The 72,089-nt window shown below is 39.3% G+C and overlaps 1 protein-coding gene across 2 annotated transcripts; it reads right to left on the reverse strand.

Moving 5' to 3' along the window:
- Positions 1-13,508: 13,508 nt before the first annotated feature.
- Positions 13,509-48,297, reverse strand: SLC25A36 (solute carrier family 25 member 36). 2 transcript variants are annotated; one of them, XR_008201063.1, is made up of 8 exons: positions 48,056-48,297; positions 35,567-35,731; positions 30,728-30,805; positions 28,486-28,586; positions 20,815-20,881; positions 18,369-18,658; positions 16,864-17,364; positions 13,509-15,207 (listed from the first exon to the last, which is right to left on the reverse strand). XR_008201063.1 is itself a non-coding variant. In XM_052658589.1 (7 exons), the coding sequence occupies exons 1-7, from the start codon at positions 48,094-48,096 to the stop codon at positions 17,171-17,173; spliced, it is 936 nt and encodes a 311-aa protein (XP_052514549.1). In that variant the 5' UTR covers positions 48,097-48,297; the 3' UTR covers positions 13,509-17,170. The 2 variants fall into 2 exon arrangements, 1 of the variants encoding a protein (XP_052514549.1); XM_052658589.1 differs by having other exon boundaries at positions 13,509-17,364.
- Positions 48,298-72,089: the final 23,792 nt, after the last annotated feature.

A 72,089-nucleotide genomic window follows, 5' to 3' on the forward strand; every position in this document is an offset into this window, starting at 1 on the left:
GTGAACATTCTTGGGCATGATTCCTGGAACGTACAAGCCAGAGTTTTCCTGATGTATACACCTAGGAGCGGAAGAGCCAGCTTATAGGTATAAGCATCTTCAACTTTATAATATAATGCAAAATTCTTTCCAAAGTGGTGATACCACTCTACACTCCCAACTGGAGCACATAAGAATTCCTTCGTTCTGTATCATTTTTGATGCTTATAAAGTAGCTTCTCATGATTTTAATTTTCAATTTCCTAATTTCTAAGGCGGGCATTTTTTCACATGGTTATTGCATTTCATGTCTTATTCTCCTACGCAGTGTTTATTTATGACCTTTGCCCAGGTTTTTATTGAGTTGTCTTTAACTGAGAGACTCAGTTTTTTATGTACTCTGATACTCTGCCTTGTCAGTTGGGCTTCCCTGGCGGCACTGGTGTAAAGAACCCGCCTGCCAATGCAGGAGGCATAAAAGACGCGGGTTCAATGCCTGGGTCAGGAAGATTCCCTTGGAGGAGGGCATGGCAACCCACTGCAGTATTCTTGCCTGGAGAATCCCCTAGACAGAGGAGCCTGGTGGGATATAGCCCACAGGGTTACAAAGAATTGGACATGACTGAAGTGATTTAGGATGAAAGCACACATTTGTCAGTTACATGTGTTAGACAAATATAATCTAGTTTGGGGATTAATTTCAATATTTTTGAAGTATTTTGAGAAAAAGTAGTTATAAAGTTTAATGTAGTCCAGTTTATCAATCATTTCCTGTGTGATGTGTTGACTAAAAAAGATGCACAGTTTGAGCATTGTGAGTTAAGTTTTATATGGGGCAAAATGAGGGCCATAGCCTGGGACACAGCACCTCAGAGAGCTCTGAGAGACTGCTCCAAAAAGGCTGTCGGGGTAGGTCAATGTATAAGATTTTGGTGAAGGGGGAGTTCAGTGCAATCAAGCACTTGCTTTACAAAAGATTTCTGCTAGTCACGAGGAGCTGATGTTACCATGAAAGGATTTAGTGCTTTTCTAGATATGAAGAGATACAAGGATTGGGGTCATGGAATCAGTTCCTGAAAACATCTAACAATCTAAAGACCCGTTCTGCCAGTGTCTCTGGAACACAGAGTCTGGTATTCCCATCTCTAAGAATTTTCCACAGCTTGTTGTGATTCACATAGTCAAAGGCTTTAGCATAGTCAATGAAGCAAAAGTAGATATTTTTCTGGAATTCTTTTGCTTTTTCTATGATCCAATGGATGTTGGCAATTTGATCTCTGGTTCCTCTGCCTTTTCAAAATCCAGCTTGCACATCTGGAAATTCTCGGTTCATGTACTGTTGAAGCCTAACTTGGAGGATTTTACCTTGCTAGCATGTGAAATGAGTGCAATTTGTGTGGTAGTTTGAACATTCTTTGACATTGCCCTTCTTTGGGATTAGTATGAAAATTGACCTTTTCCAGTTCTGTGGCCACTGCTGAGTTTTCCAAATTTGCTGGCATATTGAGTGCAGCACTTTAACAGCATCATCTTTTAGGATTTGAAATAGCTCAGCTGGAATTCTGTCACCTCTGCTAACTTTGATAGTAGTGATGCCTTCTTAAGGCCCACTTGACTTCGCATTCCAGGATGTCTGACTCTAGGTGAGTGATCACATCATTGCGGTTATCTGGGTCATTAAGATCTTTTTTGTATAGTTCTTCTGTGTATTCTTGCCACCTCTTCTTAATATCTTCTGTTTCTGTTAGGTCCATACAGTTTCTGTCCTTAATTGCGTCTATCTTTCCATGAAATGTTTCTTTGGTATTTCTAATTTTCTTGAAGGGATCTCTAGTCTTTCCCATTCTATTTCTCTCCTCTATTTTTTTGTTTTGTTCACTTAGGAAGGCTTTCTTATCTCTCCTTGCTATTCTTTGGAACTCAGCATTCAAATGGATTTATCTTTCCTTTTCTCCTTTGCCTTTAGCTTCTCTTCTTTTCTCAGATATTTGTAAGGCCTCCTCAGACAACCATTTTGCCTTTTTGCATTTCTTTTTCTTGGGAATGGTTTTGATCACTGCCTCCTGTACAATGTTACGAACCTCTGTCTGTAGTTCTTCAGGCACTCAATCAGATCTAATCCCTTGTATCTATTTGTCACTTCCACTGTGCAATCATAAGGGGTTTGATTTAGGTCATATCTGAATGACCTTTAGTTGTTTTCCCTACTTTCTTTAATATAAGTCTGAATTTTGCAATAAGGAGTTTTCGATCTGAGCTGCAGTCAACTCCTGGTCTTGTTTTTGCTGACTGTATAGAGCTTCTCCATCTTTGGCTGCAAAGAATAAAATCAATCTGATTTCTTTATTGACCATCTGGTGATGTCCATGTGTAGAGTCTTCTCTTGTGTTGTTGGAAGAGGGTGTTTGCTACGATCAGTGTGTTCTCTTGGCAAAATTCTGTTAGCCTTTGCTCTACTTCATTTTGTACTCCAAGGCCAAAGTTGCCTGCTACTCCAGGTATCTCTTGACTTCCTACTTTTGCATTCCAGTCACCTATAATGAAAAGGACATCTTTTTTGGGTATAGTTCTAGAAGGTCTTGTAGGTCTTCACAGAACCGTTCAGCTTCGTCAGCATTACTGGTTGGAGCATAGACTTGGATTACTGTAATATTGAATGGTTTGCCCTGGAAACGAAAAGAGATCATTCTGTTGTTTATGTGATTGCATACAAGTACTACATTTCGGACTCTTCTGTTGACTATGATGGCTACTCCATTTCTTTTAGGGGATTCTTGCCCATGGTAGTAGATATAATGTTTATCTGAGTTAAATTCACCCATTCCAGTCCATTTTAGTTCACTGATTCCTAAAATGTCGATGTTCACTCTTGCCATCTCCTGTTTGACCGCTTCCAATTGACCTTGATTCATGGACCTGACATTCCAGGTTCCTGTGCAATATTATTCTTTACAGCACTGGACTTTACTTTCACCACCAGACACATCCACAGCTGGGCGTTGTTTCTTTTTTGGCTCAGCCTCTTCATTCCTTCTGGAGCTATTTATTTCTCCACTCCTCTTCAGTAGCATATTGGGCACCTATTGACTTGGGGAGTTCATCTTGCAGTCATATCTTCTTGCCTTTTCATACTGTTCACAGGGTTCTCAAGGTAAGAATGCTGAAGTGGGAGATCTTAGCCAAAATGAAACTGTTTCCCTCAGATTAGGACTTGCACTCATGTGTTAGGACTCAAACTTGCCCCAAACCCATGGTCTTCCAACTGAGACCATATATCTGTTTCAGGATCTAATGAAGGTCAAAGTCTTGATGTCTCACTGCAGAAAGAATTCAGTGAGAGACAAAGTGATAGGGAAGAAGTGGATTTATTTAGAGAGAAACACACTCAACAGACAAGAGTGTGGACCATCACACAGGGAAAGTGTGGCCTCAAAATGTGGTGTGGTTAGCTTTTATGGGCTATGTAATTTCATAGGATAATGAGTAGGAAAATTATTCCAAGTATTTAGGGGAAGGGGCGGAAATTTCCAGGAATTGGGCCACTGCCCAGTTTTTGATCTTTGAGGTCGGCCTTGGAACTGTCATGCCGCTCCTGGGTATGTCATTTAGCTTGCTGATGTGTTACGATGAACATATACTGAGGCTCAAGGTCTAGTGGAAGTGACTTGTCTGCCATCTTGGACCTATTTAGTTCTAATCAGTTTATGTCATGTCCTTAGGCTATGTCATTCTTTCAAAGTTTATTCCCTTGCCCCCTTTCCTCCTTTTTCTTTGACAATATTTATAATACTATATTATATACCTGAAAGTTGCTAAGAGATCTGATTTTAAATGTTTTACCACACACACATATAGATGGTAATTATGTGAGGGGACAGAGGTGTTAACTAACTTTATTGTGGTAAACCTTTGGCATACAAAATTGTACTATCAAATCATCATATTTACATCTTAAAGGTATACAAGGTTATACGTCAACTATATCTCAGTAAGACTAGGGGGAAGGAAGATATTCTTGTAATAGTATGGGGAAAATAAAATTTAAAATAAACTCTAAAATTCTATTCTCTGAATTATTTCCCCAAATGGTGGAATTTTGGAATTCCAAATTTGGAACTTCCTATATCCTGTAGTAAGATAGTTAACATTTATTTTTTATTTTAAACAACAGTGACATCAGCAGAAAAACAAAAAACCCTCTGTATGATTTGGATACATGCTGAAGTATAAGATGGGCCTCCCTGATAGCTCAGTGGGTAAAGAATCTGCCTGCAGTGCCAGAGAAACAGGAGACACAGGTTTGATCCCTGCGTCAGGAAGATCCCCTGGAGGAGGAAATGGGAACCCACTCCAGTATTCTCCTGGAAAATTCCATGGACAGAGGAGCCTAGTGGACTATAGTGGATGGGGTTGCAAAGAGCTGGACATGACTGAGTGCATGACACCTGAAGGATGAGAACCACGGCCCCAGTGTGAACTTAGAAGGAGAGTTTTAAGAATCGCAGAGCCTCAGTCTACTGGAGAATTGTTACAGCAAAGCCAATGTGCTCTCAGTCCAAGATACTTAAATACACAAGCAATAATTGCTTATCAGGTTGAGCCATTATGCATTCGAGTCAGTAAACTACAGTGCGCTAGCCAACCCTAACTAATACAAAGGCTTGCCTCATTAATTTTTAGCCTTTTTCCTTTTTCTAATGTATGGACTTAAAATGAAATTTTTTCTTAGGACTGCTTAAAAATTCATCAGTTTTAACATTTAGACTCTTTATTATCATTCAGCTTAAGATATTTTGTCCATTTGATTGAGGAGAATTGTGGGTTCTCTAGAAGCATGTGTCTCAACTTTGATGCTTATGAAGTTCTTCAGTCTTCTTGTTGATTTCCAGTTTGATTGTTTCGTGGTCCGAGAAACTCAAGGAACTCCTCTGTATGACTTCAATATTTTGAAGTTGGATGAAATTGCTTGGGCTCATTTTTGTCAACATTCTGTGTATTCTTGAAAAATCGTGTATATTCTATAGATGTCGAATGCAGAATTCCATGCATTTCTATTGGGTCAGCATTGTTAATTATCTTGTTGAAATCTATGTGCATACTTTTTTAAAAAAAATTTTTATTTATCTTTGGCTGTACTGGCTTTTCATTGCTGTTCGTGGGTGTTCTCTTGTTGTGGCTTGCGTGGGCCACCCTCTAGTTGCAGTGCACAAGCTTCTCATTGCGGTGGCTTTTCTTGTTGTGGTGCTTGGGCTCCGTAGTTGTGGCACACAGGTTTAGTTGCCCCTTGGCATGTGGAATCTTCCTGCACCAGGGATTGAACCCGTTTCTCCTGCTTTGGCAGGTGAATTCTTAACCACTAGACCATCAGGGAAGTCCTATGGTTTCTCTTTTTACTTGCTTGTTCTACCAATCTCTGAGTGAAGTTTGTCAAATACTCTCACTACTGCGATGGGTTTGTCTGTTTCTTCTTGTGGTTCTTTCTGTTTTGTCTCTACACAATGAAGAAATTTAATTAGATGCACGAAAAATTTAAATCATCGTGTCTTTGGTGAAACAAATCTTTTATTATCATGACATGACTAACTTTCTTGAATTCTAGCAACGTTTACTTGCCTGAAAGTGTGTTTTCTCTGGGGCTTCCCTGGTGGCTCAGCAGGCAGGAAACAAGGGTTCAGTCCCTGGGTGGGAATGATCCCCTGGAGAAGGAAATGGCAATCCACTTCAGTATTCTTGTCTGAGAAATCTCATGAATGGAGGAGCCTGGAAAACTACAGTCCATGGGGTCACAGAGAGTTGGACACAGCTTAGCAACTGAAAAACAACGACATAGTTATACTTGTTTTCCTTTGGGTAGCATTTTTACATCTTATTCTTTTTTGTTCTTTTACTTTCAACCTTAACATGTTCTTATGGTTTAGCTATGTCTCTCACAAGGTTGTTGTTATTTTAAAATCCAGCCTGAAAATCTTTGACCTTGAACATTTGATCCTATTCCACTTACTGTAACTACTGATATGTTTGGTCAACCTATATTACTTCCTGCTTTTTGTCTCTCCTTTCTGGCTTTTTAAAAAACCCTGAATTTCAAGTTTTCCCCTTCTACTAGTATGGGGAAGTGGTACTATATCTGTCCCTTCAGTGGTTATCCAACATTTTATAATGTATATTTAAAACTTTAAGTTAAGTTGCTCAGTCGTGTCCAACTCTTTGCGACCCCATGGACTGTAGCCCACCAGGCTTCTCCATCCATGGGATTCTCCAGGCAAGAATACTGGAGTGGGTTGCCATTTCCTTCTCCAGGGGATCTTCCCAACCCAGGGATCGAACCCAGGTCTCCCGTATTAGCGGCAGACACTTTAACCTCTGAGCCACCAGGGAAGCCCAGTTTAAAACTTTAAATGAATCAAAATCTTTGTCTTTCTCTCGGATAATACAAGGTTCACAGAACATTTTAACTCCAGTTACCTCCTTCCTCACTTTCCAAATACTGCAATGCACTATATTTTTCTGTCATTTGAAAAAATGTCACAATTATCTCTTTCATGTAGTTTAAATATATTCTGCATTTGCCTGCCTAACTTACTGCTTTTTGGCTTAGCATTTTTTCTTGTATCTTAGGTCTTCCTAAGATTTGATCTCACATTCTTCTGCCTAAATCTTTTAGGATTTCCTTTGGTGTGCTTCTGCTGAGAGCAAACTCCCAGTTTTAATTTTTCAGGAGTTTCGTTTCACCTTCACTTTGGAGAGATTTTTACTGGGTATAAAATCCTAGTTTGGCAACACCCTGAAAGGAATTGTTCCATTGTTTCTATTATGAACATTGAGTTAGTCAACAGGCTGTCATTGCTTTGAGGAATCTGTCAAAGAAAAAATTCTGCTTTTATCTCAAATTTTTCTCTTGGTCTTTGGTTATCTAATTTCATGACTTTGTGTCTTGATATGGGCTCATTTTTATTTATTCTGTTTGAGATTACCTGGGATTTTGAGTACCTGGGAGTACTGTTCTTCATCGGTTGGAGAAAATTCTCAGCCTTGTAGTTTCAGATGCTATCTATGATCCATTTCCTCTCTGCTTCTCTGGAACACTGATTAAACATCTATTGGACTTGCTTTGTATCGTCCCTGTATCTTACTCTGTATCTTACTCTCTCTTCTGTAATTTGTTCTCCCTCTGCATTTTTTCTGCTCCATCTCCAGTTAAGTAATTCTCTTTCAGCTTTGTCCAACTGCACTTTTAAAATTTTCGTTTCTGGAAGTTATATTTGGTTTTCAAATCTGGTCTACCATTTTTAAGTGGCCCATTCTCCTCTTTTCAAGTATGCCTTGTGTTTTTAAAAATATACTATTTGCATTTTACAATCTGCATTTGATAACTCCAGAATCTGTTTTCTTTTGGGGGGGTGTGGAGAATAGGCTGTTTTTGCTTCTATTTTGAGAGTTGTCCCCAGCAATGTGGTCTCCTTATATGCATATTATTCACTGTGTGCTGCTCATAGTCCTTGAAAAAACGTTTTTTCATGACGTGGTTTTACCATGACCTGGGAGGAGGCATGAGGATTGGTTTTTCCAGAAATGAATGGGATTTGCTTCTATTGTGCACTTGGGATTTGTTTCTGGAAACACTTTAATTCATGACCTGAGAGTTCCTCTCCCAGCCATTCTAGTAATGCAGATTTGGGCTTTAATTCTGCTCAAGTGTCAGTACTTGATCTACAGTCTCAGGAACAGGTTTTTCCTCTCTCATTTTTTCCCCCCTCATTTCTGTTTAGTACCAAGGAAACTTCGTCTGTTCAGTCAGTCAGTTCAGTCGCTCAGTTGTGTCTGACTCTTTGCGACCCCATGAACCGTAGCACGCCAGGTCTCCCTGTCCATCACCAACTCCTGGAGTTTACCCAAACTCATGTCCATTGAGTTGGTGATGCCATCTAACTATCTCATCCTCTGTTGTTCCCTTCACCTTCTGCCTTCAATCTTTCCCACCATCAGGGTCTTTTCAAATGAGTCAGCTCTTCACATCAGGTGGCCAAAATATTGGAGTTTCAGCTTCAATGAAATATTCAGGACTGATTTCCTTTAGGATGGACTGGTTGGATCTCCTTGCAGTCCAAGGGACTCTCAAGAGTCTTCTCCAACACCACACTTCAAAAGCATGAATTCTTCTGCACTCAGCTTTCTTTATAGTCCAACTCTCACATCCATACATGAACACTGAAAAAACCATAGCCTAACTAGATGGACCTTTGTAGACAAAGTAATGTCTCTGCTTTTTAAGATGCTGTCTAGGTTGGTCATAACTTTCCTTCCAATGAGTAAGCGTCTTTTAATTTCATGGCTGCAGTCACCATCTGCAGTGATTTTGGAGCCCCCCAAAATAAAGTCAGCCACTGTTTCCACTGTTCTCCCATCTATTTCCCATGAAGTGATGGGACCAGATGCCATGATCTTCGTTTTCTGAATGTTGAGCTTTAAACCAACTTTTTCACTCTCCTCTTTCACTTTCATCAAGAGGCTCTTTAGTTCTTCACTTTCTGCCAGAAGGGTGGAGTCATCTGCATATCTGAGGTTATTGATATTTCTCCCAGCAATCTTGATTCCAGCTTGTGCTTCATCAAGCCCAGTGTTTCTGATGATGTACTCTGCATGTAAATTAAATAAGCAGGGTGACAATACACTTCGTCTGATCAGCACCAAGGAAACAAGGCAAAAGAAAGAATCTAAATTTACTTCTGGGGTCCCAACTTAATGGGAAGGATCTACAGGCTCCTTGACTTAGGTGAGGCCTACTTGGTCATCCGCTCTGTCCCTTGAGAAGCTATCAAGATTATAGATCAGCAAACATATCTAAGTGGCTGTTAACTTTCTAGGTTCTTGTTGTATCTTAGATTTTGGCCTGCTCATTCCTCCTTATTATATTAACTCTTGTATGTTAAGATTTTTGAAATATTTTATCTAGTATTTTAATTGCACTCATTAGAAACATTGGCCTTAAAACCTAGCCCATCATATAGGTAGCAGAAATCACATCTTCATCTTGCTTTGATGTCCTTTAGTTTCACTAGGTGTATAGGCATAATTTAATCCTACATAGGATGCATTGTGATTTGTGGAGCTATGGATTCATGTTTATCAGCTCTGGGAATTTTACCTTTTAAAATATTGCCTTTTCTCTAGTCTCTTCATTAAATATAACCAAGTATTGCACATTCCCGTTCCATCCTCCATACCTCTTAACTTCTCTTTCATACAGTCCTTTTCTCTCTCTTTGCTGTCTTCTAGGTCAATTGTTTAGACATATCTTTAAGATTGAATCACTTTAGTTATGTCTAGTCCATTTCTGACTTGTTCATTGAGTTGATGTCAGTTCCTATATTTTTCATTTTTACTGTTAACTTTAAGTCTGTTTACTCCTTTAAATTTTTAAATATATATATTTGGCTGTGCTGGGTCTTAGTTGTGGCATGTGGGATTTTTAACTGAGGCATGCAGTCTTAGTTGTAGCACATGGGATCTAGTTCCCTGACCAAGGATCGAATCCAGGCCCCCTGCATTGGTAGCTCAGAGTCTTAGCCACTGAACCACCAGGAAGTCCCTACTCTATTTATTCCTAATGTTTCTTATTGCAAGCTCATGTTAATAATTATAGCTACTCTGTCTTTTCTCTATCACTTGACAATTGGATCTGTGTTCCCATGCTTCTGTAGTGGCTGGTCTTATGTGTTTGGTGACTATTAAAAAATGCTGTGAGAGTTCTGTTGGCCTGACTTGGAAGTTTCCCCTCTAGGGATCTGATTCGGCTTCTACTGGCATCTCCCACCTGGAAATAGTTCAGCCTGTTCTAATTCCCCTATTCTGCAGCAGCAGCTGCTGCTGCTAAGTCACCTTAGTCGTGCCCGATTCTGTGGGACCCCATAGACGGCAGCCCACCAGGCTCCCCTGTCCATGGCTCCAGACCTCAAATATAATTGCTCCCAGTCATCTAAGCTGCAAAACCAGTCCCTACCCTGATTAATCCAGATTTATTCTGCTTTGGGCTTGGGGTGGCAGAGGGGAGGGAGAAATATCCTTAGGGGAACCCTTCAGTTTCTTGCCAGCAACGCCTTAAAAAGCATGTTCTAAGATCAGCTATCATGGAAGAGGTGAGTTGTTCAGGGATCCGGCTTTACTCATGACACAAAAACCAGATGTTCACTTTTAAAACCTTCATCTTATTTCTTGAGACATTAAGCACGACTGTTTATGAACTGTGGGCTTCCCAGGTACCTCAGTGGTAAAGAATCCACCTGCAATGCAGGAGACATGGGTACAATCCCCAGGTTGGGAAGATCCCCTGGGGAAGGAAATGGCAACTCACGCCAGTATTCTTGCCTGGGAAATCCCATGGACAGAGGAGCCTGGCAGGCTACCGTTCATGGAGTGGCAAACAGTCAGACACAACTTAGTGACTTAACAAAAATTCTATTAACTGTACTTTGATATTTCCAGTATCTTGTTTTCCTGGGTTTCATTCTGTAGCTTTCACTAGAAATTTACTTTTTCCTAAGTATTTTTTATTTCACATTTTTAGGTTTAATTAGATGTATTTCTTCAAACAGTAAGCATGACTATGAACTGTGGGCTTCCCTGGTAGCTCAGCTGGTAAGGAATCTGCCTGCAATGTGGGAGACCTGGGTTCGATGCCCGGGTTGGGAAGATCCCCTGGAGAAGGCAACAGCTACCCACTCCAGTATTCTGGCCTCAAGAATTCTAGGGACTGTATAGTCTATGGAGTTGCAAAAAGTTGGACACGACTGAGCAACAGCCACTTTCATTACATTTTAAACACGTTTGAAGTGAGTATTAAATGTATAGCTAATGATTTTCATATTGTGTACACATCTGTTGAACCACTACCCAGATCAGCATGCAAGAGATTTCCATCACTTTAGAGTTCCACTAGGCCCCTTGTTAGTCCAACTTCCCCTCCACACATCCTGGTAAACATTAATTTGGCTTCTATTATGTTAACTAGTTTTGCCTGTTCTTGGCCCTCACATAAATGGAACAGAGCATATACTATTCTGTGCCAGGCTTCTTTCATGTTTTTGATACTCATCTGTGCTATGGCATGTATCAATAATTCCCATCTTGGTGTTTTACTATGCAGTATTCCACTATACAAATTGCCCTTCTCTTGATGATATTTAATAATGAAGCCGCTATGAACATTTGAGGACACATTTTCATTTTTCTTGGGAATCCTTTCCTCATGGTAGTAATTCTGGCTAATGGATAGTTTTGAATTTTCCTAGAAATAGTACTCCAAAGTAGGTGTATCATCTTACACTCTAAACAGCAATGTATGAGTCCGTTATTTGCACGCCCTTGGTATGGCAGCTACTTGTCATCATACTGGGTGTACTGTAGTGTTCCTTCTTGGTTCTATTGAGTTGGCCAAAAAGGAAAAATCCCAATGAACCTTTTGGCCAACCCAGTTATTTGTTAATCAGATTATCTTTTTAAAAAATTAATGTCCTACCAGATAAACTGTGACTTACTTTGTCTGCACCTGCATTTTTAATTGTATTTTTAAAATTCTGTTTAATGGTTAGTACCATTTTTGGTTAAGCTACCTTGTCTACTTCAAGGGTGCAAAGCTATATTCTCTAGGTTTACACTTTTAAAGACCCAAATCCATCTTTTGTGTACAGCTAAGTAATTGTTCATTTTTATTCATATTATTGTCCAGTTGCTCTCGCATACTTATTGGGGGTATGGAAACAAAAACACAGTATCAGTGCATAGTTTAGGAAGATATAGATCAAATAATCTGGGCCACTAAAACATGTAGTTCACATAACTTTGATTCACTTTACCGGTTTAATCTTGAAAGCTGTCAGAAGTAGCAGTTGAAAATAGGCTATTTGTTCTTGATAATAAGACTCAAGGAGGGATTATAACATGCTTTTGAGGGATAAAACAAGGGTCCACAGCACTAATTTCATTGTACTGGATGTGATGAGCCCCTTTGAATTTGACTAGGTTTAGAATCCTGGGTCTACCACTAGTTTCAAAATGCCAGGTCAGTTATAGTCACTTTCGAGTTAATTCCCAGGAAAAGAAAAGGGGCTGTTTCTCCTAATGGGCCGTTAGAACACTTTGATCTTTTCTTCAAGTAACACCCCTCCCTGTATCAGTCTGTCAAGTTTCCATCTTTGTTTCAAAGTCTGGGTAAAATACTTTTTTTTCCAGGTAACATTTCCAGAGTTTTCTAAGAGAACTAACTAATTGCCACACTTCAGAGGATACAGGACACCCCTGAGGTTCACAGGTAGTATAACTGAGGGCAGCCCATCTAAGATAAATTTAACCTCATGTTTAAGTCTTTCTGTCCTTACGTTTTGGCTAGAAAAATATTGTTTCTTCAATAGCCTCAGGATGTAATCCAAGCTTTATATAGATCAGCTTCAGATAGTCTATGTTCTTCCAATTTACAAACAGCTCCATTTCTCATTACTCCCCAGTTTCACTCTAAGCCAATCCCCATCTATCTTTACCGTTTTTTAAAACATCATTTCAGTGTTATCTGACGTGCTGATGAATAACCTAGTGACTAAGGTTCCGAACACTGAAATAAAAAAAGCCCAGCTGTAGCTAACAAACCCTCGAATACCATGTGTCTATTCACCCGATCTATAGGCTGCTGGGAAATTACTATATAAACACAGCAATCGACAAATTTACCGAGTTGACTCCATATACAAAGGCAGTCCTCTGATCTGTGCAATGCAAAAAATTAAGAAAACAAAGGAAACCACTGAACTACACTTTGCTTGCTTGCCTGAGTTTTATCAGCTGTACAGATGTCATACCTTAAGAAATCATAAATTCAGATTCCTTCCTCTATCATAGCTCCTGATAACTGGTAGTGAACACACATCCACATTTAAACTCAAGACATCTGAGCTAAGTCATACCAACTTCAACCATTATTTTGCCAGTATCTTCACTCTATACACTATTTCAGTTTCCAGAAAGAATACTGTAAGGAGGCCAAACAATGCCAGCTTTAGGTAACTTGAGAAAAGGAACATGGCAAATTTTTTCTGGTTTCCTTACCAAAAGAATTTGGTGAAGTTTGATGGTTGCTACAATTTGGGAAAATCTAAAAAAACCAAAAGACAAAACATAAAGTGGACAGGCACTACAAACACTTACGATGTGTCACATGTATTTCAATCTACAGCTATTCTAACCAGTTTCCAGCTCTTTTCCAGTTTAATTTTTAATATTCTTAGGTTTCTCAAAGGATGAAACTAGAAATTTCTTCCTGAACTAAGAGTGGGATCACCTGACCTTTTAATTGGTAGAGACATCTATCACTAAGTCTAGCAGGTAGGATGCTAACACTTGAAAAAAAAAAAAGGCAATGCACTTTTGCTCTACACATCATTGTAAGAAAGTATTATATTCTTACCATACCAGAATATTAGGATACATTATATAAAAACTAAAAAATGAGACATTGGGTTTTCATAAGTATATTTTAATTTTTTGAACTTTAACAACTCAAATAAAATTCAGCTAGTTAACATAAATACAGAGTAAATGCACATAATTTACAGCCACGTAACAGGAATGCAAGAATAGCAAACCTCACATAAATGGTCAAAGAATATCAACTCTTTGAAGTTGATTATTTAACTACAACTGACAGGTCATAATTTAAATGTTCACATATGCAGGGGTACACATTCAAAATGTTTATTAACACAAAAACTGAGTAAAAGAGGAATCTTCAGTTTCTAAAAGGAGTAGCATAAAAAGCAGAGTATAGATTGAGAAATATAAGGGCACAATGGAGAAGAGATCTGTGTAAGCTGAAAGTCTGTACACTGTACTAAGTACTTTTAATTAAAATCCCCTTCCAATTTAAATCATTTAGAAATATCTGTATCCTTAGGAATGTTGAAGTCATGATCAATACTAGAGAAAAAGGCTGTATTACATCCGGCAGCCCCAAAAGGGTCCCGATAGTACTAACAGTCTAGGCAGAAGAGCATGTAAACAACAGAAGACAGCACAGACAATGCCGGAAGATTAAAGGATAAACTGATTCCTAGCACTTAATTCTTTCAGGGTCAAATCAGTATTTCTAGTGATCTAAAACAAATCTAAAAAATGCTGACATATTTATACTCTGCAGTAAAAGAGTAAACACTCATTATTCTTAATAACCCAAACTCAGCTAGTCCTAATATAACCATGCTATTCCATAATGGGCATTTGGTTTTAGGAGACAGAGACATAGTTAAACAATGTAAATAATATTCTCTTGGTGTCAGCTTAAAAAAATCAATTACTTGCGGGTCTCATCTAGTTAACATTGGTTCCGCAAAGTAACACACATAAGGAAAATCAAGCTTTGGTGACACAGTTTTTTCCCTGGATTTAAAAGCACTGTGTGGTACCCCACAATCACAGGTTGGTGATTCTCAGATGTGCACTCTGAAATCTAGTAAACTGTTTCTGTGAGCCAGAAGTACCAGAGTTCTTTATCTGCTGCTCTATGAATATGCTCTTCAGTATGTACCGCTTTAAACTGAAAGGAGCAATTCAATTTTCTGAGAAGATTCTCAAATAAAAGTACATACCAATTGGAAGAGTGCTGACTACCTCTATACAGTAATAGTTATCTGATAGATGAAAATAAAACACAGAATAAAAAAACATTTCAATGCTTTAAGTTGTTTTTCTTGTTAAATGTTTGCACCAAAAAAAAAAAAAACCCTCCCAAGAAATGTTTCAGACAGACTTTATATACAATTTTTATATATGTATTTTGTTAAATTATCTCTGTCATAAACTGCAGCAGATTGTATTTTTTGGGGGGACAAAACAATTAAACATCATCGCTCCTTTCCAGCTGTCGCACAAAGAAAGCCTGAGACTCTAAGATCCTTTTCTTCCAGCACAGAAATATACTCAACTTTTAAAAGCTGAATACAATGCACTAAAAGGTCAAGGTCAATACAAATACAAACAGGAACAGAATATGAGTTCATCCTTGAAGGACACTTGTTATGAATTTGCTACAACTAAATAAGATGGTCCTTAGTTGCTGGTTTTCATATCATTCTTAACCATTTGTGGGTATTCAGATCACTAAATTAGAGTCTCTTGTACATTCGATACAACGTTTACAGATCTTCACAAGGCAAATGGCACTGTATTAGGCAGTATAAGCGGCACCTGAAAATCAAAACACTATAGGTTGACACTTTCTCTACAGATTTAAGTTATAAACCCTATTACTCTTTTCTTTTTTTTGGCATGTTTCTCACAATAAATGTCAAAGCTGAAATTCACCATAAAGATATGAATAATCCCAAAGGTAATGAAACTGAATTTGCCTTTGGTCTCCAAATAGACTGGAATACTAATTCCAATCGAAGCACCTCAAAAACATCCAGTTACTGTTGATTACAAGGAAGTTAAGAAGGTGGAGGAATTTAACAGGGCACTGTGTTTCACTGGTGACAGCAGAGAAAGCTTGCAATGACACTTTTGTTTTTTATGTTAGGGGCACTGCAGTACACGTAAGAATACTTAAAACATTTATCCCCCAAACAATATACCTAAATCCCAGAAAAAAAATGTTATGAATACTGTTCCTGCCTAATACATTAACCAATGTTTTACAAAAATAATCCAACATGGGAATCCTCTCCTACTCACACCCCTCTAACCTCCCAAAAGGCCACAAAGTGCATTCACAAAGAGTCATTCTTAAGATAAAGCCATTGCACACAACGTACAGTTCATGTATACCGAAATGAGTACCACACTGGAGTTTAATGGTAGAAGCTTCATACACCAGTACAGCAACAACCATAAGCAAAAGTCTTTAATATTAGAGACTTACAGCAAGTATCTTCACAAGGGCCATACATATAATAAATACACTTACAGTATTAAAAGGTGCAGTTGATCTCAACAGCAAAATGTAAAAGCTATCTCGTTAATACACTTCATCTGAATTAACTTGCATTTTTTAAATGATTTACCATTCAAGAAATTAGGATGGAATACATTTCTTATGCAAAGTAGTTTGTTCACTTATAAAACTATAAGTCAGGATCACTATCCACTCAATCAGATAACAGAGGCCCTTCTATAAATGTTTATGCTGCCCCGGATTCTTATAATGTTGCCTTAAAAAGAAAAACGCCTTTTAAAGGCAAAGCTGAAAATTACCATTTTCTCTACTAAATAATGCAATGTATGAAGATCTTCCAGAAATAATCCAAAGGTTCAAATTCTTAATGTGAAACTAGAGAAAGATCCAGAAGCAGTACATTTTTTTTCACTTTAAGAAAATGATACTTAGGTATGATGGGTGATAATTTAAGTTCATAATTAGTTAAGTCACTGAAGAGACATTGCATTCATTCATGTATCATTAGGTTAGACAAGATAAGAGAACACGCTCAAGTTGTTGAAATGGCCAACAATCAACATTTTGCTGGCTTATTTTGTCCCAAACTATTACCATTTGAGTTGATACACTGAGCAATTTTAGTGTTCACACTGGGCTAAACGTAACACACCTGTGAGCAGTAGAAATCAACACATTTTAAAATTAAAAGTAAGCACAATATTTAGATATTACTTCATTTGTCAAAAACAGTGACTACCAATACCAAACAATTACTTTAAAATACAGTGCCAAGTCCTCTCAAGGAAATGTAAATACTAGTATTGTTACTTTCCAATTTCATAGGAACTATACAGAAGCCGGATGTTAGAAATTTATGACTGTTAAAACTTTCTTTGGATAGTTCTAGTATATATTACAGATGGCTTTGTCTAGAAGACTGGAAAAGTGCTCATGGAATAAACACTTACTCTGGTTGCCATAAATCAACAAAACGCCAACGGTATCCTGTAGACATGACAGAGAAAATGGCAATTTTGAGGAAGGGGTGCTTCTAAAGGCTTTTTCTTGGAGGCAGCCACGGTTTTTTTTCCCACATTACTAAAAAGACTGAATAATGTGGTTACAATTACTTTAATTCCTACAACCAAACTTCCACGTAGGCACAGTTCCATGTTCCCACACTATTTCCCTTCTGTCCGCCATGCTGGCTCTGGTGCTCCATGGTCCAATTTCTCTTTTGGTCTTCCCTCTTTACAGCATAGCAGTCTGGCGGTGCTATCCATTGAGCAGGTAGACCACCAGCTCATAGGTGGCCATCATAATGGCTGTGTTTGGAATCTGTCTCACCAGATGAGTTGTCAGACCACGGTAAAGAGAGCCATAGCCTTCTTCTTGAACGAGCAAAGATAATGTCTGAAAAAAGGATCTATATTTTGTTCCCTCTTCACGCAGTCTTGTTCTTACAACTTCTGTATAGAAAAAAAAAAGTCATTTTATTTAAATGTTAATATCTTTACACCCTCCTAATATTGAGCACATTCCATTTATCAGACTGTAAGCGTGAGCTCAGAATAAGTGAGGATTTTTTTAAATGCAACTTACTGACACTAGTTATTTTAACACCACCAAACTCCTAAGTTAGCTAGCTAAAATCACGAATATTAATTATAAAATTTCATAGGTTCCTGAATGGTAGAAGATAGAATAAACAAAAGTATCTGTTGCATACTAGATATAGATAAAAGAGAGAAAAGATGTGATTAAAAGAAAGCTAGAACAGGAAAGGGAATACAGGTGGTATCAAAGATGAATACAGGACTTGCCTGGTGGTACAGTGGATAGGAACCTGCCTGCCAATGCAGGGGACACGGGTTTGATCCCTGGTCAGGGAAGATTCCACATGCCAAGGAACAGCTAAGTCTGCGTGCTGCAACTACTGAGCCCACGTGCACCCAGAGCCTTGCTCCACAGTAAGAGAAGAGAGCACAATGAAAAGCCCCTGAGCTCACCAAAACGATGAGTAGCCTCCGCTGGCAACAACTGGGAAAGCTCTCATGCAGCAACAAATATAAACAAATCTCAGGGGGGAAAAAAAGCCCTATGCCACTCATACATATTAAATCCCATTATGATGAACTGTGTTTTGTTATAATTCAGTAAAATGATAAACTGTTCTAATAAATGGGCCATGGGCTGAAGTGGGAAAGTATTTCAGAGTTAATGGGTTACTCATACACATCCAGGGCTTCCCTGGTGGCTCAGTGTGAAGAGTCCTCCTGCCAAGGCAGGAGATGCGGGTTTGATCCCTGGGTCGGGAAGACCCCCTAGAGAAGGAAACTGCAACCCACTGCAGTATTCTTGCCTGGGAAACCCCGTGGAAAGCAGTGCCTGGCAGGCTACAGTCTACTGGGTTGCAAAGAGTTGGACGTGACTAAGCGGCTGAGTAACAACATACACCGTCCCGTCTTCTCACCGTGTGGATACGCTATACTTGTGGCACACGTTTTTGAGGTGGCGGCAGCTAGCATCATTCCCACAAAATCGGACACTTCTTTTACAGACTCTTCTTCGTTTTCCATTGTAGAAGCAATCTTATATTCTAGTAGTTTTTGCTTAATACTTTCATATATAACAAAATGGATGACAGTCTCTGATATGCCAGCATATGAAGCAGACATGCCCCTATAAAATCCTCTAAGTCCATCTGTCTGATACACTTTACGGACACACTCGAAAGCACCCATTCGCTTTTCCCCACGGTTCCTGAGAAGCAAAAAGGAAAAAAAAATCTTATTAACATAAATAAAGTAGTAACAGCTTTTTAAATTAAATGCAATATATAGGAAGAGGCCACTCTACTCAAGAACAACCCTCTTTAATTCATGAGGATGTACAAATGAGAATTTAAAAACATTTAGACTTCCTACTCTTTTGTCTCAAGTCTGTCATATCAGACAGATAACTTATAAGGTAGTTTATTTTACTGAATGCAAAACAAACTACATTGAACCTCCAGTTTCACTGAAGTTTGTATTGTAGGAATAAGCAACAAAATCCACCGTCACTGCAGCTCAAGAGAAAAACAAAATAAAATAAAAACCCCTCACGTTATACTAAATGCAGTTCTGAGTAGATTTCTTTAGCATTTAATAACACATAAAAAGAATGACTGAAACACCAATGACAACAGACTATTAAGAAGTACAATTAAGGTGACTTCAGTGCACTGGAGGGATTCTTTCAAGCCCACCCAATTTCTCCCCAAAAATGACTGGGTGAATTTAAGTCAAATTTTCTATGATCCTTTGAAGGTAATGGCTGTCTCTTTTACCTCAGTAAATAGTGAATGAGGACGTCTACAGTTATCAAGTATTTATTGAGCACTGTGCCCAAGACAACTTTCTTAGTGCTGCTTAAGCGTGCAACATCTATCTTGGATATAATTCTGAGTTCATAAAAATATTTATTACCTTCACTATGATTCCCTCAATAGAACTTTATCTGTAAGAAATGGGTTTAAATTCTACCCACAGGGAAAGAAGTAGAAAAGTTAACTGTTTATATACAACCTGCTTATGATGTAACAAAATAAAATCACAACTAAGACATCTACCTGATAACCTACAGATTCTCCAACTTTATAAACTAGTAACTGTCTTGAATAACTATCCTCAACTAATGGTACTGAATAAATTACCTTCTTAGTTGAGTGATCCACGCAACCAACTGTAATTAGTTTCGGCTGTCAGATTCTTTCTTACAAGAAAGTTAAGAAAGCTCTAAGTCCTAAAGGATAACATGCAAACATATTCGCCCTATTCTTGGTCTCAGTGTTGTAAGGTAGCGCACCTTCAAATCAACCTTCCACTACTACCCCAAGCCTACTCCTAAGCCTAAAAAATTGTGCTGGCTTTACTATTACTTTTCACCTAAATCCACCCTCTAAATACTGAAGCATACATTCCCCTGGTAGTTTATAATAGTACAATACAGACTGGCATCTCACACTTTTCAACCTTTGGGTTGTCTTATCTACCACTACCTTTCAGTTCTCTGACTTCAAAATAAACTTTGAGTCTTGCCATAACACTGTACTTAGGTTTCACTAAAAATTATTCCAGATGAAATAAGGACTAGACATTTTAAGTCTCCAAGTGACATACAATTCCACATGACAAAATGCAGAAAACAGATCTTTAGGCAGGCATAATTGTTAATTTCTTAGGTCAGTTTTATTTATAGTCTACAAGATATAACACTAGGCTTACCAAATCCTAAAATATAAGAAACAGTGAAAATCTTTTATATATAGCCTACTCCAGACTGAAGGGTTAAATTAGTTTCAAAACAATTAATGTGATTATTATTATTACAACACACCAGACAGATCATCTCTCTACTTAAAAAAGTGTTACCCTCTCCCCATCCTTCATTCTGAAGGCCAATGGGAGCTGAGATGGCAGGACTCTAAGCTATAGCACTTTTGGCCTTTCAGTTCCCAGAACTTGCCACAGGCATAAACTTAAAGATACGTGAGGTGTGCACTGACTAGTGCCTCTGCTTAAAATGGGTTCAAAAACCATTCATTGACTATTCCATTAAAATTGGTCCCCACTGTTTCCAGAGATCTCTCTAGAACCTACCAGTACCTGTTCATTACAGATATATTGAATGAATGAATCTTGCTGCCATAAAGTGACTAGGGGTAACAGATGAAGTTCATGAATACATGAGAGCTAAATTCCATGCTAGAACACTTCGCTGTACAAGGTTCTTGAGTTTGAACAATGATCCTCAAAGACTCAGTCTAGATTCACTGATCATGTAGTTAGTTTATTTAGGTATTTAGAAGGGTTGATTATAATCACACATGGGGTGAATGAAATTTTGTTGAAGTCAACTTTAATGAATTAACATACCTTGCATCGAGCTGTAATCGAGTCTTTATAAGCCAAATGGGGTTGGTCGCTGTGATTGCAGTAAAACCTAAACAAACATGTTTAAAATGAACTCTGGTAAAAATGAAGGACACACTATTAACCTCAAGGTTTTTTAAAACTTTATGTAAGTCTATATTTTAAAAAATGCATATAAATATTTACCTATAAACTGACGTATGCTTTACACTTTTGTTTTACAAATCCATTCACAACCATGAACATTTGTACTTTATTTTAAATTTAGTCTCAAAGTCTGACTCATAACTAAAAAAATTTTTAAGAACAAAATCTGATTATATATAATTCATCTTCCAATACATTCAGAATACCCTCTGGGCACCCTCTATTCTCTAAATTTAGAAACCCATTTGTGCAGACACATAGAAATTTTGTGTATTCTAGGGCTTTTTAGCATGCAAACTCTACAACAGCTACTTGGGGTCCAACTAACATCACAAATCACTATGTTCAAAATGGAGTCTACATAAACGTCAGCATTTACTAATATTTGATCTTAAGTTGACTATATGACAGAAAGAATTACTGTTTGGCCTTATGAATACTTTATACTTAACCATATACTTATTAATACTGTTAAAATAATGGTATCACAGAGATATGGTTTCTGTTAAAGAATTAAAAAGGGCAGATCTATTTTTTCATCCACTTAAAAACATACAAAAACTTAAAAGTACGAAAAGTTACAAATCAGAACTTCCCTTTCACTTTGAGACACTGAAGAGAGAAACTGAAGGTAGAAGGTAGCTTTATTAAAACTTTAAAACTAAACATAACTATCAGTGTGGAAGGGTGGTCCCCTAAGGTGGCTGATTTCAGGTAGTAAATTAAGATCTCTTGTATGTTTCTAGGCTAGTGTGTATCTTTTACTTGCTATCTTCCTAGAGCTACGGAAAAATAGCACACGAAATGCAATCTTGATGATAGAAATTTATGGAGACTGCTTCATCTCTACAAAACAGGGTTTTCATAATATAATGCTTGTGAAATATTTAAGATTAGCTGCTACACAAATTTCATAGAATTACCTTTCATCAACCTACATTTATTCAACTGGCCTTTAAATTCAGTGAAAACTTACATGCAAAAATGTCTAAGGATCTTAACTGTTAATACTTTCTATCAAATACTAGCAGGTCAAGCACATTATTTTTAGAAAGGCTTTGAAATATAATCAGCACACTAATATTAGTAAAGTGCTTTCAGGAACAAAAATGCTGTGGTGCCACATTGTTTACTAATCGGAATTGCGCCTCATAGGTTCTTTCCCCTTCTATAATGTCAGATCATTAGCTAACTCCAATTTTACTCCTTTAATCCACTATATTAATATTGCAGAAATAGCCAGATGTTTCACAGAGATGCTCAAATTGAATCTATTATCAACTAAGATAAATGAAACAAAAGTTTGGTTTAATAACTCCTTTAATAATTTTTTAATGATTATATAGTCTCCATTTCTCTTAAGTGCTTTTAATGCTACATACATACATGTAAAATTAGAAAGGGATCAACAATTTTGTAAGGATCAGCCAGTACCAAAACAATACAAATTGAATGTGCTGAACAGGGTGTCAGGAAGATGTTTTAAAAGGTTCTTTTCATGCATATATTCTTGATAAAAGCAAAGAGAAGAAAACTATGAAACCAGATCAGTTTAAGTATTTTATTTGGAATAGATTTGTGCATGGCCTGGCTTAATTAAGAATAAAGTATCTTGAATCTCATTTTTCTAAGTGAAAAAGTCAAACTAAAGATATTTAAATTACATTCTAAAGCAAACGTGAACCTGACATCAGAATTCTGATCATACCCCTAATTTAATAATTCTTTATTTTAAACCTAAATATCTGTATTAGCTAAATGTTTGTACAGTAATATTAGGAGTTTATCATCAAAAGGCCTCTAAGCAGCACAAACTAACAAAATACTCTCCATTACTCGAAATAGTTTTTAGTAATTATTCTGTGGAAATTTTAAGAAAAAAATTTGCTTTATTAAACTTTGAAAGCCTAAAACTGGGTATCAAACTTAAGCATCAAAGCTTTCTAAAAAAATAAAGTTCTATGTCTAAAAATATAAACTGAGTACCTAAATTTATGAACACTCTTTCAAGTCTCAAATTCCTCAATTAGAGGCTGAAAAAACCCCCATATATGAAAACTTAAAATATTATAATACATATTTGTAATTATTACTAGGGATAAATTTTTAATTACCCATAATTAAGTTTTAATTATGCCCTGTACATGTTAATAAACAATGACAGGAAGCAAACAACAGGTATTTCTCACTTAACTAAAATTCATTTCCAGATACAGACTGACCTATGGAACGTGACACACTAAAATTTAAGTGAAAGAATGACATCATCTTGTCCCTATAGAGTCTGAGCTTACTACAGCTGGGACTCACTCTCCCAGTAAAAAGCTAGCTCAATAAACACACTGCCTCACTGTCAGCAAACCATTAAGTTAAAGAAAAGAATCGATATATAATCCACAGGTTTTTTAGCTATTGTTCCTTTACCAGCTCTGGTCCTAGTACATTCTCTTAACTGAAAACATTCTAATAAATTACGGAGACAGTATTAGGCTGATGAAATCTAGAAAACATAATCTATTAGCTAAAAAAATCAAACAAGCAGGAAGAAACAAATTTATTACTAACTTTGAATTATATATGGTAAGGTGATTTGCAGCTGGCAAATAGCTTAAGTTAAACACCTTCCTACTTCTTTTAAGATAAACATACACAAAGATACTGGGAATGGTTCCCCTGAAATTTAGACATTTCCTGTTACTTTTATTTTGGCATTGAAATTTTGCGACATTTTGATAATATGCTATTTCATATTAATATTCTGAGTACCCTGTTAAATATTAAAACTGACGTATCTATTTGTAGGTTAAAAAGAATCAATATTGCTCCAGTCAATAAAATCAAAATGGCAATATACTGGCCATACTATTAGTAATATGGTTAATATTTTATTAGAAAGTTTAAAAAATCCTTTAAATGTAATTTTTAAAGCTCTGTTTAAGATTCCATTTGATAATGTAAACCAATTAAAAACCAGAACAACAGAAATCCATATAATAAACTTGCTGAAAATATCTATTTCATTAAGTGAGTGATACCTGTAGTATTGCATTTTCAGTACTTTTTATTAACTTCTGTAAGAACAAAGCCCACCTAACCTTTGAAGAGAAATATATTAAAAACAAAACAAAAAACACACAAAAAACTAATTAAAACTAAAATAAGATCCCATATATTCTTATCCCGTATTTGGAAAGTAATGGTAGGTATTAAGATCAATGTTTTTGCAAGAAAGTAGAAAGCCAAGTATCAACAGACAAGAATGGAAAGCACTGTATTAGACTTTTAAAACATGTTATACTAAACAAAGAGAACTACTATTTTCTAAAAGTTGTCAGATGGTATGATACCATTTACAGCTACGTAAATCTTAAATACTATTAAGGAATTCTTTGGAGGTCAAGGCTATTATGGCCAAGCTAAAGACCCCAGGCTTTTATTAACAATAACTGAAAAGTTACTCCATTCTTCCTTCTAGAAGGAGTTTATCAAAGAATCAGAATTAAAGTTTTATGAAATACTCAGATAATGCACACATAAATTCAGGAAATAAAAATTCATTTCCCGCCTTCTATTCAACAGCTATTATAAATTCCCAGGGTGTGTTTCTTATAACTAGAGGCTGCAAGAGATGCTCAGATCAGTACTCACGAGGTTTAAGTTAGTCCATATTTCTACAGGAAGTGACCTGCGGATGGGGAGCATGAGATGACACGATCTCACTCTTTTCTCGGGAGAAATGTACAGTAAATGCCTAAAATAGACACAGGCTTTTCTGTATCATAACAACAAGCAGTGACCTCATCAGAAACACGTGTACAAAATGAATCCCATTGGAAGGATTTGAGAAATATTTACTGTGAGATCTAACTTTTGAAAATTTTAAGTTAAAAAAGAAAAAGGAATATCAGAATGGGCCATAATTTTTTTTTTAAAGTACCGAGTACTGAAAATTCTGCCATCTGTAGCAGTTTTGAGAGTCTAAATACTTACCCAAAAGAAGATCAATTTTGCCTTAATGAAAAAATGCTAACCTTGTCAAAGTAGAAATCTAAGAAAATATTCAGAGCAGACTGTCATATCCCATTTTCCTACCATTATTATTTACCATGCTCAGAGCTGAAATCACAAATATTTTCTGTTCTTTAACAATCAGTTTATTTGGTAAATCTAAAAAACAACAACAAAAAACCCAGAGGAGTTCCCTGGCAGTCCAGTGATTAGGACTTGGCACTTTTACTGCCATGGGCCCAGCTCTGATCCCTGGCCAGGGAATCAAGATTCTGTAAGCCACAAGGCATGGCCAAAAAATATCTAAATTAAATTAAAAAAAAAAAAAAACTAAAAATTAAAAAAATAGAAAATTCAAGGAACTTCAGTTTATAACTGTAATTTTAAAAAAATGTAACATATAGGTGGCTACAATAGTAGTACCTTTCACTTTCTGTACTATGATCAGTAATACTGCACATCCATTTTTATAAAATATTTTGTATTCAGTTTCTTGTGCTCTACGAAACAAAAAACAGGAAGAATGTTTACATGAAAACACACAAAACATCTAACCATCCATCTAGCTGAATAAACTGCCAGGGATAAATTATTTTTAAAAATATTTTATAATGTAAAACAAAATTTCTATTTAATGAGTAAAAATTTAACCTTAAGCTTTAAGTCAAATAGAAAATGTACCTTGAACACTATTAACACAAACAAATAAAACCCACTAGTATCTAGGAAATGTTAAATGATTAATTACTGGTATTAAAAAAATTAAGCAATCACTGTGTAAATATATTATCCAATAAAAATCAGAATTCATCTCTGTTAAATCTATACTGTTATATATAAAAGTATATATAAACCAGATAAAAACTTTGGAAGATTGGGAGTTACTATAGAAGAAAAAAATTTAATACTATTCTTTCTGTATACACACCTTTGTGTAGGTGTATACAGAGGGATATGCAAACTCATTTAAACAAAAACACACAAAAACCCTCAAGAAAATAAATATACCCTCAATGATTAAGATATATTTAGTCTGCCAAAGGTCATATGTGGGGGGAGGGGGAAGGTAGTAAAACAAAGTCACTATTACTTAACCTGATTAAGCAGCCTCACAACTAGAAAAAAGTTTTTTAATGCATGAAAATTTATAGCTCAGGTTGAGAGTTTACAAATTCTTACATTATTTCCTTGAAACACTAAAACAAATGAAAATAAGACAGCCTTTAAATAAACTGTCCTTTAAATTAAATAGGTTTAGTATTCAATTTCATATGAATAGACTGCAAAAGGCAACTGAACCAAGAGGTTACTTGGCTATTTGATGTGGCAAAATCTTGCGGGCGTTATCAACAGTGGTACATTTTTTATACTAAAGTGACAAGGTTAGCATTTTTTTGAATAGTAAGAAAACAAATTTTCAAATGACTGCCTCTAAGCACTTTGCACCCCCAGTTCATATTTTGAAGACCTCTAGAAATGATCCTGAAGGAAAACCAGTCTACATTATTACAAGAGTGAAGGGGGCCAAAGGCTACCTTAACAAGTCTGCATGGGACCATTCAGTTTCACCAACCATGTAGCTATGTATAAAAACTGCAAAGCTAAATATTATTGCTCATGAACAGTTGCAAAGAAGCTCTGAAGATGTAATTCTCAGAAAAAATCTAACTGCAAACAAATGGAAGAAGTATTTTCAAATTACACAAGTGTATAGTACAATACTCTCTGAACAATGGAAGTCTTTCAGCTTACCAAAATTCAAGAAATTCAAGCTGGGAAACAGTATCAACGCATAGATAAAAACAGAACTACAAGTTAACATTCGTACACATTTGAGAAAAAAGTACAAAATGACAATTCCACTGAAAATCTTTGCAGTATGATACAAATATAGTAATAAATTTTGATGAGATAGTCTAATGAAAGATGTTCCAGTGGGAATTGGTTTTCTGAAACCCTGAATTTGCAATACTGAAAATATTAACAACTATCCTCAACTTAAAATAATTGCTTACCTACTTTCTTGGCATCAAGTCTTTCAAAAAAGAAAGATTAACATTTCTTTACAATTTTCTGGGGTTAAAAAAACAAAAACATGAACACTGATAATCCAGAAATATATTCTTAAAGACCCTAACATAGTGGTTATATAGTTTGAAATTAGCCACTAACTTTATAGACTCAAATTTGGAGAGAAAAGTCATAGATATTCATATCCAACATTTATCAAAATATATTAAAAAACTCTAACTGTAACTAGATAATCTCTGTGGTATTAAAGAGCTGATTTTCAAAATATAACCTAAGGTAATGGGAGAGTCACATAAACTACCTAACTTGCCTAAGATCTCTTTTCTTTGGTAAAGAGTATTTCACCACCTTGATCTTTAAAGCTTTACTTTCCAGTTTTAAAACTCTGTGAGTCAGTCAACAATAACTAAATATAAAAAGCCATAAAAATAATTTGTAAGGTATGTACTAGATTATATGGCTACTGACCTCTCAGAAATTAGTATTTCAAACTTACACTTAGTTCATTAATTATGTGGTTGAAATTGATCCAATTTATTTCTAAACAGAAAATAGTTAACTCATTATCAAGCATCTGACATTCCATTTCTCGATCAACAGTTGATAAAGGTAGTTATAATTTGCTTTATAAAGTCACAGCATAATTTAGAAATGCGAGGCATGATTGAATATGCACCAAATCTCAGAACTAGAGAGAATTTTCTGATGAGAAATAAAGGTCATGGCTTTGTCTAACATGCATGGCAGCAAATGATTCCAGAACCATACTGGTCAAACCAATCTCCCAGATTATCTTTAAGGCAGTGCAGAGATCCAAGACTAGCTGTTTTAATTCACAATCATATATTCTCATGAATGATGATGAAAGAGTTCCTGGAAACATTTCTAGAGCAAGCTTGTACAGGTATCTGGTGCACAGCTACATTTTCAGTGCTATCTTAGTGTGATTTATGTGGAATGCTAAACATATTTTTCAATACATACATTATAATAACTGAGTTATCAGTAATACACCACTCACAAAAATTTCAGCATTTGAGCACAGGACAAAATGAATACTTTACCAAGAACTGCCGGCACATTTCAGACAGAAGCCAAAACATGCAGCAAAAAAGGAAAAGGCACTAACAGAAATTGAGGAGAAAAGAGTAAATTACAGCTCTATAATTTTAAGTGTAATTATGGTTGGATTCTTAAAACAGTTAAAAGTGATCACAAAATATTCAGCGGACTACACAAGACAATGTAAATATTATATTACCTGCATGTATCACAAACTTCTAAATACATAAATGCCAACTGACAACAGATTTTACATATACTATTTAATCAAATTTATGGTATACTAAAAAATGTAAAAATCATGCTTGCAGATGTGAATCAATGAAAAGCACACTGCCTTAACTTTACAAGGTTAAATTCATCAAAAAGCAATATTAAGTCTCTAGGTGTCAGAAAATTTTGTTTTTTAATATCATGTATTCATACCTGCCATTGCAGCTGAAATCATGTGTACCTGGGTAGAATCAGGATCAAATAAACCATTCAACTTTTCCTTGCAGTTTGAATAAGCAGCAAAGTATATGGCTCTAAAATAAAGATTTTAGTTTTGTCAATAAGCATGTTGCTTAATTAGTAAGATTTACATGGCATATAAATTGATCTTTATTATTTCAGAGTCCAGAAATCTAAAAACATAAACAAAATCTTAAGTTATTATTTACATTTTCATGTACTATCTACATATTTTTAAAGAAGACCATGAAGTATTTTTTGTATTGACTTGTTAAAGATAAACTTAAATGTAAAGCATTCTCAAACAGATGCTCATATCCCAATATTTTAACAGCAACTGACTGAAACAAAAAGTGTTTGTATAAGACTTTGATGATCAGAAAACACATGAATAAGGCTGAAAGGCCTATATAGCACTAAGGGTAAGTTAAATACATGACAGGAGATGTGATGTGGGTATTTTATGTTGTTTTTGAAGAGAGGAAGGCAGAACTAACATTCAAAGTGAATGTGCAACAATTTTGACACACTGTGCTATATATCAACCTATACTACACAGAGAGTAGCTTACAGCATCCCTAGACAGACAGAACAACTGCAAAAGAAATCAGTCACACTGGGTCGTATCAGGTATTCTAACATTTGTAAACACTGCATTAAATTTGTAAATATTTTCCCTGCTAACTTATTAACTGTGACTTTATGCATTCAACTACCTCCTCACTGTTGATAGCTTTCCGGGCATTGAGTTACTTGCTGCTGTGTCAAATATCTTGTTATTTTCCAACAATCCTGATTCTCTGTCTAAGAAAGGAAAGGCAAATCTCACTGATGTGTTTTTTTAAAACGTGCTTAAGAAAATACGGAAGTCAATAAAACTGAAAATGAAATATTCTTTTTCATGAAAAAAAAAAAAGGATATACTGAATGATATCAAAGTAGGAAGAGGAATAAACACTGAATTACTAGATATGAATAAGAAAAAAAAGCACCCTAATGAGAAAATGGGCAAGGAATATGCATATGTAATTTACAGAAGAGAGATACAAATAGAAAACAGTTACAAGGAAGAGGACATGAAAGCACCAATATAAAACATATTAAAACAGCAAAAATCATGGCTAATCTATTTGGCAAGTATTAAAATACATGGAGAGTTGCCAACATTTGTAATATGTGGATAAAGAGCAACTAATTCCCTACTTGAGAATAAAAGGATGGCATGCCTTTTCAGAAGGGATTTGAGCAATTATTCGCTAACTTTAAATGTTCATATGCCCTTCTGTCCAGAAATTCTACTTTTAGGTTAACTATCCTAAAGAAAAATACTTGCTTAAGTACTCACAGATAAACGCACAGCTATGTTTCCAAAACCATTGTTTTTAACAGCAGAAATCTGGAAATAAATCTAAAGGTTTACAAATAAGGGGGTCAATCATACTATAAAAGTTTTAAAAAAACTCAGCTATTTTCATGGAAAAAGCTTCAAGACAAACTTGGTGAATAGTTCAATACGATTCAATTTGTATAAATGATAATAAACATATATATTGTGCTTTTCATGTACACAATTAGCCAGAAAAAAATAAAGGAAGACTAAACCAAACTTTTATCATATGGGCAGGGCAGAGAGTAACTGTGTGTAGAAAGGTACACTGGGTGAGAGGGGATGTGTTTAAGGTGACGCGTCAAGCTTTACACTACACATTTTTTTAGACCTCACAATTAGAATGAATTTTGGATCACAATTAGAATGAATTTTAGAATGAATTTTGGATTAGATGAATTTTAGAAAGAAAGAGCCCACAAAAAGTTGAAATCCCATAAATAATGGGATCTGGTTTTGCTACATTGTTTGGATACAGAGGCCTGGGTACACATTTTCTGAATGTGAACTCTGCTGTGTTCTATCATGGAAAAAGTCAATCTAAGATAAAAAGATATCAGAGAAAAATGACAAAATATTAAGGCCTTTTTGGTTGTTTTGAACTTGGTGCAGAGACTGCTTCATGACAATCTCATACATGACAATGACAACTGAGGCCCTTCATACCTCCACATGACACAATCTGCCCATCCTTTTGGATGGTTACTGGTATCAACCTGTCACAGTGCTTCATCCTTATCATCTTGACTTCTTGTCAGCATCTCTTCTCATTAAACTTGAAACAAGAAAGACTGCCACAACTGAATTAACTTAAATGTATTTTTTTACCTGGAAGGGGCCACCCCCACCAAATTGGGGCCTAATCCTCTAAATAGGGAACGAGGCCCTTCTTTTTCCAAGATCACCCTGAAAGAGAAAAATATTATTTAGAAAGGAAAGTTCTTCAAAGTGTGGTACTTTATTTATACAGAAAATATAAAAGTCTCAATCTCCTGTTTGTACTATGTTATAAATGCTCTTGTCAGTGTACCTCACCTCACTTATGAAAACCTGCTTTCCTTGACAAAGCATATAATAAAGATTGATAACAGATTTACTAGTGAAACTCCATTTAGATTCTTTTCTGAAAGTTTCAGAGACATAATCATCAATATAGATTTCTACATTTTCATATGATCATGCTACTCTTTTCTTTAATCTCCTCCATTTTACTATCTTTACCAGCAACTTCAATTCCCAATTAAAAATGCAGTTGCGTCCTAGTATTGGAGATCCCTTCCTTGATACTGAACAATGCTATCCCACTGCAGTAGCATGTTATCCAACCACTTTAGTGAAATGGCAAAAATCTACCTACTAATGTTAGTACTAATCTACTAGTAATTTACTAATTAATCTACTGATGTTAGTATGCTTACATTCTTCAGGGTACTAAAATGGTTAGTCTGCTCCTGTTTCTCCCTCTAATTAGTTAACATTTACTATACTGAATAGTTATTGTGTAAAAACTAAACATAGTAAGTAAGAAAAGATGGTAAGGACCCTGCCACTGAGAAATCTGTCCATTTGTGGAAAAAAGAATTAGGCTGAAGTAAGTAATTTAACAGACCATATTAATAAGTAAATACTAAACACAGGCTCTACTTTGGCCACCTGATGCAAAGAGCTGACTCATTGGAAAAGACTCTGATGCTGGGAGGGACTGGGGGCAGGAGAAGGGGACGACAGAGGATAAGATGGCTGGATGGCATCACTGACTCGATGGACATGAGTTTGGGTGAACTCCGGGAGTTGGTGATGGACAGGGAGGCCTGGCGTGCTGCGATTCATGGGGTCAAAAGAGTCAGACACGACTGAGCTGAACTTCAACTGAAACACAGGCTCAGCAGGGAGAGGAACAGAGAGGCATGTCCAAGTCATAGAAGGCTTTCTGAAGGTGAGTTATTAAATGAGATTTGGGGGTAAGAAACATAGATTGATGAAGTGTAGGTATTTTAACTCAGAGTTAACAGACGAGGCCAATGGTTCTGAAGCATCTATATGCTTAAGAATGACTGCTTGAAAGGCAGTTGAGCATAATGCTTAATTAAGGGCCTGAATTGTGGGGCCTTAATATAAGGTCCAATTTTGGTAACTGACTAGTTGTGAAACATAAAGTAATGACCTTTCTCTTATCCTTATTTTTCATCAACAGTAAACAGGAAAATAATATTTTCAGGGGGAGGTAGGGTAGTGGTTACTATGAGGAATGTGTGCTATGTGCTAAGTCGTTTCCGTTGTGTCCGACCCTGCGACGCTATGAACTGCAGCCTGCCAGCTTGTCTGTTCACGGGACTCTCCAAGCAAGAATACTGGAGTGGGTTGCCATGCCCTTCTCCAGGGGACCTTCCCTTTCCAAGGATCAAACCCAGATCTCTCATGTCTCTTGGACTGGCAGGCGGGTTCTTTACTATGAGCACCACCTGGGAAGCCCAAGTTAATTTAAAAAAAAGAGCTGAAAAGAGTACCAGGCTTACAGTAAACACTTGATAAATCTTAATATTATCATTATTATTGGAGCATTTGTTCAAAATGAAAATTTCTTAGATTACACCCTCAAAGTATTCTGATTCAATAGGTACAGGACAGTGTTTAGCAACCTGCATTTTTACCATGCTGCCAGATGACGGATATAGATGATACAGAACACTTTAGATAAAACTAGGTTAGACAGAAGCAGAATTAAGAATGACAAATTGTAGAACACATTTAATAAATTTCAGTGTTTGCTACTCCCTTCTGTGATAAATTCTTTTGAGAAGTTAAGAAAGGTAACTGTCCTTTAAAATAGAAAAACACTTGCAAATACTCACAATATTGCACACAATTTCAACCTAATTTATAGATCTCTGGAAGCTCATCCATGAGACCCTAAAACCTAAGGGGGAATTCCCAAAATTCCTGGTTAAGAAGCCATGAAACACTTCATACCCACTAGGATGGTTACATAAAAACAGATGGAGTAAAACAAAGGCTGGTGAGAATTTTTATTTTATATTTTGATGAGGAATTAGAAACCTCATTCATTGGTGGTGGGAATGTAAAATGATGTATCCATTCTGGAAAATGGTTTGGCAGTTCCCCAAAGTGTTAAACTGACCAACAATTCTACTCCTAATACAATATATATCCCCCAAAAGAGAAAACATGAACAAGAAAACAGGTTTCTGTAATGGCATTATTCACAATACTCCAAAAGGGAAGACAATGCAAATGTTCATCAACCGATAGGTGGATAAACGCATGTAGTACATACCTACACAATGGAACATTTGGCAATAAAAAGATGCTTGCTACAGCATAGATGAACTTTGAAAACAGGCTGAGTGAAAGAAATCAGGCACAAAAGACCACATATTACATAATCTCAGTCACATAAAATTCCCTGAATATGCAAGTCCTTAATGATAGAAAATAGATTAGTAGTTGTTGCCTAGGGCGGGGGGCGGTGAGGAAGAAGAGAAAACAGGAGTGACTGCTAATAGGAAAGGGTTTTTTTTTGTGGTGATGATGAGTATATTCTAAATTTAGAGTGTGGTGATGTGAATATACAACTCTGAATGCAAACTCTGTGAATATAATATACTAAGAACAACTGAGCTACACACCTTAAATGGGTGAATTTTATAATATGTAAATTATCTCGGAACAGAGATGATGGGAAAACAGGAAGAAGCCATGAAACAGACTGATGAGGGGAAAATGGGAATACGAAGAGAGGTTAAGGCAAGAAAATGCAGACTTGGAGTCATCTGGGCACCGATGACACGTGAAACATTAAGCTGACTTTTCACATGGGGGAGCCCTAGGCGGCACTAATGGTGAAGAATCTGCCTGCCAATGCGGGTGATGCAAGACACTTGGCCTTGACCCCTGGGTTGGAAAGATCCTCTGGAGAAGGAAATGGCAACCCACTCTAGTATGCTTGCCTGGGCAATGCCATGGACGGAGGAGCGTGGCGGGTTACAGTCCCTGGAAAACTGAGAAATTAAAACAGAAACCAGAGGGATTCCTATCAGTGCCTCTGAGGAAAGTCAGAGAAGGCAAAACCACTGAAAAATGAAGTAAAAAAAATACAGTACTGTCAAAAAGGTCAAAGGAAGAATTTTAAGAAGAGGAAGTCAGTGGTTAATGTCAACATCATGGTATTAAAAGATTATCATTTACCATATAGAAGTATTTATATGTAACTGGGGCATGTTCCCTGGTGGTTCAGAGGTTAAAGCATCTGCCTGCAATGCGAGAGACCTGGGTTCAATCCCTGGGTTGGGAAGATCCCCTGGAGAAGGGAATGGCAACCCACTCCAGTATTCTTGCCTGGAGAATCCCATGGACAGACGAGTCTGGTGGGCTACAGTCCATGGGGTCACAAAGAGTCAGACACGACCGAGCAACTTCACTTTCATTTCAAATGGCATGTTAACCCGAAATTGTTAACAATTTTATTCTGCTTACTCAAGTACTTAGGTAAGTTTGAAAAAAGTGATGAAACCTTTTAGTAGTGAAAGTAAACACAAAGTACGGGTTTACTTGCTACCACAAAATAAACACTATTGAACTAAGTTCAAATAGATTATGTCCCAAGTGAGCTGATAAGAGAGACACATAGGCCTTGAGTTACCCACTCATGCTTATGCTTGGTCCGTTAAGCTGTGTCCAATTCTTTGCAACCCCATTTTCTGTAGCCCACCACACTCCTGTCCATGGGATTTCCCAGGCAAGAATATGGGAGTGGGTTGCTATTTCCTTTTCCAGGGAATCTTCCCAACCCTGGGATCAAACCCACGTCTCCTGCATTGGCAGATGGATTCTTTGCCACTGAGCCACCTTGGAAGCCCACTCAGTTAAATACTTCAGTTAAACATGTAAATTCCAATTTCAATAGTTTTTTTAAAAAAAATTTACTTATTTATTTGGCTGTACTGGGTCTTAGTTATGGTGTGTGAAGATCTGGTTCCCTGAGCAGGGATCAAATCCAGGGCCTATGCTTCGGGTGCATGGAGTCTTAGCCACTGGACCACCAGGCAAGTCCCCAGTTTTCAACAGTTTTGAAATTTCTAATCTAATTTGTAATATAATGAAGTATGACAGAATGTAAAAACACATCTTTTTCAAACCACCAAGAAATGCCAAACACTAAATTACATTTTAAAATCTGCTTTAAATCTTGGTTATATTTAGGCTGTATAAAAATCAGACTGTCATTAATTGGATATACTTATGTGTAAGTACTTTAAAAATTAAAAACACACACACAAGAATTAGTATTTAACATTATCACATTTCAAAAACTAAATTGTTTTAGAATTCATAATCCAAAACAAAATAAACACAAAGTATGAGTTTATTTTGATATCTTTCTGAAATATATCTTTAGAAAATAAATCGAATGGATAAATGTAGAAAAACATTTTAAATGCACATGATTTGGAAATGATGTTTTATATTATTCAATTTACTTTTTCTCTCCATTAGGGATGTTCACTGTTTCTACTGAACAGGTGAGAGTAATTCTGTCATTAAGTCTGTAAAACCTTTTTTAAAATACGGCAGAATATAAGTAAGTCAACAAGGCTATCATTAAGGTAAATCAACAACAACAACAACTAATGAGTACTGTGCTCTCACTTCAGACAATGGAGAGGTCCAGGAGACACTACTCGATTGACACTGGCTCCGGCCATGGTGCTCAGCTGAACTTCAGAGATATAAAGTGTCACAGAAGACGACTGCAGCCGTGTTTTCACAACTTCCAGTGGACATGTCAGAATAGCTCCCACTGTACCACCACATCTACAAGAAAGTACAAAGAACAAAACTCTACTTAATTCATAAATTAGTACACATGCACAGAGCTGTGAAATAAAATGAGCAACTGGGGCTTTGAGAAGGTACTAAAATCTACAATTTCTGTATTTAGGAGACTAAATAATTTCTTACATGTTTCATGTATTTGACTGTACAGAAACATTTAGAAGCTAAAAGTAAGAGTTTAGTATCTACCTAGCAAGAAAAATTAGCTGAAGAATCCAAACAGTGGGTGCTATTGTTAAAATGTATTAGTGTATCATATCACAGCTTTAAATACTGTTATAAGGGTTTATTTAGTATTTCTTACCCAGATAGTACTTGTGTTGAATCTGAGACAATTATGTGAGATATATCCTATTTCTCAAACTCCTACCTTATCTTTCAATACTCAAGAAATAGTCTTGACAACCTGAGGATATACTGGGCCGCACCGAGTGCAAGATCGTGGTTTAATTCTTACAATTTTAATAATACTGCTAGCTCTTTTACAAGATTATTGTTTCTTGCATTACCAAATGTGTGACTGAGTTATCTGACAAAAACATAATTTTATGAGTTATGACCCTAACTCTAGATACAGGAAGATAAATAAGAGGACATTTCCCCCTGGATCATAACAGATTAGTAACACAGGTTGTACAGAGTCCTTTGGTTACTGCTGAAAAGACCCGGTCAACTAACAGCACACCGAGTGGCCTATGAGTGAAATCTCTGCCAGATCTAGGAATGCCTTCCTAGCACCATGGGACAAAACAGTCATAAAATGCCTCCCAAAGTGTGGTTGAATTTATGACATGAGGGGACCCTGTCAACTACAAATTGACCCTTACCATCTACCTCTACAAGGATTAAATCATGCAGCTGCTGATTTTCAACACCCTCTGAAAGGAGTTCAGGGTGGAGAGCAGAAATGAGGCACTCTGTGCTTGGGGAAAAACCGGCAGAACAGGTCTTCAGATAGATATTTCCAGGAGCTGATTTTATGAACCCAATTCTTGTATGTCCTTATATCTAGAAAAGTACTAAAATCCTTCATGGTGATGACTGCTCCTCGTGATTAGCAGAAACCTTTTGCAGCATCATCTTTTAGGATTTGAAATAGCTCAACTGGAATTCCATCACCTCCACTAGCTTTGTTCGTAGTGATGCTTCCTAAAGCCCACTTGACTTCACATTCCAGGATGTCTGGCTCTAGGTGAGTGATCACACCATCGTGATTATCTGGGTCATGAAGACCTTTTTTGTATAGTTCTTCTGTGTATTCTTGCCACCTCTTCTTAATATCTTCTGCTTCTGTTAGATCCATATCATTTCTGTCCTTTATTGAGACCATCTTTGCATGAAATGTTCCCTTGGTATCTCTAACTTTCTTGAAGAGATCTCTAGTCTTTCCCATTCTACTCATTTCCTCTGTTTCTTTGCACTGATTACTGAGGAAGGCCTTCTTATCTCTCTTTGAGATGGATGCTGAGTCGTCAAATCAAAGGAAGCAGATTTATTCTAAGAGCATCCATTCTTATTTAAGCCTTCCATGGTTAAAAAGATTTGAGGTTACATAATATACTTTACGTTCATAACTGATGTGGCTGGAAAACTACTGTTGAATTTGTAGCATCAGAAGAACTAAAAATGTGATGTTATTTTATGCATGTCAACAAAGGAGTGACCTGTTCTTCTACAGAGAATGGAAATCGGAAGTCAAAGAGCCTTTTGTGCTCCAAAGAAAAGTGAAGTGCTGCTGGTTGCTCAGTCACGTCCAACTCTTCCAAAATAGGGTCTCAAACATTTTGCAACCTTCATTTAAGTTGTTAGGAGGCTTGAAGATATTAGTACATTAATCCATCTTCTAATACAGTTTAATAAAGCGCTGAATAAATGATGCAATGGATCAATGGATGAGTGATCAACCAATAGTTCTGCTAGTATCTGATTTCTTCCCCAATAAAGTTACATAAATTTAAAAAAAGTTGTCAGTGTCAATTACTGGTAATAGCAACTAAATTTTTTTAAATGGAACTATTACTAATGGGCCAGATCACAAACTAGACATATACAGTATGATCCCTTAAAAAAAAAAAACCCTCAATAAATAAAACACACGAGGATCTAAACTGTATAGAGCTGGGGTTAAGTGTAAGTGGGTATACACACAAACACTTATACTGTCCTGAAGGAGCACATTATAAAATGCAATAGGTACGCAGTACAAGAGTAACACTTCAATGTTTCTCATGCTGCTATTTTAAAGTAATTATTTTGTACACTGAAATCATTAATCAATGTAGACAACAAAACTATTGCTGTTGATAAACATTTAAAATCCCTATTCTATGAAAACAGGAATAACTACATTAGATCTAGCTCCTCTCCTCTGTCTAAAGGAAAATGCCACAAGGACAAAGACAGGAGAAAGGTTTCGAGCAATGAAGCAAATGGAAAGGATTAACAGTCTTCGCAAAGAAGAAAGGCTTGCAGAGGGAAATACCAAAGAGTTTCGGAGAAGGCAATGGTACCCGACTCCAGTACTCTTGCCTGGAAAATCCCATGGATGGAGGAGCCTGGTAGGCTGCAGTCCACGAGGTTGCTAAGAGTCAGACATGACTGAGTGACTTCACTTTCATTTTTCACTTTCATGCACCGGAGAAGGAAATGGCAATCCACTCCAGTGTTCTTGCCTGGAGAATCCCAGGGACACAGGAGCCTGGTAGGAGGCCATCTCTGGGGTCACACAGTCGGACACAACTGAAGCGACGTAGCAGCAGCAGCAGCAGTAACATTTTTGCCTTGCTGAGACCCCTTAGAGGTCTAAAGACCAAGAGCACCAAGTGCTCAAGATGGAGATAAGGCAAAGAATTGAACGCTGACAGGTAATGAAGCAAAGTGGGATACCCACATTGTATTCTCTCCCTCTCCCACCTACAGTGGGTAAAACTATTTCCAGGGGAAGAAGCCTAATTCTCTGAAGAACATGAACTCAAACTCTGAGTTCAGGTTTAACAGGTACAATGGATCCAAGAAACTCATGTCAAGTTACAATACTACAATCCCTCAAAATACTGAGTATACATTGGAGGGAGTGGGGCAAAGGTAGAAGCAGAGACTTCTAGAAAGAACAAGAGATCACATACATAAAGAAGCCATAAAAGCATCAGATTTCTCAGCAACTGCAGAAGCTAAGTTATTCTAGAATTCTAAACCTAATGATTAAACAGATAAAATAAGAAGTGCCCACTGGGAGGGAGACATGGGGTAAGGCAGCAGGGAAATGTTGGTTTTCATGATCTTTCAGCAGCTTTTTTAAAAACCTGATATATACATCTTTATTTTCAAATAATTTTTTAATCAAAAATTTTAGCAGTAAATGTCCTTTAAAAACAGCAAGGGTTTTTAACTGGAGAATGTGGTTGACATTTCTGGGACTCAATGAACTCCATGAAAAATGGTATGTTTGTGCAAATGTCTTTGACTCAGAACTCCACAATAAATTTTGAATCGTGACCTACCTCTTACCATTTCCACCCTGGTCTAAGCCACAATATTGTACTAAGGTTACTGGAGCAACCTTCTAAATAGTGTCTCTCTGCTTCTACCCTTGACCCACTCCCTCTGATGTATACTCTAAAGTGACAGCATTGAAATCTTAAGTCAGATCAAGTCTTTTCAAAAACTTCCTATGTCATTCAGGCAAAAAGCCAAAGTCCTCACAATGATCTATAAGACCTTACACAATCTCATCCATTTCCCTTCTCACTCTGCTCCGACCACACTCACCCCTGCTCTAATTGTTAGAATTTAACACATCAAGCATGCTCCTGTGGTTTTGGAGGACAAGCATCAGTTCAAAGGGAGTTAAACGGACACAGAGGCTTTTGATAACTATCTTCACGTCTCACATGTTCTACATTCTAAACTTCCTTTCATATTTCCCCTGACCATCTCCACCACAGTGCCTTAAAGCAGAGCCTCATTTCATGTCTAACCTTCTAACTGGTCCTGAGTCCCTGTGATTCAGTGATGTGGCCATTGAGTTAAGATTGCAAGGTGTCACCAATGTAACTTGCTACTAATGAAAGTACTAAGTTGGATGCTTTATTGTTAAAAGTTATAATTCAAAGTGTCTCAAATATTTGCTTTAAAAGGTTTGATTAGCAAACAATTCCAAAGAAAGAAGAGCCAACTTTGACAGCAAAAGAGCATATAGTTATTCTGCAACATCAAAAAAGTAGCAAGGGTGGTTTCTAATCAAGTAAAACTTAAACGTAACTATACCTTTGGAGAAGGCAATGGCACCCCACTCCAGTACTCTTTTGCCTGGAAAATCCCATGGACAGAGGAGCCTGGTAGGCTGCAGTCCATGGGGTCGCTAAGAGTCAGACATGACTGAGCGACTTCACTTTCACTTTCACTTTCATGCATCAGAGAAGGAAATGGCAACCCACTCCAGTGTTCTTGGCTGGAGAATCCCAGGGACGGGGGAGCCTGGTGGGCTGCCGTCTATGGGGTCGCACAGAGTCGGACACAACTGAAGCGACTTAGCAGCAGCAGCAACTATACATTTGTTATATCCAGGTTAAAAAACGTCAATTACATTCTCTTAGTAGAACTATGAATACTTGGATCAATGCACATTTTAAAGTTTCAAAGGCAAATGTCACACCTTTAAAAGATATGAGGCCAAGGCTGCTTGGTGAGCGCTTACCATGTAACTATGAATTGATTTTAGAGAATATTTAAAAACTGTTTAATATGGTTATCAATAAACATCTTTACAAGACATTTAAAACTATTCTATTTTCACGATGTTTGAGAAATTATACAATAAGTAAATCAAGTCACCCCAGGAATTAACTGGATTGTAGACATATTTTTAGCCTATGGTAATTTGGGAGTGTAAATGTCTCAGAACTTTCTAATGTCGCTTCTACTTGTAGAATACAAGTAGACAATGAAGACAAAAATTTTGACATGTCAGACATTCTAACTACTGAAGGGCGTACAGATCCCTTGAGAATAAAGCAGAGGCTAAAAACTGCTTAGAATGGAATTTTTCCCCCCTTGAAGCTAGGCACAATGTAACCAAGAAACTGGTTAAAAAACAAAACACAAAAAAATCTGGGAAAACAGGTACTCTCCTACATCCAAGTTACAGCAACACAGGAATCAGAAACTTGAGAGGTTGGGGAAAGGTAGGGAAAGGGAAAAAGAAATTATTCACTAACATGAGTAACAAGCATATCAGTTTCAGCCAAGATGCCAAGAGTCATAAATCCCTAGGGTCGGTGCATATGCAGAACGCCATCATCAGGATAGCCTCAAGGGCCTGAACCACTAGATTTGGTTTCTCTGGGTTTAGAGACTTTTACTAGACATATCTGTGGAGGAATCTAATTGGTGCCCCAGGTTTCTGCTTAGGAAAGGATGAAAAGTCAAAGTATTAGTTGCTCAATCATGTCTGACTCTTTCATGGACTGCAGCCTACCAGGCTTCTCTGTCCATGTAATTCTCCAGGCAAGATTATTACAGTGGGTTGCCATTCCCTTCTCTAGGGGATCTTTCCAACCCAGGGATCGAACCCAGGTCTCCTGTACTGCAGGCAGATTCTTTACTGTCTGAGCCACCAGGGAAGCCCCAAAAGGATGGGTCATGAAAACGCAATGGGATTTAAGACTGTGGTTGTTGCATATACATCTTTGATTTTGACCTTTTGAGCATGTATGGATCAGGACATTTGTTTTTACTAGGCAAGGTAATTCATAAATCGACAAAGTCTATTCTGCTTGGGTCCACAATATTGATGTGTACACACACACATATATTTATATCTATGTATATATATATCATAGGTACTTTAGAAATACATTTGTTAACATTAAGCAAGCCTATTTTGTCAAACACCTGCAGTGTTTAGCTTTGCAAAGCAAAGTGAATAGGTTAAAATATTTTGTTATCTCTCTGCTGCAAGTAACACTCCCTTGTAATTTCCTAATTAGGACATTAGTCAAAGTAAGAAATACCTCTAAGAAAAAGACTCATTAAATTGTCAGAATTTTGCAATCACAAAAATGTAGCCTGTCTTTGAAATTGTAGAAAAACCATGTTTAGGAAGTCTTACTGAAAACTGTTTTCTCTGATAATATATTTGTAGAGGTACTTACTCTGAAGCTTTAATGTTTGAGCAAAATACAAATTCTTGAAGAATCAAAGACATATCCTATATACTTGACAGAATAACTTATGAAAAGTCAGACAGATGTGAGATGTGGTTGAGAATAATGGTACTTGGTAGGGGTGGGTATCTGTAGTGTTTCTCATGCAGGAAAAAAACTAACAAGCTAGGCTTTTTCAAAATGCTAAAGTAAAATCAAAGCACTAATAATATTGAAAAAAAAAGACATTAACCAACAACTTAGATAAACATGGAAAAACTGGTATCAGGATTAAAATTCACTATAGAAGCAAAATATACTGAGGGTATGAGATAGGTTTAGTAAAAATAACAACTTCCTCCCCCCATTATTGCTTTGTTTCTTTGCTCCCCCCAGCAACAAATGTCAAAATTCCATTTACTGTCTAATTTCTCTCCCACTTCCATCAGATTTCCACTCCTCAAGGCAGATTTCTACTGCCTTGAAAACTGCTAATCACAGTAACCAAAGGTCTCCACAACTGTTAAATTCAATAGTGAAGAACTCTCAGATCTCATCTTAATGGACAATGACACAGGACAACTAATCAGCCACTCTTTCCTAATACTGTATATATTTGTTTCTTCATTTGACTTTCAGAGCACATTTTTGTGGTCATTTTTTTGGTCTATTTTGCTGGTTCCTCTTGTTCTGTTTTCCAGAAATTTCCAGAGGTCCTCTTTTTTGCCCTATGTTTACTCCCGTAGTGACATCAAGTAAGCTCAGGTTACCATCTATATACCATTAATTACTAAATGTGTGTTTCTAGTCCAGACCTCCTTTCTGGGCTCACCTAATACATGCACCCTGTTCAAACTTACGTCTTAAATGGAACTATATACTTATCTTCCTCTACCCCAGCCCTATTCCATCTGCAATCTCGCCCATTTCAATTAACAATAATTTCTTCCCCCTTCAGGTGCCCAAACTAAAAATCTTGCAGTTACTACTTTTTCTTCACGTTACATAGATTACAACCTTCTTTGAAGAACCGCTGCCTCTCATTGTGATTATTTCAACAGCCGAATCATCTCCTCACCTCTGGCCCTGCCCTATGTACAGTCTACTCTCTGCACAGCAACCAGAGTTAGCCTTGAAAGCTCCTGCAGTGACTCTTCCCATTTCAGGAAAAAAAGCCAAATGGCCTGATACGGCTCTATTACTCTGGCTATACTTACCCAAGGGCCTTTTCACTGCCTGGTCTACCTAAACAGTTAACTCTCTCTGTTCCAGGTCTTTGTTCAAAAGTCACCTTCTCAGTTAGGTCTCCACCAAGACTCCCTACTTGGAACTACAGTGTTCCCCAACCCCCATTATTCTCTTTTACACTGGTCCAATTTTTTCCTCAACCATGGCACTGAAACCATAATTAATGATATAATTTACTGAGCATAACAATTCAATCCCCCCTTTTCAGATAATTGTGGGCATTTTTCAATATTACATTAAAACTGGACATGTGGTAGGCTCTTGAAATTAGCTGCAATATGGAATCTGGACTACGCCAATAAACTTTCACTTTGTTACATTTAAACCCATTGCTTTATGTTCTGATTCCTTTACCTATGTATTATTCTATAACATCATGCACTGGTCATTTAAAAAATACTGGTTCACTAGATTATACAGGTCTTTCAAATGCTGATACATTTTATTATACAATATCTTAAAAATTACATCCCCTATCTATTCAAGATTTCAAAAGTTCCAATTAGTGTTTAAAATCTCAGATTTTATCACATGGCAACAAATGCTACCGGTGGTTTTCCTCAAAGCAACAGGCCCACTTCTTTCATTTTTTTTTTGAGACAGTATTTGCCAAATATTCAAGTCTGAATAGTCACAGTTGAGTGGTTCTCATGAAAAAAGAGGCTAGTTCAGTTTGAGGCTGCAACAATTGCAGAAGTACTTTATTCGTGTTTCCCATTTTCTCACGCAGAATATAAAATGAAGTTGTATACACAAGCGTCAAGATTTAAAACTAATTTTTACTGTTTCAAAAACATTCTTAAGTGAACCTGTGTTTTTAAAGTGCAAGTGCTAGTGACTACCGGCACAGTCTGGGGATGCTGCCTTGAAGCATACTAAGGCATCATTGCTTTTGCACCAGCGGTCCAAACATCAACCGTGAAAAGGCAATAATGTGTTAATATTTTTATGAGAAGAGCTTTCAGATCTCAGACCACCACAAGTTCTCGGGAACTCCCAGGGGTTCCTGACCTACAATGCTATACCACAATAATCTCCTTACTGGAATGTAAGTTTCTTCAAGAATATTCTACATCAGGATAAGCAACTTACCTTAGTCTTACAATCTATTAGGCAGAATTAAAGAATGTATTTTTAACGAGAAAAAGTTGTAAAAATCATGAAAATAGGCTAAGCAAAAATGTAGATAAAGTAAACTGTATATAAACCACATTCATTATACTTTTAAGTATTCTACTTCTGCCCAGATCTTACAAGGAAACAGGTGAAGTCATTTAACAAATATTATGACAAAATTTCTGCAGAAACAAGATATCTGACACCCACTAGAGATTCTTACTGAATAAATGAAAAATAAATGGTTTAATAAATGACTGGGTTAATTCCGGGACATAAAAATAAGCAATCTTAGTTAGCCTGAGATTGCCCACTGTATGTTTTAAGCTCTCACTGTCACAGGAACTACACAGGAAAAAAATTCATCCACCCAAGTTGGAGATTTATTCCTCCTGTTTGTGGCAATCTCCCTCTCAAATAGAAAAAAAACCCCGAACTGCCACACAAGTAAACAATGTAGATCTACCAAAGAATGGAAAAACATACTGCTTAAATCTTCATATACGAACACTGTTATTAAAAGTATAGCTAAAATAAAATTGTATTTACATCTTTTGCAGGCTGTCATGAGCAGCCTCCGTTAATACAATCAACCTAACCGATGACCTTACTCTGAATATTAACCCTGACAAAAACTTAATGGGACCAAAGGGTGTGTTAAAGAAAGCACGAGTTACACATGTGAGGCTGTCACTCAGACCCAAGGTCCAGTGCTGCTGCTGCTAAGTCACATCAGTCGCGTCCGACTCTGTGCGACCCCATAGATGGCAGCCCACCAGGCTCCCGTCCCTGGGATTCTCCAGGCAAGAATACTGGAGTGGATTGCCATTTCCTTCTCCAATGCTAGAATGTTTCAAAATTTTCTGATTTAATATTATCACTTCAAGGCTCCTAAAAATCTGAGATGCAAACACATATTTGAATAAATACTATTATAATCATCAAGAAAACAATTCAAAGGCTCTATCTTAAAACGATTTTTGTCTAATGATTAGATGTGACTGTGAAAAGTTTTTGGTTCTTGCACAAGAGCTAATAAAAATAATTCCTCTTCTCTATCTGGTTATTATTAAAGTAAAAAGTAAGTTTCCCTAACTCAATTTACATAATTCTATCATGATAAAAAAATGAAATCTAGTTTTCTATAAAGAACGTCCAAGAAATGATTGCCTAAATGCACAACTTGAGATATACTGTGTGTGTGCATGCTCAGTTGTGTCCAACTCTTTGCCACCCTAGGGACTGTAGACCACTAGGCTCCTCTGTTCACAGGACTGTCCAGGTAAGACTCGTGGAGAAGGTTGCCATTTCCTTCTCCAGGGGATCATCCTGACCCAGGGATGGAACATGTTTCCTGCAATGGCAGGCAGATTATTTACCAGGTGAACCACTCAGACATCTCCAATGAAGAACAATGTTTCCCACAAGTCAATTTGCGTTTCTACAATGGTTAGCATACAGATTTTCAGAACATTCCACAGCACTGATTTCATTTAAGACAGAGCTGGAAGGTTCCTTAGAGATTATTTACCTCTCACTCAACATGTATGAAAAGTTGTTTGATGTTGGATAAGCACATTTTTTATATCTTGGTATTTCCCCATATTTTGAAGGAGCTAAGTCAGACGATCTTTACCATCGTTCCTAGTTCTAATGTTTCTCTAAGAAAGATAAGCCAAATCTTACTGAAATAACTTATGCAACTACATATAATGGAGACAGGATGCAAAGAAAGAATTTATAAGGCTGAGCATCTATCTTATGTCAGGTACTATAAACAAATACTTCATTTAAGACTCTAAATAACCTGCACACGCTAAGTTCTTTTATGGGGGCTATTGAAAAGTCAAAGTTGCTTAGTCGTGTCCGACTCTGTGTGACCCCCATGGACTATAGAGACTATGGAATTCTCCAGGCCAAAATAATGGAGTATGGAGGGGGTAGGGGGGCTCCCAAATTGTGAAGTTAGTGCAATCAAGCTAACATTGCAAATAAATATGCCCTATTTTTAACAAGGCTTCCCAGGTGACTCGGTGGTTAAGAATCTGCCTGACAAGGCAGGAGATGAGGGGTCAATCTCTGGGTGGGGAAAATCCCCTTGAGAAAGAAATGGCAACCCACTCCAGTATTCTTGCCTGGAAAATCCCATGGACAGAGGAGCCTGAAGGGCTACAGTCCATAGGTTCACAAAGAGTCGGATGTGACTGAGCACATTTTAAACAAAACTTGACAGCATGCAGAGCAATAAAAATTTTACCTAGAACAGGGGCTTAGAAACCGTCTCAATATCCTCATTTTAGAGATGAAGCAACTGAGATCAAAGAGTTTGTCTTTCTCACTCAGATTAAAATAGTGGCCAGAAGTAGATGTCTGTCTAACTTTCAACAATTACCTTATAATCTAAGTACAGAAGGGAACCCAATTATTTGCACAACAAGACATCTTTACAAGAATACCTACATGGCTAATGGGTTTTAAAATGATTTAATTTGCCAAGATTACTGGTAAACATATAATATAGAAAGCAAACCCTGCCAAAACTGAGTCTCACAAACTAAATGAAAAGTACTTTAATGTCAGAACAGTGCCTGGTCCACAAGTGGTGTGCAATGTTTGTTGAGTCAATGTGCTATGCTAAGGAAAGCATGGTCATCACTGGCAATAAGAGTCCACACGTCCAACTCCAATGAAGCCACTGTGAACAGAACCGCGTATGTATTACTTTAATATTCTTAAAGTAGCTGATTCAGAAACAAACTGCATGCTTTGAGGGGATGCGACTTTATATGGTCACAAAGGCAGAAAAGAACCTCCGCATTATTCGTCGTATCCATTTTTGATAAGACTCTTTATGACCCTGCAAAAAAGTCACTCCTAAATTTAAAATTGCTATGCCTCTCCAAATTTGGAAAGAACAACCTAAAAAAGGAGACTAAGTTGGCTGAACAAAAGATCTGTAGCACTCAGGCTGGCAAACAGGGAGCTAAGACTTTTAGTCTTAACCTTGCACAAACAGTAACTATTGTCAAAGCTTCTAACCTCTCCCCTACTCCCACTTTTCTTCTTTAAGCGGACGAAAAGCAGCGGATGTGTAGGAGGGTTGATTTTCAGGAAAAGACTCTGACACTGGACGCACTGTCGCTTTGAGACAGCACCTCGCAACCTGGAAAAGCTCAGGAAGGAAATTTCCTGAGCTAGAAACATAGAGCTACTGCGAGCAACCGAACCCCAAAGCTTTCTCGCTGGAGCCGGAAGCCCCAGGACGATTCACCGGGACTGACTAGGGCCCGGAAATCAGCCGCAAATCAGCCGCGCGAGGTCCGAGGAGGGGCGTGAGCTACGTGAGGCCCCGCCGCAGCCCGCGCGCCAGGGAGGGAAGAAGAAGGAGGTACGGCGCCCATTTTGTCCTCGGCCTCCGCACTTTCCGCCCCCGACCAGGCCGGACAACCTACGTGAGGCCTGCAGCTACTGTCCTCCCGCGGCCACGCATCCCCGAAGCCCGCTAGGCCGCGGCGCGTGGACTGGGCCTACGTAGACCCCAGCGCCGCCAGCCACTCCCCAGGCCTCGCTCCGGCTCCGCGGGCCCAAAGCCTGACGTCCAGCCAGCTTCGCCCTCCCACCCTCCCCGCCTGGGCCTCAGCCCTCTGGGCTTCTTCGGCTCCCAGCTCCAGTCCCCTCACCCCTGCGCTTCCGGGCCGCATCCCCCTCACCCTTCTAGCCCGCGTCTCAGACCACGGCCCTTGGCCTCAAGCCCGGAGGCCTCAACCACCGTCCGCAAGCGCCGGCTGCAACGTACCCTCCGGCAAACAGATGCACCAGCGTGTCCCTCTGGCTCATTCTCTCTCCCGCATGTCCTCCGGGCGCTGAGGCGGGACGCGGATCCGGCAGCCCGCGGAGGCCGCAGCTTCCGCCCCGGCCTGGAGCAGCACGGCGCCCCAGTGACGGCGAGGGGAGCTGACGGAGACCTGCAGAAGGAGCCGGCGCGGCCCTCCCCGTACCGCTGCAGCCGAGCCGCCTCCCGCTCCGGCTCGGCGCTCACCACCCGCACTAGAGGGCAGCGCGGCGACGGCGAAGTGGGGATGAATGTTCCGACCACCACTCCCCGCCCCCCCGACATAAACAGAAGCTACCATTGGCCCGCGCTGCATGACGTCACGCAGCCGGCATGCCTCTTTCACGTGATCGCTAAGGCGTTTCTCAATGAAAGGGGCCGGGAGGCGGGGCCAGAGCGCGTGCACGGAGGGTAGTAGGTCACGGTGTCCTCGCACCTCGAGCGTTTGTTGGGAGGGCTGCGCTCTGCGCGGTCTCGACCCGAGCAGCCTAGAGGATTCGATCTCCTCGATCCCCCGGCTCCTGGTCTGGTATGCAAGCGGAGTGCGGTGCGAGCCAGCCTAATCTCTGATTTGATTTAAGGACTGCTGTTTTTTTTTTTTTTTAGAGCTGTCTTACATTCACAACAAAATTGAAACGAAGGTACAGAAAATTTCCATTTGCCTCCTGCTTGATTCGTGTTTTAAAAATTGGATGTATGACCCAGCATTTCCGCTTCCTGTTATCTGTTGATATCTTAGTCGTGGCATCATGCTTGGAATCAGTCGTGTCTGACTCTTTACAACCTCAGGGACTGTAGCCTGCTAGGCTCCTCTGTCCTTGGAATCTTTTTTCAGTTAGGAATACTGAAGACGGTTGCCTTTTCCTACTCCAGTTGATACCTCAGAGTAGCACTCAAAACAATCCAAGAATGAAGGAACAAACAAAAACAAAAGGAAACAATCCAAGAAAAGGCTCGAACAAAGATACTACTACAGGATCACAAACAACAGTACTGTATTTACAAACAGTGCTTGTAATGGAAAACTGATCAGTAGGAGAATGGAGAAATGAGTCACAGAATATTCCTACTGTGGAGTATTATGCAGTTGTAACAAAGGGTGCGGTAGGTAGATCCATGTGAAAAAAATCTCCAAGGTGTAGTAACTAAAACAGGCAAATGGAATTAAAACACTAAGGTTTATTTTAGAAAGAAGAAAGAAAACCATTATTTACTAATTTTTCTAACTAGCAGCTGTTTCTTAAATGTATATGTAAGAAGGTCAAAGACTGAGGGAAAGAAAATGTTTTATCCCTTTAGAATACGATGATTAAATATTTAAAAATTTTCCTAATTAGTAGTTATTTCTGAGGTGCAGAATATAACATAACACTGAAACTATTTGTCACTCACAGTAAATAAATGTTGATCTTTTCCACCTCTTGGCAGCTTCCATTTCACCTTCAAGGCCCTTACCACACTTTCCCACGCTTCCAAGGTCACTTACTTCATGAAGTCCTCCCTGATTTCCTCAGCTCTCTATGCTCTTTACCTGCTCCTAAATTTCCACAAAATGTATGTACAGATTGCACGACACTGTCAAGTTCATGCACTTCACAGTAAATGCTCATCTGTAAAATGAGCATTAGAGTACTTATCTCACAAGGCAGTAATGAGGACTGAACACCTTAAGATTCTGTAAAATGCTGTAACAGTGCTGTGTAAGTGCTACCTGTAATAATAAGTAGTATTATTCTACTGTGTTGTATTCGTAATGAGAAAAATGATGGCAGCTGATATTTCTTGAATGCTTACTAATATGTCAGGCTCTGATCTAAATCCTTTACAGCATTCTCTTATTAAACTCACAAGTACCCTATGAGGTCAGTGATCTTACCCCCCACTTTTTCATGAGGAGACTGAGATATAGAATAATTTACTTGCCCAAGATTCTCTCTTTCACCCAGAAAGAGTTTGGATTTGAATCATCCAGCAGAGTCTCTCTGATCTTAGTGCTTCAGTTGGTGAAGTAATAGCTGCACATCAGAGAGGGGAATTTTGAAACAAAACAAAACTCCTAGAGAAGTAGAAATAAAAATTGACACCCTGGCCATACTTCCCTCAAACCCTTGTATTAACTTTTGGTGGTGGTGTTGTGGGTGGGTGGGTAGATCTTTTTTTTTTTTTTTTTTAATATACCAGTTTTATTGAGGTATCATAAACATGAGATAAAATTCACCCATTTAAAGTATGGTGAGTGGTTTTTAGTATATTCTGATGGTTGCACAACCATCAGTGCAGTTCAGTTCAGTCACTCAGTTGTGTCCAACTCTTTGTGACCCCATGAACTGCAGCAGGCCAGGCCTCCCTGTCCATCACCAACTCCGGAGTCCACCCAAACCCATGTCCATTGAGTCACGCCATCCAACCATCTCATCCTCTGTCATCCCCTTCTCTTCCTGCCCTCAATCATTCTCAGCATCATTCCCAGCATCCATCACCACTACCTAATTCTAGAACATTTTCCTCATCCTGAAAGAACATTTCCTCACTTTCATACTTGTTATCAGTTACTCCCATTCTCCTCTCTTCCTATCCTCTGCCAACCACTAATCTACTTTCTATCTCTCTGGATTTGTCTAATCTGGACTTCTCATATAAATAGAATTATACAGTATGTGTCCTTTTGTATCTAGGTTCTTTCACTAAGCATAATGTTTTCAAGGTTTATTCACATTTTAGCACTTATCAGCACTTCATTCGGAGAAGGCAATGGCAACCCACTCCAGTACTCCTGCCTGGAAAATCCCATGGATGGAGGAGCCTAGTAGGCTGCAGTCCATGGGGTCGCTAAGAGTCAGACACGACTGAGCGACTTCACTTTCACTTTTCACTTTCATGCATTGGAGAAGGAAATGGCAACCCACTCCAGTGTTCTTGCCTGGAGAATCCCAGGGATGGGGTCGCACAGAGTCAGACACAACTGAAGTGGCTTAGCAGCAGCAGCAGCAACAACACTACTTCATTCCCTTTTATGATAGGATAGCAGTCCATCGTATGACTATACTACATTTTGTTTATCTATTCTCAATTGACGGCCATTTGGATTGTTTCCACTTTTTGGCTGTCATGGATAATCCTGCTATGAATATTTGTGTACAAGTTTTGGCATGCATGTATGTTTTCAGTTCTCTTGGGAATATACTTGGGAGTGGCATTGCTGGGTCATATGATAGCTTGATGTTTAATGCTTTCAATAACTGCCAGACTGTTTTCCAAAGTGACTGCATCAATTTATGATGCATTTTCTTTGAGACAGTAACTGTGGCTCCACATTTTTGGCATAGTGAATACTGTGGTGATTACATTTAATGAAGGTTCTGAAACTGGTAAGGAAGGAGCCTGAGTTCTTAGGTGCAGTAAATTATTCCCACAAGAGCAATAGCACTTTATAATGTGACTGTTTCCATTGGATCCTCCTTCAGATGCCATCATGGAAGGAGACTCTGTGCCCTGCACATTCTGACTAGGGGCCCTGGGGGCCACCCACTGGGGTGTGGTTGCTGAGGCTGTCATTCCTGCAGGGATTCTGGGGTTGCATTGCCTGTCTTGTTTCTTGAGTTTCTACTGCCCTGTGTCATCTGCCAGCTGTTTTATAACTTTCCTTCCTCATTCCTATTTTCTAATGTCTTCAAGTGCTTCACACAGGACCAGCACAAAGAAGAGGTTACTTGAGCTCTTGCCCCTTAAACAAACAAGTTTCCAGGTACTTTTCCAGAATATTAAAGTAGGATGGGTGGGGCAGAGACCTTGCTTTGTTGTCAGGTATACCTGTACCTTTTTCAGATCCCCATTCCTACTGACGGGTTTTCTGGGAGCTGTAGTTTTAAACTGAATGTAGAAAGAGAAGCTAATGGGGAAAGCATGGCCACATCTGGTTGCCTGGCTCAAAACAAAGAAGCCCATTGTGAAGTGGAGGAGACTGCTACTCTGTTTTCTGGTTGGTACTGAGCTCAAATTTTCATTGCTAAAGGCTGAGAAGTTCTGAGTACCTATTTGTTGGGAAGTGGAGCACAGATGGGCCAGTGATACATTTTCCTCCCCCGCTTTGCCTCAATTGGTCTTGTAGATACAGAAAATTCTTACAGATTCCAAACCTTAGGTTGGTGACATTAGTTTTAAATATTTGAGTGGATTTTTTTGAAAAAGCTTTGCATCTTCTTAGCTTTTAATGGGAGGTTTGGAGAGATTGTTTTATATTCTCTTAGCCAGATGCCATTAAAATAGTTTTCCTTATGTTGCTTCTAATAAAAAGTAATAAATTCAAATAATACAGAGGTGCATGAGTTAGAAATTAAAATCCTTACCTCAACAACCTCCCTTCCTAAATCCTGCTCCTCAGAGGACATCATTGGTAAGTGTTGGTTAAGCACCCTTCTGGGTACTTAATGCCATGATAGTAATCATCTCAAAGAGCTTCAAGTGTGTGCAGTGCTCACCATGTACCAGGCACTGTTGGAAGCGCTTTTCATGTATTTAACTTCAGAACCTAATGAAGGACATATTATAGATTCTGCTGCTGCTGCTGCTAAGTTGCTTCAGTTGTGTCCGACTCTGTGCGACCCCATAGACAGTAGCCCACCAGGCTCCCCATCCCTGGGATTCTCCAGGCAAGAACACTGGAGTGGGTTGCCATTTCCTTCTCCAATGCATGAAAGTGAAAAGTGAAAGTGAAGTCGCTCAGTCGTGTCTGACTCTTAGCAACCTCATGGACTGCATGCAGCCTACCAGGCTCCTCCATCCATGGGATTGTCCAGGCAAGAGTACTGGAGTAGGGTGCCATTGCCTTCTCGTAAAGTGGTGCAGCTACTATGAAAAACCCTATGGTGATTTCTTAAAAACTTAAACAAAGTTATCCTGTGTTCCAGTAATTGCACCTTTATGTATATACCCAGAAGAATTGAAAGCAGAGACTCAGATACTAACATCAAGATTCATAGAATCACCATTCAAAATAGCTCAAAGGTGGAAACAACCCAGGTGTCTGGCATCAGATGAATGGATAAACCAAATATGGTATATACATGCAGTGGAATGTTTGCTTAGCCTTAAAAAGGAGGGTAATTCAGACACATGCTATAATGTGGATGAACCTTGAAGCCACTATGCTAAAGTGAAATATGCTGATAAGCAACCAATATTGTAGCATTTCACAAATGTGAGTTACATAGAATTGTGAAATTCATAAAGAAAAAAAGTAAACCAGCGGTTCCCAAGCGTTTGAGGAAGGGAGGATTGAGGAGGCAGTGTTTCAGTTTGGGGTGATGGAAAAGTTCTGGAGATGGATCGTGTATGGCGGCACAATAATGTGAATGTACGTCCGTCTAGTCAAGGCTATGGGTTTTCCAGTGGTCATGTATGGATGTGAGAGTTGGACTGTGAAGAAGGCTGAGCACCGAAGAATTGATGCTTTTGAACTGTGGTGTTGGAGAAGACTCTTGAGAGTCCCTTGGACTGCAAGGAGATCCAACCAGTCCATTCTGAAGGAGATCTGCCCTGGGATTTCTTTGGAAGGAATGATGCTGAAGCTGAAACTCCAGTACTTTGCCCACCTCATGCAAAGAGTTGACTCACTGGAAAAGACTCTGATGCTGGGAGGGATTGGGGGCAGGAGGAGAAGGGGATGACAGAGGATGAGAAGGCTGGATGGCATCAGGGACTCAATGGACATGAGTCTGAGTGAACTCCAGGAATTGGTGATGGACAGGGAGGCCTGGCGTGCTGCGATTCACGGGGTCGCAAAGAGTCAGACATGACTGAGCGACTGAACTGAACTGAACTGAACTAATGCCACTGAGTTGTACACTCTGACATGGTTGAAATAGTTAATTTTATGTTATGAAAATTTTACCAGAATAAAAGTACTAAAAGCAATGCCCATAGCTGTAGAAAAGTAAATATATAGTATTAGAAAAGTTAGTAATTACTTCAGACTTCCAACCTCATTCCTCACTGTCTTCATCGTTTTTGCTCCTAGAGGTGCTGCGATTCATGGGGTCACAAAGAGTCGGACATGACTGAGCAACTGAACTGAACTGAACCACTTTCAACTTTTTCTTTAGTTCTAGATTTCTCAATTATAGCAATTCAAGCTGTTTCTCTTGATTTATTAATTTCAAATGTTATCCATTACCCTTTGGGTAATAAGAGATGCAGATTCAGGGTTCTTATTCTACCCCTAAACTCCTCATTTTTCCTGATTCATCTTCCCAAGAGTTGTATCACATTTTTTTAGTTAAATTGACAATTATTTATCTTATCATGACTATGTAGATTTTGTCCACTACAAAGCCAATTAATGTACAAGTAGTACACCGTATATCTGCATCTTATCTATCAATGGCCTAAAATATTATTTTCCCAATGTTTTAATATCAGTCTATCAATCCTACTTCTTTTCCCTCACTCTAGAGGCCTTCCTCTTGGATTTTCTATCTTGCTGCTCCAACCTGAATTAGTTATAGGTACTCTCTTGGCTACATAATTGTCATCCTGGGATTTACATCCTCTTACCTGTAATCATTAGATTTTGTATGCTTTTAGTTTATCTTCATATTAGATAATTTGGCTAAGTATGGGATTCTATGAACAAAGCTAGTGGAGGTGATGGAATTCCAGCTGATCTATTTAAAATCCTAAAAGATAATGTTGTTAAAGTGTTGTACTCAATATGCCAGTAAATTTGGAAAACTCAGCAACGGCCACAGGATTGGAAATGATCAGTTTTCATTCCAATCCCGAAGAAGGGCAATGCCAAAGACAGTTCAGACTACCACACAACTGCACTCATTTCACATGCTAGCAAGGTAATGCTCAAAATCTCCAAGCTAGGTTTCAACCGTACGTGAACCAAGAACTTCCAGATATATGAGCTGGATTTAAAAAAGGCAGAGGAATCAGATCAAACTGCCAACATCCGTTAGATCACAGAAAAAGCGAGGGAATTCCAGAAAAACATCTACTTCTGCTTCATTGACTATGCTAAATCCTGTGACTATGTGGATCACAACAAACTGTGGAAAGTTCTTAAAGAGGTGGGAATATCCAAACATCTTACCCATCTCCTGAGAAACCTGTTTGCAGGTCAAGAAGCAACAGTTAGAACTGGACATGGAACAGTGGACTGGATCCAAATTGGGAAAGGAGTATGTCAAGGCTGTATATTGTCACCCTGCTTGTTTAACTTCTATGCAGAGTACATATCAGAAATGGTGGGCTGGATGAAGCACAAGCTGGAATCAAGATTGCTGGGAGAAATATTAACAACCTTAGGTATGCAGATGATACCACCCTAATGGCAGAGCGCAAAGAGGAACTAGAGAGCCTTTTGATGAAGGTGAAAGAAGAGATTGAAAAAGCTGGCTTAAAATTCAACATTCAAAAAACTAAGATCATGGCATCCGGTCCCATCACTTCATGGCAAATAGTTGGGGAAACAATGGAAACAATGGCAGATTTTATTTCCCTGGGCTCTAAAATCACTGTGGACAGTGACTGCAGCCATGAAATTAAAAGACTCTTGATCCTTGAAACGAAAGCTATGACAAACCTAGATAGCATACTAAAAAGCAGAGACATCACTTTGCTGACAAAAATGACTATAGTCAAAGCTATGGTTCTTCCAGTAGTCATGTATGAATGTGAGAGTTGGACCATAAGGAAAGTTGAGCGCCGAAGAATTGATGCTTTCAAACTGATGAAGACTCTTGAGAGTCCCTTGGACTGCAAGGAGATCAAACCAGTCCATCCTAAAGGAAACCAACCCTGAATATTCATTGGAAGGACTGATACTGAAGCTGAAGCTCCAATACTTTGGTCACCTGATGGGAAAAGTGGGATTCTGGATTGAAAATAATTTTCCTTTTTCTTTTTGGCTGAATCAGGTTTTAGTTGTGGCACAAGGGCTCTCTAGTTGTAGTGCACAAGCTTATTTGCTCTGTGGTATGTGGGCTCTTAGTTCCCTGATCAGGGACCAAACTCTCATCCCCTGCATTGCAAGGCGTATTCTTATTCTTTTTTAATATGTATATACTTTTATTTACTTTTGGCTGTGCTGGGTCTTCACTGCTGCTCAAGCTTCTCTCTAGTTTCAATGAGCAGGGGGTTGGGAGGCTTCTCTTCATTGCGGTTCTGAGGCTTCTCATTGCCGTGGCTTCTCTTGCTGCAGTGCTGTAGGGAAAGGGCGCTTCAGTAGTGGTGGCATGTGGGTTCAGTAGTTTGTGTTTCCAGGCTCTAGAGCACAGACTAATAGTTTTGTTGCTTGGGGTTATTTGCTGTTTGGCATGTGGGATCTTACCAAGTCAGGGATTGAACCAGTGTCCCCTGCATTGGCAGATGGATTCCTAACCACTGGACCACCACTGGGCCTCTGACTTTTGAAGTCACTGACCCATTGATTTCTAACGCTCAGGCCCAATATGGAGAAGCTTGACTCTATCTGTAGCTCTGGTCTTTCTATAGAACGTGTGTTTTCTTTTCTTTTTTTTTTTCTTCTCTTTTAACCTTTTAGGGTCTTTCTTCTATGGTTTTGGGAAATTTCACAGAGTACCATGTTGATGGTGGAGTCCATTCATTGTGCTGAGTACCCTATGGGCCTCTTATGCTTGGAAATGAATAACTAGAATTTACTCTTGGAGTGTTGTTTAATGGTTTCACAAGTGCTCATTTGGGTCTTTCAGCTCTGAAACCAAAAAGTATAGCTGATCCTTTTTTTTCTGGTATCTGGCAATAAATTCGCACTGTATCAGTACTCAGAGTCAAGGGCCAAATGTTAAAAGGATAGACTTCTGGTTTGGCAGCAATGCTGTGGGAAAGCAGAATTTTGCAAATATTTGGTGGGGAAGAGAGTGATAACAGTTTTATTTCGTAAGTGGCTGATTCCCTTGAATCTGGATGCCCTCTCAACCCTCTCCCCGCACCCAGAACCAATTTAGCAGCTTTCCACCTTCTCCCCGGCCTTGACCTCAGGCCATGCTTTCTTATCCTGCTGAGAAGTTGGGTGAGCAGAAGAGAAACAGAACAGGACTGGGGAGTCTCACTAACCTTTGGGTTAGGGTCAAAGATCAGTGCTGGAAGGGAAAGCTCCACACTCCATAGTCAGAACTGCCTTGGGAAAAACCTTTCAATCTCCCAGAAGTATGAGATATTAAGAACTTTTTGTACTTAATGTTTCTCTCTGCTCCTCAGTTAATCCCTTAGTATCTTCTTTCAAGATGTCGATGAAACCGTCACCAGCCAATTTTTTGGCCACAGCTGAATACTTTGTTTTCCCTCTTTTTATTGATTGGGAAATACTTAAAGTTGTTTTCCCAACTTTTCCATAATTTTGGCTATGTAAGTTTTTCACTTTCAAACAATGTGGAATAACGAGGGATCAGAAATATAATGAAAATCCAGGCAAAATATATAGAACTGTAAACAAAAAGAATAAAGAGGATAGCTCAGTATCTACTTACACAAAGAATTGAGTGCCACATTTGGCACATTCTGTATGCAGGTCAGGAAGCAACAGTTAGAACTGGACATGGAACAACAGACTGGTTCCAAATAGGAAAAGGAGTACACTGAGGCTGTATATTGTCACCCTGCTTATTTAACTTATATGCAGAGTACATCATGAGAAATGCCAGGCTGGATGAAGCACAAGCTGGAATCAAGATTGCCGGGAGAAATATCAATAACCTCAGATATGCAGATGACCACCACCCTTATGGCAGAAAATGAAGAGGAGCTAAAAAGCCTCTTGATGAAAGTGGAAGAGGAGAGCGAAAAAGCTGGCTTAAAGCTCAACATTCAAAAAACGAAGATCATGGCATCCGGTCCCATCACTTCATGGGAAATAGGTGGGGAAACAGTGGAAACAGTGCCAGACTTTATTTTTTGGGCTCCAAAATCACTGCAGATGGTGATTGCAGCCATGAAATTAAAAGACGCTTACTCCTTGGAAGAAAAGTTATGACCAACCTAGATGGCATATTCAAAAGCAGAGGCATTACTTTGCCGACTAAGGTCCGTCTAGTCAAGGCTATGGTTTTTCCAGTAGACATGTATGGATATGACAGTTGGACTGTGAAGAAGGCTGAGTGCTGAAGAATTGATGCTTTTGAACTGTGGTGTTGGAGAAGACTCTTGAGAGTCCCTTGGACTGCAAGGAGTTCCAACCAGTTCATTCTGAAGGAGATTAACACTGGGATTTCTTTGGAAGGAATGATGCTGAAGCTGAAACTCCAGTACTTTGCCCACCTCATGTGAAGAGTTGACTCACTGGAAAAGACTCTGATGCTGGGAGGGATTGGGGGCAGGAGGAGAAAGGGACGACAGAGGATGAGAATGCTGGATGGCATCACTGACTTGATTGACATGAATGTGAGTGAACTCCAGGAGTTGGTGATGGACAGGGAGGCCTGGCGTGCTGCGATTCATGGGGTCGCAAAGAGTCGGACACGACTGAGTGACTGAACTGAACTGAACTGACAGTGCCAGGGTACCCTGCCGGGAATTCAAGATGAAAGAAACTGGAAGCGTTCTATGCTTTTGAATATCCAGTCTCCTAGACAGTTTTTAGGGCTTCCCTTGTGGTAAAGAATCTGCCTGCAATGTGGGAGAGACCTGGGTTCGATCCCTTGGTTGGGAAGATCCCCTGGAGAAGGGAAAGGCTACCCATTCCAGTATTCTGGCCTGGAAAATTCCATGGACTGTATAGTCCATGGGTTTGCAAAGAGTTGGATACGACTGAGCAACTTTCACTTCGCTTCAGAACTTCAGACAGTTTTTAGAGCTTCCTAAGCGGTGCAGTGGTAAAGAATCCACCTGTCAATGCAGGAGATACGGTTTCGATCTCTAGGCTCTCTAGGTTAGGAGGATCTCCTGGAGCAGGAAATGGCAACCAGTTCCAGTATTCTTGTCTGGAAAATCCAATGGACAGAGAAACCAGGCAGGCTACAGTCAGTCCATGGGGTCGCAAAGAGTCAGACACGACTAAGCACACACACACGTGCACCGTTATTACAGTTTCTGCAGTTGTTAGAGTTATGCAACTAACTTTTATTCAACACATTTTTATCAGTTAGGAATCTGACGTTTAGTGGATGCTTCTGCAGGTATTAACTCTGTTAATATAACTCTGTTCTTATAACACACCTGTGAAGCTGGATTTCTTTGTTTTTTGTTGTTGTTGTTGTTGTTTTTTTTCTGCTTGTAAGAAAAGGAGGGAGTTCCCTTGTGGTCCAGTGGTTAAGACTCCACACTCCCAAAGCTGGGGAACCAGTTTTGATCCCTAGTCAGGGAACTAGATTCTGCATGCTGTAACTAAAGACTCTGCATGCTTTAACTAAGACCCAGTGCAACTAAATTTAAACAAAGGGCGTGGGAAGGCAGGGAGGAAGTGGTGGGACGAGAGAAGAGATGAAGATGATAAAGGGGAGGCAGAAAAATGAGAGGGAGAGACAGAGAGAGAAGGAGAGAGAGAGACAGAGTTGAAAGGAGAGACAGAAGAAAGTTCAACTCCCCCAGATTGGCACTTCATGGTGAAATATCTGTCTACCCCTCCCTGCAACTCTCTCAGCCCTTCCTATAAGCACAGGTCCCTCTAGGCCAACTGAATTCCTGGTGTTGCACACATTCCCACAGTTGCTTCACTCCTCTGGGCTTTCAGAAATGTCCAGGTCTGTGCTGGCCTCTCTGGACCATGCCCTGTCCACTCTAAAGGCCCGTGTACTCCCTGGGAGCCAGGATTCCTGGCCAACGATGGGCACCACTCTTCCTCACTCTGGGAACCGTTTCATAGTTGTCTCTGAGGCCTCTTGGGCACTTGGCACTGTGGACATTAACTAAATATTTTCCATGTGCCTACCCTGTGCCAGGTACTACCCTAGCAGGGCAGAGAGACACTCAAGGGGCAAGCTCTCACAGAGTTTATATTCTACTTTACAATAGACAATGTGCTGATCAACAAATAAATAACTATATTTTGTGAAAGTATTTTAATGTGAAGAAAAACAGGTGATGGGAAGCTGTGGTTTAGACTGAGTAGTTACAGACATTCTCTCTGAGGACACGGCATTTATGTTGAGTGCTGAGAAGGCTGAAAAAGAACCAGCCGTGTAAAGATGGGGCTTATATTAGTTTCCTAGGGCTACCATAAGGAAATACCACAGACTGCATGGCTTAAACAACAGAAATTTATTTTCTCACAGTTCTGGAGGCTCGAAGTTCAAGATCAAGGTGTTAGCAGGTTTGATTCTTCTCCTTGGCTTGCAAATGGTCGCCTTCTCACCACGTCCTCATATGACTGTCTTGCAGTCTGTGTCCCTGCTCGAATCTCCTCTTATAAGGACTCCAGTCCTGCTGGATTAGGGCCCACCCATATGACCTCATTTTACCTTAATTTCCTCCTCAAAGGCCCTGTCTCCAAATCTAGTCATATTCTGAGGTACTGGAGGGTAGAACTTCAACATATACATTTTGTGAGGGCACAATGCAGTCTGCAACAAGAGTGAAGTGCATTTCTAGGTATGGCAAGTGAAAAGGCTTTGAGTGAGTTTAAGGAAACGTGAAGACAGAGGGGTAAGGGTAGAGTGAGCAGGAAAAGGCAGGTTGGAGATGGAGTTGGCTAGGTGGACAGGGCCCAGCTTATGTAGGCACCTGTAGACCATGGCAAGGATTTTACCTGTCGACTGAAAACAAACAACCTAAAACTAGAGAATTATGTTTTATTCAGCAGTCTGACTGAGGACTTAAGCCTGGGACACAGCCTCTCAGATAGCTCTGAAGGACTGCTCCAAAGAGGTAAGAACGGAGCCAGGATGTACAGGAGTTCAAACAAACAAACAAAAAAAAACAGGTAGTTGAACCTCAAAAGATTACTGCTAATTAAAGAAAACCAGACATTTCAAGTTAATGAATTGAATGCTTTTCTCTGTATGGGAAGTTGCACGAGTCTGGGCTCATTGAAATCATTCCTCAAAGGTTAAAGCTGTCTTTTTTTCTCCATCCTAAATCCACTTGGGGTTCACAGTTGGGGACTGCAGTGGCTGATGGCTTGATGGCTGCAGCATCCTCTGTTTACTGATATGGCAGATAACATTTTTAGTCTGCATATTCTACGTGAGATGAAAACCCACTGGAGGGTTTTAAGCACAATGATGTGAGGACCTAGTTTTCTTTAAGTTTCTTTCTTTTTATTTTTTTGGCTCAGAATAAAATACTGCATTTTATTCGAGTAGTCAGTTTCCTATCTTTTATTTAACTTTCCCCTGTCCCATTGCCCGACTCTTGCAAACATACAAAGAGAGCACTCAGAGAAATAATAAAGACCTAGACTTTGGAATTGGAAAGATCTGGGTTTGAATTATCCTTCTTTGTGATATTAAGCAAGTTAATCAACAGTCTTTTTCATTCAACTGTAGAATTGAAATAGCAATGTTCACCTTACATCGTAACGATAATTTAAATTATGCCTCCTAAAGTAATGGTTGTATATATAACTGGTAGGGACGGAGTGAAGGGACAAAGTAGGTGACTAAATAGTTAATACCATGAGGGGACTGTAAATAGAAAAAATACGGGAAACCCCTATAAGTTAATGATTACTCAAGAAAGGAGGTTTACTTAACCACCAAACCAAGCAGTCTTGCTTAGCAAGAAAACCAAGCAACAAAAGCGTGAGACATGCCCCAAAACAATAAAACAAAGGTGGAATGAGACCCACATCCTGCCGAGTGAGCTCAGTAAGTTAGTGATCCCTAGGATATGCTTTCTCCACTCATAAAAAAACAGTAATTTGTGGACCTAGCTTGACCATATAGGGACAGGAAAACTCCCCTCCCTTATCTGGAGGAGGAGCTGATGATGGAAGCATGATGTCTTCTTGAGAAGACAAAGAAATTTTCCTCAACCTACCCACTTTTCCTTTTATTATGAAACTGTAGCCCAGTAAGTTTTCTGGGCGTGAAATTTCCTGCTCACCCACTTGTAAACCTCACCAGTGTCCTTTACTAATAAATAACTTCTTAGCTGTCACTTTGTCTCTCGCTGAATTCTTTTCTGCACTGAGACATAAAGGGCTGTGGTACCAGAGGTCTTTGTAGCCCCCAAAATGACACCAGTGGGTTTCATAATCAATATATATTAAATAATTTTGAAAACTATAGATTTTTTAAAACATCAATTGTATTTTATTTCTTTTTTCTCTTAACCGTTTTTTAATCGAAGTATAGCTAATTTATGATGTTGTGTTAGTTTCAGGTATACAACAAAGTGATTCAGATACCACACACACACAGACACAGACACATATATCTATGGATGCATGCTAAGTCACTTCTGTTTTGTCTCTTTGCGACCTTGTGAACTATAGCCTGCCAGACTCCTCTGTCCTTGGGATTCTGCAAGCGAGAATACTGGAGTGGGTTGCCATACACTCCTCCAGGGTATCCTGACCCAGGCATTGAACCTGCATCTCCTGCGGCTCCTGCATTGCAGGTGGATTCTTTACCACTGAGCTACCAGGGAAGCCTATATATATTTATATATACATACCATGCCTATATATATATACACACATATACATATATAAGACTTCCCTGGTGGCTCAGACAGTAAAGAGTCCGCCTGCAATGTGGGAGACCAGAGTCTGATCCCTGGGTTGGGAAGATCCCCTGGAAGAGGAAATGGCAACCCACTCCAGTATTCTTGCCTGGAGAATCCCTTGGACAGAGGAGCCTGGAGGGCTACAGTCCATGGGGTCACAAAGAGTTGGACACGACTAAGCAACTAAGCATAGCACAACACACACACACATATATATATATATATATATATATATATATATACACACACACACACTGACACATATATGTATTCTTTTCCATTATAGGTTATTAAAAGATATTGACTATAGTTCCCTGTGTTATACAGTAGGTCCTTGCTGTTTATTTTATATATAGTAGTGTGTGTATGGTAAGGGACTCAGTTTTCGATTTCGAAAGATCACTCTGGCAATGTGTGGAGGCTAGATGGGAGGCGGGTAAGAGAGGAAACAGAATGCATTAGTGGGAATTGCAATTGGTGGCTTGGACTGACTACTCTCAGCGGAATAATGAGTTGGCTGGAGTGAGGGGATGAGTAGGTGAATGGGGAGAAATAAGAAAGTCTATGATATGTTTCATTAAAATGTAATTTCCAAACAAGATTTGTCATCACAGTGAGTAAAAGGTGCTAATTTAAGAATTCCATGAATAAAGTCATTTCAAAGAGTCTTGGATAATTCGACTGGAACAGTGCCATTCACTAAGCCTCAGTTGTGTGATGGATAACTTGCTTTACACGTAGTTTCATGTGTAAAGTTTCTTATCTTCATTAGAACCCCTTGAGAGGGAATTGCCACCATCATTTAGAGATGAGGGAACACGGGCTCTGGTGAAACATGGGAGAGCAGGAAATATCCTCTCCAACCCCCAGCACCCTGCTTTTCCCTCTGCCCTGGGCCCTCCCAAGATGCTTTGCTCACTGTTCACTGTGGGGCTCAGAGGAGGGCTGCTCTCCTGCACCTTCTCTGAGCAGCTGAGCCCAGCTCAGATCTGCCAGCAGCGTGAGCCTCGTAGACCTGTGGCTGTGGGCCTTTAATGAGATAGAGTTGATAAAAACACTTAATGGCACAATTTGTTAATTTCTTTCCTATGAAATGTTAATTATGAACTCCTGCTAACACAAAGTTTGGGGAGTAGTGTGTAACTTTGACTTAGGGCAGTGTTCAGAGTCCTGAGCCCTCCCCCATCCCCACTCTCTATGAGTTTTGGTTTCTGAGCTGAATTCCAGCTCATGATCCTCTTTTCTGTCCCATTTATTTTATGACAAGGAAAATAAAATATTTACAGAGAAAGAAAGCGAGGGAGAAGCCCAAGGTGAGAAGGGAAGCAGCTGCCACTGCTGGGAAAGCAGCAGTCCAGACGGAGATGGGGTATAGGGTGTGGAAAGGTCAAGGTGAAGACCACCTCTTCCTGTGTGGACCACTGACAGGGTCGGGGGGGGGGGCGTGCAGGGGTAGTGAACCTGAGCCAAGGCCACCGTCCACCCCTAAGTGGTTTTCTGCTGGCCACGAGGAATGTTAGCAATGGACACCAAACAGAAATGGTCTTTATTTTTACTCAGCTCATGGCGCACAATGCCACCTTTTCTTCAGGGGGCCCCAGGGCTAGGGGCTGTTTTAAGCAACAGTCAACAAGAAGGCAGTGACTAGCATGTGGCGGGGCGGGTAACTAGTGATTTTCAGAGATGTTTCAGCCTCTGCTCTGGGGCATTCTCATCTTAATGAAGTGAAGTGAAGTAGCTCAGTCCTGTCTGACTCTTTGCAATGCCATGGACTGTAGCCTATTATGCTCCTCCGTCCATGGGATTTTCCAGGCAAGAGTACTGGAGTGGGTTGCCATTTCCTTCTCCAGAGGATCTTCCCGACCCAGGGATTGAACCCAGGTCTCCCCCACTGTGGGCAGACGCTTTACCATCTGAGCCACCAGGGACTCCCCTTAATAGTAGTAGCAGAAGGGTCTTTTGCCCCCATGGAGGAAAAAGTAACTTATTCTGTGATGGCCTGCTGATAAAGGAGGTAACTGAATCACCACCCTTAGGGAATGGACTGCCTGCGAGAGTAGACTGGAGGGCCCACCCAGGTTCATGATCTCTGTTCTCAGGGAGCTTCCTAATTCGTCCCTGGGCAAATTCCAATGTAGTTTGCACAACCGCTGTTTCCAGTAAAGTCCAGGAAATGGTGAACACATGCATGAAAATAATTAGGTACTTTGTCACGTTTGAAGAAATTTTAGTTGACATATAGACACCTCTTGTTTTAAGTTACCGTTAGACACAGACTTTAAAAACCATCCTGTTTTTAAGGGGAGATGTATGGAGAGAGTAGCATGAATATTTACAATACCATGTGTAAAACAGATAGCCAAAGGGAATTTGCTGTATGACGCAGGGAACTCAAACAGGGGCTCTGTGACAGGCTGAAGGGTGGAATGGGGAGAAAGAAGGGAGGGAGGGAGGTTCTGGAGAGAGGGGACATGGGTACATCTATGGCTGATTCTTGTTGATATATGACAGAAAACCAAAAAATTCTGTAAAGCAATTATTCTTCAATTAAAAAAATTTTTTTAAATGTCAAAAAAAATTGGATGGCCAGAGATGAATTGACCTAAACGTAAAAAAAAATTTCTGATTTTTAGATCCAAATGCCTGAGAATTTGGTACAAAAGTGGCATTTCAAAGTAGTGGAGGAAAATGAATTATTTGATAAAACATATCGTGATTACTGGGTTATCCTATTTGCAATAAACAAAACTTGGACTTCTAAGTTCACTCCTTAGATCAAGATAAATTCCAGATGGATCAGAGATTTAAATACAAAAATGTAAGCCAGGTCAAAAGAATGAGAAGACAAACCACATACTGAGAGAAGATATTTGCAAAACACATATATTATAATAATCAAGCCATGAAAAGACACGGAGGAGGAACCTTAAACAAATAATTACTAAGAGTAAAAAAAATGCTAAGCTAAAAAGGATCTGTACTGTATTATCCCAAGTACATGACATTCTGGAATAGGCAAAACTATGGAGACAGTAAAAAGATCAGTGTTTTCCAGGGGTTGAAGGAAGGAGAGATGAATAAGCAAAGCACAGAGGGATTTTAGGGCAATGGGGCTATTCTGTATGATATTATAGTGGCGGATACAGGTCATTACACATTTGTCAAAACACATAGAATGTACACCACCACAAGTGAAACCTAAGGTGAACTCTGGACTTTGGGTGACGAAGATGTGTCAGTATAGCTTCATCATAGTTAACAAATGTATCCCTCGGGCTGGGGATGTTGATATTAAGGAGGCTGTACGTGTGTGGAGTCAGGGAGTGAATGGAAATTCTATACTTTCAACTCAATTTTATTGTGAACCTAAACCTGCTCTAAAAGATAAAGACTATTAAAAAAATCAAGCTATCAGAAACAAAACAAAAAAGTGGAGTCAAGCATATTATGCATAAAAACTAAAAACTGTCAAATATCCAGGGAGTGAAATACTACTCAACAGTAAAAACGAAAGAAGGTACACACAATAACGTGAGTAAATCACACAGACATTGTGAAAGAAGCCAGATACAATTCCAATACTACATTTTTGAATAGGCAAGACTAATCTAGGAGGAGAGAAAGCAGATGCCTGGTTGCTGGGGTGGGGGCTGGAGGTGGGATTGACTGTAAAGGGGATGGAAACACTGTGGAGGGAATTCAGTGACTGGAACTCAATCAATGAGGTGATGGAAGTGCTCTTAACTGTATTGCTGGTTACTTGGCTGTATGTATTTGTCAAAACTCGATTGAACTGTATACTTGAAATGGGTGCATTTTATTGTATGTAAATTATACCTCAGTATAAGTGATTTAAAAAATGAAACCCTAAAAATGTTAAAATATATGAGCAACTTCCAGAAAGAGAAAGACAAATACCATATGATTTCACTTATGCATGGAATCTAAAATATCTCACAAATAAACCTATCTACAAAACAGAAACAGACTTACATAGAGAACAGACTTGTGGTTGCCAAGGGGATGTGGGGAGGCTGGAGTTTACAGATGTAAGCTATTATATATAGATGAACAGCCAGGACCTACTATATAGCACAGGGAACTATATCCAATCTCCTGGGATAAATCATGAGAATAGTTTGAAAAGCATATATATATAATGTATATTATATTATTTATGTATAACTGAGTCACTCTGCTGTATAGCAGAGATTGGCACAAAATTATAAATCAATTACTGTTGTTGCTGTTGTTCAGTCACTAAGTTGTGCCCGGCTCTGCAACCCCATGGATTGTAGCCTGCCAGGCTTCTCTGTCCATGGAGTTTTCCAGACAATAATACTGAAACAGGTTGCCATTTCCTACTCCAGGGCATATTCCCTGATCCAGGGATCGAACCCACATCTCTTGCTCTCTGCATTGGCAGGTGGATGCTCTACCACTGTGCCACCTGGGACAGCCAATATAGTGTCAAAACTGAGCCTGGTAAGGGATATAAGGGCATACGTGTTTTGATAACCATGGGTGGTGATGGGAGTTGTGTTAGGTTAATTGTGAAGGGCTTGGCTTCCTGGAGGAAATGACATATATATATACATATTTTAGGACTTCCCTGGTGGCTCAGATGGTAAAGCGTCTGTTTACAATGCGGGAGACCCTGGTTCGATCCCTGGGTTGGGAAGATCCCCTAGAGAAGGAAATGGCAATCCACTCGAGGACTATTGCCTGGAGAATCCCATGGACAGAGGAGCCTGGTAGGCTACAGCCCATGGGGTCGCAAAGAGTTGGACACGACTGAGCGACTTCACTTCATGCATATTTTAACATTTTATTGAAGTATACTTGGTTTACAATGTTGTGTTAGTTTCAGGTATACAGCAAAGTGAATCAGTTATACACATACATATATCATTCTTTTTCAGATTTTTTTTCCCCGTATAGGCTGAATCGCTGATCCTGTATGTGACGCCAATTATCTTGCGGGATCTCACTGTGTACGCTGTTCGCTGAGCCCATGGTAGACAAGGTGCAAGCAGGGAAGCAGGAAGGAAACTCGAGGAGCCGTAGGAACTGCAGACTAGTCTATCCTCTCCTGGACGGTGCAGCAGCCATAGCAGCAGACATGCTGTATTTTCTCCACTTGTGGTTGACCCAACAGACACAGCCATGACCCAGCAGTAATGCTGCTGCTTTTTAGGTGGATCCCTGGGTTGGGAAGATCCCCTGGAGAAGGAAATGGCAACCCACTCCAGTACTCTTGCCTGGAAAATCCCATGGACAGAGGAGTCCATGGGGTCGCAGAAAGTCGGACACGACTGAGCGACTGAAACTTTTACTTTGCACTTTTTCATATAACAAAGGGCTTCCCTGGTGGCTCAGAAGGTAAAGAACCTGCCTGCAATGTGGGAGACCTGGATTTGATCCCTGGATTGGGAAGATGCCCTGGAGGAGGGCATGGCAATCCACTCCAGTACTCCTGTCTGGAGAATCCCCATGGACTGAGGAGCCAGGCGGGCTACAGTCCATGGGGTTGCAAAGAGTCCAACAAGACTGAAAGACCAAGCACATATAACAAAAGTACTCCGTATCCAAAGGAGTACCTCATGATTCGCATGTGCAATGCTATAAGTGATCTCAGCTGTTACATAGTCGTTATTTACAAAACATGAACACCTGAACACGCCATCTTGGCTAATTTGCTCTCCCCACACAGGGCATTACAGAGTATTGAGTAGAGTCCCCTGTGGAAAATGATTTATAATAACAGGGCTTATCCCATCTGGGAAGTTCCTACTTGGAACTGAGATATGACCATAATGTCACTATCAAACTGGTCTCAGACTACTAGTGGGCTGCTGAGGTTGCAACTGCAGCTGCTGCTGGTGATAAATGATCTCACATGCCTGCTTTTAGCATATTTGTGCAGATCAAGATTGGGTAGGGGGGCACTGGGATCTAGGAAGATTTTTATTCCCAGGGTAGTCTTTTCCCCTACTCCTGTGTCTTGATCAAGATGTAGGAAAAAATCCCTTTCTTATGTGTTTGGACTATTTTCCCAAATGAAATCTTAAAAAGGAAACAAATGGAAAACTTCTCCTGGGCACTGTTCCCCTCCTCTACTGCTTTGCATCTAAGTTTTGTTGAGAAACCTGGTTTCTGATTAACCAGCCTGGTCCCAGATTAGACTGGCTGACCCTGTTGATCTCATACTTGGCCCCAGGCTCCTTTTCCTGACGGCAGCTATGTCTGAAGCCTAAATAAAGATAGCCTGGCCTCTAGGCCAAGGTCAACAGGTTGGCATAAAATCCAAGCCTGGCTGGATGCTGTGTCCTGCCCAGAGCCGGCTTCCTGGTCTCAGGCCTTGGGCCTCAAGTCACTCCCTCAGCCCACTCTGATATTTCCACTCTAAGGCATGCTGCATGTGGCCTTCATCCCAGCACTGGGCCCTGGCTTCTCTAAGAGAAAGTCCCTTTTCTGTGTGTCCCAAAGATCCTCCCCTTGTTCTTCAAGCCATTCACCATTCACTTTGAAGTTTCTTGTTTTTCTTCTCCAGGAGCTATGGATCTGAAACTGTGTAACTCATTGAGACCATGCAACTCAGATTGGGGCTTGAACCCACAGTCTTTTAATTGAGATCATATACCTGGTCTTAATGAAGCTCAGGTTTTTGATGTCTCGATGCAGAAAGAATTAAGTGAGAGGCAAGTGGTAAGTAAGAAGTGGATTTATTCAGAGAAGCACACTCCACAGGCAGAGTGCGGGACATTTCAGAAGGCAAGAGGCCCTGAAATATGGCATGGTTAGTATTTATGGGCTGGGTAATTTCATAGGCTACTGAGTGACAGGATTATTTCAACGATTGCAGGGAATGGATGGGGATTTCCAGGAGTTGGGCCATCGCTCACGTTTTGGCCTTTTATGGCTAACTTGGAACTGTCTAGTACTGATAGATATGTCATTTAACACACTAATATATTACCAATGAGCGTATAATGAGGTTCCTGGTCTACTGGAAGTTGAATCTTTTGCATCTTGGATCTACTTAGTTCTAACCAGTTTTCTGTTGTGTCCTATGGCTATGTCATTCTTTTAAAGTTGTTCCCTGCCTTCTTCCCTCCTGTTTCGGATCTGAGCTCCCAGAAATCCTTCTCAACCTTTCTGGGTACCTGCTGTGTACTTAGCTACCATACTGAACTAGATGCTGAGGTCAGCCCTGCCTTAAGTTGCTCAGTTTAGTGGGGGTAGTCAGACAAGTAAACAGGCCATAACAAATCATGGCTGTGATAAAGGGAAGCACAGGGTGGGGAGGAACAGTGAGATCCTAGAATTCAGCATGATTTACCCAGCTGAGTAGATCAGAGGAGATTCCTCCAGGAGGTGATATTTGAGCCCAGATCTGAAAGGTGGACAGAAAGCCTTGTCGGGAAGATGCCCTGGGCAGAAGGTATAGCCTGTGTGGAGGTGTGAAACAGGGGAGTGAGCTTTGGAATGTGGAGGTGATGCTGAAAACTTGGCCTCTGTGCACTGGTGCCAAATTGAATTTTGGAGACAGAGTTCTGGGTGAAGCAGAAAAGAGTAGTTTTATTGTTATGCCTGCCAAAGGGGGATATAGCTGGCTCCTGCCCTTGAAAATTGTGTGTCCCAACCCAGCAGGATTTGGTGAGGAACTTTATAGCAATACTTCAAGGGTGCGGATGCTGATAAGATTAGGGTTGAGGGTCCCTTGGACTGCAAGGAGATCCAACCAGTCCATTCTGAAGGAGATCAACCCTGGGATTTCTTTGGAAGGAATGATGCTAAAGCTGAAGCTCCAGTACTTTGGCCACCTCATGCGAAGAGGTGACTCATTGGAAAAGACTCTGATGCTGGGAGGGATTGGGGGCAGGAGGAGAAGGGGACGACTGAGGATGAGATGGCTGGATGGCATCATGGACTTGATGGATATGAGTCTGAGTGGACTCCGGGAGATGGTGATGGACAGGGAGGCCTGGCATGCTGCGATTCATGGGGTTGCAAAGAGTCGGACACGACTGAGTGACTGAACTGAACTGAAGTGAGAGCCTGATTTCCTTTAATCTGGTCTCAGGTAGTCTTTTTTTTTTTTTTTTTGTCCTCACAGCTTGTGGGATCCCAGTTCCCTGACTAGGTATCGAACCCATGTCCCCTGTGGTGGAGGCACTGTGTCCTAATCATTGGACTACCAGGGAATTCCCTGGTCTCAGGTTTGTTTGCTTTTGGCTGTGAGACTTTCAGGACCTTAGTTCCCTGACCAGGGATTGAACCCAGGTCCTTTGCAGTGAAAGCATGGATGCCCAAGTACTGGACCACCAGGGAATCCTCCTTAGGTAATCTTTTGATGCGCTTCTTTGGTTCCTTTAATCTGGCCTTAGGTGGTCTTCTCTGGAATTAAGAAGACTGACAGCTTCCTTTTGTTGGGTGTTTTAATTCTATAGAGAGCTTAAAAATTTGGTGGTATGTATTGCTTAAGGTGGAACCAGAACTCTGCTCCAAGGCTTCACTCTTGCTTCTTGGCTATTTTTCCTTGTCTCTTCCCTCCCTCCCTTTCCTGATTAGCAATTGTTTGAATCTACCCTTTGGGATGCAGCAAAGGTCCTGGAGACTGGAGTCTGTTTCCTACAAACAAGAAATGGGAGACACGGAAAGGCTTCTGTGTCTAGGAGCCCCATAGGTTCCTGCTTGGTTTCAGAGGCAGGAGCTTGTTTTTTTCTCTATTGGGCTATATTTGTCAGGAGCCACTCTTCCATCCATTTGCAAGGCCCATTTTACCCTGGATTAGCTATCTAAGATGTAATATAAAATTTAGTTTGAAACAGCAAATGTTTATTATCACATACAGTTTCTGAGGTCAGGAATTGGTAGCAGCTTGAGCTCAGTGGTTCTGACTCAGGATCTCTCATGCAGTCACAGTGAAGCTATCTCAGACCAGAGTCATCTGAAGATTTGACTCAGGTTGGAGAATCTGCTTCCAAGATCATTCACATGCTTGTTGTCAAATGTTAATTTCTCACCATGTGGTCTCTCCATAGGGATGCTTATAACATGGATAATACAGTGGTGAGCTTCAGTGAGAAAGCGCTAGAGAAAGAAATCAGAGTCTTTTGTAATCTAATCTCAGAAGACACATCCCATCACTTTTATCACATTCTTTTGATCACACAGAACAACCTTGTTGTAATATTGAAGGGGACTACACAAGAGTGTGCATTTAGGAGATGGGATAAATGGGGCCATCTGGGAGGCTGGGTATCACATATCATATGGTTAAACTGGATTGCATCACCTGTGATCTTAGGTGTAGTAGCATGTAAACTTAATTTTTCAGACATCCATGTGACTTCATTGAGGCCCC

Source organism: Budorcas taxicolor, chromosome 1 (genome assembly GCF_023091745.1).
Source record: "Budorcas taxicolor isolate Tak-1 chromosome 1, Takin1.1, whole genome shotgun sequence".
In the NCBI taxonomy this organism is placed as follows: domain Eukaryota; kingdom Metazoa; phylum Chordata; class Mammalia; order Artiodactyla; family Bovidae; genus Budorcas; species Budorcas taxicolor.

Excerpts from the sequence above, each read along its gene's own strand:
- SLC25A36 (XM_052658589.1), bottom strand. The coding sequence starts at position 48,096 with ATGAGCCAGAGGGACACGCTGGTGCATCTGTTTGCCGGAGG. Across the intron at positions 35,732-48,055 it reads GTGCATCTGTTTGCCGGAGG|ATGTGGTGGTACAGTGGGAG; the intron begins GTACGTTGCAGC and ends ACTTTCTTGTAG. Across the intron at positions 17,365-18,368 it reads AAGTATAGCGTATCCACACG|AAGTTGTAAGAACAAGACTG; the intron begins GTGAGAAGACGG and ends TTTTCTATACAG.